The following is a 72,089-nucleotide window of genomic DNA, read 5'->3' on the forward strand; positions in this document are numbered from 1 at the left end:
TTTGATAAATGACTTGAATTTTTCTTTAAATACCCCTTTATAATATAATACTTCTCTTTATATATCTTTTATTTATAATATTTTTTCTTTTTCTTTTTGAAAAGTTACAACCCTAGTGAAACGTGGCTATTCACCTTTGGTACTTTTGACTCTGTTAATGTTCTCCACGTAAAAAGTAAAACTTACCATTCACATAAAGAAATTTTGTTCCCTTTGTTTTTCTTTTACTTTTTAAATACCATGGGCAATTACCATGGGTTGGTTTCTAAAACCTCCGTTAACGTTTTCCACATAAAAAGTAAAACTTACCATTCACATAAAGAGATTTTGTATTCCTTTTGTTTTTCTTTTACTTTTAAAATACCATGGGCAATTACCATGGGTTGGTTTATAAAACCTCCGTTAATGTTTTCCATGTAAAAAGTAAAACATACCATTCACGTAAAGAGATTTTGTTTTTTTTTTTTAATTTTAGCATACCATGGGTTTCTAAAACAACAGGCTTGTAAACCACTTAATGAAGAATCAAGATAATATTATTCCTTCCCTTGCGTAAGTTTTAAATATATTTGGAAATATTCTCTCTTAACTTTATCATGCACTTTTTATCAATAATGTATAACTTTTTTTATGTATTTATTTTTTAAAATCCATTTTTTGTAATCTTTATATGTACTTTTTTTTTTTTCCTTTATTTCTTTTTAATCTTTGTTTTTTGACTTTTTATTTTTTCTCCATATATATATTAATTTTATTATTATTATTATTATTGAATGGCCAAATGCTTGATAGCAAAATGGAGAAACTCCAAATTCTTGTAGCGAAACGCTTCAACAAAAACAATGTTGATGAATTTGACGGTCAAAGACCTGGATCAGAGAACATGAATTTGTGCAGCGGTTGAGCGACTAGAGGATTGAACAGTTCTGATACCAATGTAACGACCAAAAGTCATATATGCAGCGGAAATATTTAAAATACTTCGTAGACAAATACATCCATCGTAGGATAGTAAGTGTAAATTGTATATTATATAAAGAATTGATGTAGGATGAGTACAAATGACAATGAGGGTCTTGTATATGTAGCTAGGTAAGTACTCTTTCACAAACAAGCATGTCTCTAAAACATGCCTTTTCATTATTAACTAACTAACCATTAGTTAATTTACTTATTATTTATTATTATATTTATATTATTATGATTATTATTTATTATCTATTTTTATTTATTTTTACATAATTTATGTTTATAACAGATTGAAACTACATATTTTATTATTGTTGACACGAATGTTGGAGTTAGTTATTTGAGAAGTTATATTATATTATTCTCATAGAGTAATTTATTGCAACCGAGGAACTTTTGGATCTATTGGTAAGTTGTTGAGAGGATTATTTTATTGTTATTCTTTGTAGAGATTAGTGGATCTAGGAAAACAATTCATTGTTTATTGTGAAGAGAAATGGACTTTAAATGTTATGAACCAAACACCTTAAATGTTGAAACTTTTGTCAAAACCTTAGGTTATGTTGGTTTATCACACCTATACTCGAGATGGTCGTTTGAGTCGTCTAGCAGAGTAGTTGACGAGATGATCAACTTGTGGAACAATTCATTGAGTAGTCAACGACATGTTTGTTTGAATGGTATAGTTGACTAGGAGAGTCGTTGAACTGACAAAGATATTATGGATTTGTTGTAATCAGTTATAGTCATGGACTTGTTGATGGGGTGATAATGTACCACCAACAATAAGGGGAGCTCCATGATGTGAAGTCCCAATTAGACCTCACATTGTTTGGGATAGGAGTCCCATTCAATATGTGCGCTTGACTGCCACCATCCTTATCTCCTCTTGGATTTTGAGTGAAGAGATGTTAATGTGAGGGCAAGTGTGAAATACCTTAAAGAGTGAAGATGAATCAACCCACAAATGATAAACCTAGAGCACAAGATGCAAGAATGTAACAATACCACAATAAGACCAAGTATATCTCAAGAGGAGTCAGCTAAACACCATTCAGGACACAACAGAATAAGAAAAGCACCAAAAACTAATTGCAAAGAAGTTCACAACTAATAGCTAGTGTAATGCATGGAATGAAAGAGTAGAGATCCAAAAAACATATGAGCAATAAGCTATGAATTAGTTCATCGACATATAACTCGTGAAAGCAAACATGCACACACAATAGAAGTACTAGATAACCATTACAACAACCATAAGTGCATGATAATCTATGCTAAGAGTAGATAATTTTTTATTGATAATGCTGCAATTTCAAGTACATGTACCACATGACTATCAAAATCCAATAGTGGAAGATGGAATGCTCATATCATCTCCAAGATAAGTCCCTAACCTAACTACAACTCGGTCTAAAATTCCCAAGAGCAAGAGTGCTTAGAGCTCCCTAAGTGCTAACAACTATCTCAATGTTAAAAGACTAATGTGCTAAAAGCCCCCTGCAAGTTAGAGGCATGAGGATATATTTATACAAATGGGTCGGTGATTCCTCACCTTACCCATGACCTTTCAACTACCTCATGGCCTTTCATTCCTAATGACTTTTACAATTCATATTGACTCCTACATGACTTTGGTAATTTTCCATTTTCATAATCATGACAAATAATATTTGTAATATGACCAAAGAAATACATGAGCCAAAATTATGACATGTCTTCATTGATGATGAATGAGGCTACCTGTTGCGGTTGCTTCTCTACTGTCATGCGAGTGACAATTTCATTTGTGTTGCTGCCATGACTGGATAAGTCCGAGCCATGAAATTTCGAGTACTTTTGACTATGATGGAGTCCATGGTTGTGGAGTAAACACAACAATGGGGTATGCTTGTAAGCAGGAGAGAGGCTAAATGCTAATATTTGTAAAATTATGGCTTAAACACTCTTGGTCTTGCTAACATGGAAATTTTTTGGTCAACACTATTACTTGGATGAATGGCTTCCTTTGGAACAACTATTGAAAATGTCTATGGTGTAAATAACTTTGCATCTGGACCACAAAAATTCTCATTATGATGCACCGCCAAAATTGAAATAACAAAATCGCATCATCTAAATCAAAATCCCGAAATTGAAATTGTATCCGTGCCATGAACATCATCTAATTCAAATTTTTACTCTTCTTGGACTTCCTTGGAGCATCTTTTCATGTTTACAACCTACAACTCTAAAACATTTGTAGCAAATGTGCTTCTTCCTTTACCAACAGCCTTGCCCCTTCGTATGCAAGCTATTTCTTTCTTAGTTTTCTAAAGAGATGTATTATGGAGTCTCCTCTTTCTAGTTAGCTTTGAACAACAAATAAGTTGAATTTCGAGCAAAGTGCCTGCAAGAAATAGAGTACATCCCATATGTAAGTATGTCTTAGAAACCATGCTAACACTATTATTCATTGACTACACCTGTATTCAAAATGATGAGCATTTTTTATCATTCGAGTCAAACTTGTCGTCTAGTAAACCTATTGCTTCTCATAATTTTCTTCACTTTCTCATTATAACCAACATACACTTGCCATGTAGCCAACTCTTGAAATAGTCCTTGCAAATGTATATGTTTTGGGATTTATTTTTAACTGTTGTTGCCACATTGGTTTTGTCAACAACAACCAAGCATACTTATCACTTCCAACCATATTTAGGATATTGACATAGAGAAAGGAATTCGACTCAAGTGGTGAAATTAGATCATTCAACTCCAAAAAGTCTCCACCTAAATAAGTTGGAGATAATAATGCTTCAAAATTCAATTGCTCAGTAATGTGTCCTCTATCCATATAATCAACCTTGTTCATTTCTGTATGTAATTTTAGATTCACTGAACTTTGTTCATGTTTATTTCTGATCAAAATGTCCACTTCATTAGCAAGAGTTTTGACGCTCTTCACTCCAACAAAAGGATCAACAATTAAATTGGACCATTCATCAATGGAATTTACAGTGAAGTACAAGCACTATGTTCATTATTTTGCTCATTAAGACATTCCAACAAGAGCTTGGAAATATGATCTTCATCCCAGCGAATGGTGTTTTCCCCTGAAGCAGGTGTAAGGGGTTTCAGCGGAGAATATGGCTCTTTTACTCACACTCCCCTGAAGATGGGAGTATTACATTATCATATCATTTGTTTTCTATCACAAGTGCAAACTGATTATCTGTTGATCTTGATTCTTCTCTTGAAACTAAAGCTGCATACAATTCTAGAGTTTTTGCAACAGAGCCACTTTCAAGAATACTCTATAGAGAACAATATAATCCTGGGAAGCTTTATTTGAGATGTCACTTCTTCATCTTAGATTCCAACAAATGCTTCCAAGGAAGCCTTGTATCCATAAAAGCATCTTCTATTGATGAGACATTATGCTATGATAGCTTATGCCCTTGTCATTCTTAATGAGATCTAGTTGACATGCAACATTCTTTCTTGGTGTCCACATAATTTGTCCAGAATATGGCTTAAGGAGAACCATTGAATAAGGGACGAGCAAGATAAAACTCCCAATTTTTTGGCTTCAAATCTTGGTGGAAAACTTTTGCGGTGTGAAGCAATTCAATCATTACAAGGAAGGTGAATGGTCAATGAAATTGACTTGCGATGCGTTGAGGGGAGAATCGTGTCATGGTGCAAGGGAGGTGAGTAGTGCAACACAATATTTTTCAAGTGTGTGCACACTGCTACTGTTTGTTGCATCACCACTGCGACACATCCTCTTCTAACCTTTTTCGCTTTTCTTCATGATCAATGTTTTTAGCACGCTTACTTTTGTCTTGATACCTTGGTGATTCAACTATCTTTAGGTACTCCTCACCACAAGTATGTCGATGTCAGCCCATGGAAATGAACATCATGGCGAAGTTCATTGCGAGCAACCCTTCTCATATAGACTGAAGTTGAGGATTGTCAATTCATCGCCTTCTTCATCAAGTTTTTGAAAATTAGATGATTCCAATGTTGGAATTTACAATTTTTAAGTTCGCCAGTAAAGTTGTGATAAACAGTCAGGGCATAACCACTGACAGGTCTCTGATGATCGTGAGATGTGCTAGTGTTTACCTCTTTCATCACCTAAAAAAGGTACCATGATCGTCATGGTCTTTATTCCCATTAGTATGTTACAAGTATGCATGGATCATTTCATGTAGTAAGGTGTTCTTGAAATCAATACTCAAACAAAGCTTTAATAGTGGCTCTGAAAGGTGTATAGTGCAACCATCCAACTTCATATATTGGTAAATGCTCGACTATGCATGTACCTAAAGCACTGCCAAAGTATAATTCATTGTAATGGCAGAAGAGAGCATGGATGTTGAGGTTGGGATCCAAAATATCTCCCTCTTTTAATTTTCCCTAGTTTCATGAGTTTTTCCTCCATGGTTGACTCATTAATTTCATCATCCACAACTCCATTCTCATTTGCATGTGCTTGCTCATCTATGTTCATTGGATCAAAACTAACACCATTTTCCCTTTCCTCAAGGTCACAACTTTCCTTGCGCTCTCCAAAGATTAGATTGTCTCCAGCAAACAAGATATCTACTGTGAAAGGTTAATATGCAATGTCAAAGATAAAGATATAAATGACTTCGATGGAAAATATACAAAATTCCATCATTCATACCGCACAACCATAATACATATGCTAACCAGACCAATTATATATTCTATACTGGTAGTTTGGAAAATGTGCTTGTTCGTGAATGAAGTGAGGCCCTTGGAAGATTTGGCAGCTCAAATTCATCTGTACTTTGTGGATTGGCTTGTGGAACTGTGGCATGTCCAGAAGGTGCTAAAGGTAGGTTCAACTCAAAATATCAGGTTGTAATTGTTGAAAAGTGTAACTAGGTTTGGTCTTCATAATGACATGCAATTGTGATTTTTGTAAATGATGAAAAGAAGAAAAAAAAATTATTTTTGTAATGCTTGCTTCATGGGTTTCATGAGCAAGATATTTTATTTTAGATGGCTCCCATTGCAGGCCTTTAGGATTTGTCATAAAAATCATATAGAGTCAATGTCATGTATGAAGAATGCATATGAGTCTATTAAAGTTTCTAGAAGCCCTCCAATGACAAGCACTAATCCTCCTCTTCAAGTCGGCCTCAAGACAAAAAGAAGAATCATGTTGGATCACCTATTTGGAGACACAACCCTTCATTAGAACATGTCAGCTTATTTATGGGACAACCACTATAAATAGGCGTGTAAAGGATTCACATTTCCACAGTGAAGTTCATATACATATCTAATATTTTCAGATGGGAAGCGACAGTAATTAAGTTCGATCTTTTTGAAGTTGGGTGGCCTAAATTCATATATCTCTGTGGAGACTACAATGACACAGTTTGGATGGAAGGAACAACAAGAAGAGATGAAGGGACAACGAAGTTTTGTCTAGGGCTAATCACAGAAATAACAGTTCAGATTTTTGAGAGAAGGTCTTGTTATTTCAGCAAAGGAACAATATTTGGTCAAGGGTATATATACTACAGATTGATGCTATGAAGAGACCACAGTTCAGTGCAATAATAAGAATGTAGTTCGGTGCCATAAAGGAACTATAGTTCAATGATAGACCACAATGTTTCAGTGCTGCTACAGTGGTCACATTATGGTGTCATTACATTGACATGCTTCAGTGCCATCTCTAGTATATCTACAGTTCGTTGAGGAGATGATCTCAGTGTTAAGAAGGTCGAAGAGGAAGAAAAGTCAAGAAGAAGAAAAGAGAAGAAGACATAGAACTGTTGTCTTGGTCTTGGTATTCGTCGATTGGAATCTCTATAAGAAGAATTTGTGCGGGTTTTCCTCTCAAAGAGTGAGAGGTTTTGGCTCTGGTTGATAACCTACATTCTGTGTCTCTTGTCTATTTATGTTCATGCATTGGTTATTGTTTGATGAAGAACACTAATAATCTAAGAAGAAGAAGATTCTAATATAAAGAAGTAAGAAGCATTCACAAGCAGTTACTAATTAAAGAGAAATCACCTAATGCTAATGCCCTAGATTTCTGAACATGGTATCGAAGCTAAGGTGACTAAGTCAAGAAGAGGGCATCTAATCAAAGAGACACTCAAGGATTGAGTTTCAAGAAAGGCATCAAAGCAAGTCGAAGGATATCAAAGCGAAAGTTCAAATATCTACATTGAAGAATCAATTCCTAGATCAAAGAATAAAGTTTACTTCAAAAGGAAGTCTTGGGATCATCAATCAAATTAGTGCAACTAGAAGTCTACACCAACAAAAGTGTTGGATCCTCTAGTCATCGTCAAAAGACCATAAAGACTCTCATCAAGTTGAGGAGATCTACAAAGCAAGGTAGCCCAAAGTATAGACATCTAGGAAAAGCACTTCAAGGACAAAGATCACATCATCTTGGAGAAAATTGAAACATTTCTAGTTCTGCACTCATTAACCACCAAAGAAGTCGAAGTATCTTGAAGGTTGTTCATCCATAGAAGGATAGAATGCCAAAGTCATTATCACCATCTTCTAAAAGGTTCCAAGGCAGTCTCCCCTTGATTGAAGCAAGGATCTTCTTTTCCATAAGAGGGACCATCTGAGAAGCATCAAGTCATCTTCATCGATCATCATCAATGAAGAAATCAAGTTGAAGATTTCATCTTCACTTAAGAAGTAAGTATCTTTATTCTATAATGAAAATCTGGTAAAATGACTTCGTTTTGCAAGGAGATCTATAAGTTGGTTGGGTCATTGAACTCCCTTGCATGGAAAAGGAGGATAGACATAGTCCTCAAAGAAAGTGAAGTCATTGAACATATCAATGGAAATGTCTCCTCTGAATAAATGGAAAGGGATCGAAGGGCTCAAGGGATTCCTATGAAATCAGTCAAAGGTCCCCTCATATAGCAGTGTTAGAGACATCAAAGATATATATATATATATATATATATATATATATATATATATATATATATATATATATGATAAGTTGGTAGAACTATTCTCTGAAGATGCGATAAAGAAGGTCATATCACTTAGATCTGATCTACACAAATTGAAGGTATCAAAGGATAAAAGGTTATCGTCATAAGATCTAAATTGCAAGATCTGGGATAAGATAATCTTCATACACTAACTGATGAACAAGGTAACAAAATGTGAGGATAAGAAAGCTATTCCATTCAACAACTTGTGATTTCTATGCAAGATAGAAGAAGACATGTTGAGGGAAAAAAGTATTCAGACATTTGTCAAAAGGAAAGAAGAACATAGCTAAGATTCAATGCTCTGAGAATTTCAGGAAATATTGTCCTTAGCTCAAGTAAGGCAATAACAAGGAAGATAGAGAAGGAGTCCATTTCAACCAAGAAGTGGAGGAAGCTGAAAGAGGAAAATGTCGTGATGAGACAACTGGAACAAAATTCTATGGTAGTCAACTATGAAGGACATAGCTCTTGGTGACCTCATTTAAAGCTCAAGTAGAAAGGGAGGAAGTCATCTAGGACAAGTCTCATCATACATCAAGTCAAAAGGTGACATATGTTGGAAAGAGATATACAAGATCCTCGAGATTATATCATGGAATCTTCATCAGAAGGTTCACCAATCTAGAGAGGAAGCAAGTTTTTCATCAGGAACTCCAACTTGTGGAATTCATGGATGATGGTATGATGACGTAAGAGATGAAGCAGATCAAGGGTTGAATCTCTTTTCAATCAAGGAAGCTGTTGAAAGAAGCCTAAGAGGACCTAAAGGTAAATGAGGTATGTATGCTTGTATTCAATATTATAAAGTCATGTTGTATGGTTGCAAGTAACATGGATCACTGCTCGATCTTGAGAAGCATGATAAAAGGAAAGGAATCTCCTCCTATGAAAGGTTGCCAGAAGGCATGGGTCACACTAGATGAAATCAACATAACATGTCCTCATATGAAGTATGAGGTGGTTGACTACAATTGAGGAACTTTGATTGGAAGCTCTTGGGAATGAAATATGTGAAGAGAAAGAAAGGAAGAGATCATAGACTATGAAACCATGGAAGGCAACATCCGATACCAAGAATATTTGACTAGGAGATCTCCCAGAAAGATATGAAGACTCTGATGGAAGTCTGAAAAAGATGGAGACCCTTGACAATACATATCTTTAGGAGATGTGTCAACATGTACACTGGATGTTGATGGCTACAAGAAGATGTCATGATGAAAGACCATCACAAAGGTAATTATCATTTAAGTGCTCATTTCTTATTTGTGAACTAGTATCTGGATGGGCTTATGCAGGACTGCCAAAAAGAAGAACCGAGGATGTCTTCCCCAGAACCATGAAGAAGGATGTAAGATCCTTCCGAAGAAAATGATATGAAGAAGGTAGCATGACATGAAGCAAGGTCAGATGTAGACTGATGAATCACTTTCCGATGAAAGGTATGATGACATGACTGACTCATGCATGAAAGTGATGGATGGTCTGTGCCCTATGAAGAAGTTCCGAAAGATGAAGACTTTGTGGCGAAGGAATTCATGACATCGAAGGAAGGAGTTCTTCAAGCAGCTGAGGAGCTACTGTAGGTCCCTATTTAAGAGGGAGCTTGAAAATAAGTTTCTCACTTGGAAGAAACTTGTAAATTCCTAAGCTAAGAGGGAGCTTAGTTACATTCCTTCAGTAGGAATGAGTACATTCCTTTATTGGAATTGATACGTCCTCGCTAATTGAGAGGGAGAGATAGACACATCATTCTGGTATTCACTTGGGAAGACAAAATAGAGGATTGGTTAAATATCTGACATCCGATGCTCTTTGAGGATGAGATAGGGTATCCAAGATAAGAGTAGTCATAGGGGATCGATATTCTTTGAGGACTAGCTATCCAAGATAAGGATAGTCCAAAGAATGTCATACCCCGTGAACACTCGAGTGGAGTATGTACCTTAAGAGACAATGATTATGGTGTCTATGAATCATTGGTCTCACTAGCATTGTGCTATGATAATGTGGATAGAACTGTTAGTCAAGGCCTTGCCACGTGACAAAGCTGGTTGATATGATGCTATACATATGGGTTACCAATCCGACTCTTCTTATGAGAAATTCTTCAGATTGAGAATGACTAAGTACCATTATGAATACCTCCCTAGTTAAGAGGGAGTGTTGAAAAGTGTAAGTAGGTTTAGTCTTCATAATGACATGTAATTGTGATTTTTGTAAATGATGAAAAGAAGAAAATAAAATTATTTTTGTAATGCTTGCTTCATGAGTTTCATGAGAAAGAGATTTTATTTTAGATGGATCCCATTGAGAGCCTTTAGGATTTGCCATAAAAATCATATAGAGTTAATGTCATGTATGAAGAATGTATATGAGTCTATAACAATGTCTATCTAATGACAAGCACTAATCCTCCGCTTCAAGTTGGTCTCAAGATAGAAAGAAAAACTCATGTTGGCTCACCTATTTGGAGACATAACCCTTCATAAGGACAAGTTGACTTATTTATGGGGCAACCACTATAAATAGGCGTGTAGAGGATTCACATTTCCACAGTGAAGTTTAGATACATCTATGAGATTTTCAGATGGGCAGTGGCAGTAATCAAGTTCGATCTCTCTGAATTAAGGTGGCCTAAGTTCAGATATCTCTGTGGAGACTACAATGACACAGTTCAGATGGAAGGAAAAAACAAGAAGAGATGAAGGGACAACGAAGTTTTGTCTAGGGATAATCACAAAAATAACAATTTGAATTTATGAGAGAAGGTCTCAGTATTTCAGCAGAGGAACAATATTCGGTCAAGGTTATATATACTACAAATCGATGCTATGAAGATACCACAGTTCAGTGCAAGAATAAAAATGTGGTTCAGTGCCATTGAGGAACTGCACTTCAGTGATAGACCACAGGGTTTTGGTGCTGCTACAGTGCTCACATTATGGTGTCATTACATTTACATGCTTCAGTGCCATCTCTAGTATATCCACAATTCGTCGAGGAGATGATATCAGTGCTAAGAAGGTCGAAGAGGAAGAAGAGTCAAGAAGAAGAAAAGAGCAGAAGACAAAGAACTAGTGTCTTGGTCTTGGAGTGGCTAATAGGTCAAGGGTCTTGGTCTTGGTATTCGTCAATTGGAATCTCTATAAGAAGAATTTGTGTGGGTTTTTTTCCCAAAGAGTGATAGGTTTTGGCCCTGGCTGATAACCTACATTCTGTGTCTCTTGTCTATTTATGTTCATGCATTGGTTACTGTTTGATGAAGAAAACACTAATAATCTAAGAAGAAGATGATTCTAATCTAAAAAAGTAAGAAGCATTCACAAGCAGTTACTAATCAAAGAGAAATCACCTAATGCTAATGCCCTAGATTTCTCAATAGTAATTAAGTAGTTACCCCATCAGTTTGGGTTTTTGAGCCCATGTGAACTTCCAGGGCATCTAGCTCATCCATTAGTTCTTCCTCCTCAATTTCATCAGGCACACTATAACTTCTCACAAAAGAGTCTTGGATTTCCTTACTTATATCCTTTAAGTCCATCATCTCATCCTGCATATTATCAATGTTTTCAATCTTCATTGTCTTAAGTGGTCCTTCAAGTTCCTTGTTGGCATATTTTAAGGCTGCCATCATCTTCTGAGCATCTTCGATGCCCTCAGTGGTAGATAAACCTGATCAATATTGAATGCTTGATTGTAAACCATTTCCCTTTGTCCCTCATACACCCTATTTTGCTTGAGTATCCTTATAGCCCGAGCTTTGATAGCCTCTTGAGCAGGGCCTGGCCTAGTCTCCTTTATTTGTTCTTTATAACTAACAAGCTCAATGTTGAGTTTCCATTTCATCGACCATGTCACCTCTTTTGTTGATCTTTTGTAAACCAGGATATCCAGTTGAAAATGTGAGGACTATAGATGAACCCTTGGTAGTTAATCTTGCAGTATCATTGGTACTTCCAACCTTGGTTTCCAATGTTGCTGATTTATGCTTTTCCAATGCACATGCGAACGCAGTTATCAAATGAATGAAATCTTCTGCTATCTCTAAAAGTAAGTCTTTAACTATGAGATCTAACTTTTCATGTAAGCCCACCCGTGAAACTAAATCATGGATGCTTCGTTTCCCAAGAATATGAAAGCTTGACTCAATTACTTGATTGCTTATCACTGCTTGTGGGGCCAACATTGTGCAGGAATGCCAGACAAGGATCCTATTGTCATTGTGGATACATGGCCAGTTGATGGGCTTGTATGAGATATCTATTTTGACTGCAAAGATTTTTGAATCTGCTCTTGTTGCCCTAGTTGAGAAGTCTGTTGTTGAGATAATTGCTGAGGATGTAGTATTGTTGATTGTTGTTGTGATGGTGATGGTGGCAATTTCAATGTGCATTGTCCAATGTATTGTTGGGCATAAAGAGACCCTCTCATTCTATTTTGTGAGAATAAAACAAATGACCCCATTAATCCAATTGTTTGCATACTTTGCAAAGACTACCCTGAAGAGATAGGCTTTTGTCTCACCTATTTTGTTACGTGATTTCCCGTTTGATCAACTCCATCAAAAGTCCTTGTTGAAGAATTTGCATGAAGTGGACAATAACTTTGTAGGGTAGTCTCTTTACAAATGATTAGCAACATACCGCCAATTGGTTTCACTGCAACCTTGCAGTTGGACTCAAGATCATTTTGACTATAAATTGGAACCAGAGCTTGAACAAGCATACTTCCAAAAGTCACATGATTATCATCTATAAAGTATACATAATGCAGATTTGGCTATCGTGATTGAATTATTGCTGAAACAAGCAATACCAAAGATTCGTTGAGGGATTGCATTTGGTGATGATTAGGTCAATTTAAAGAATTTCTTTAAGTAATGCAATAGATATCTGTGAAAAATTTCAAAAGTAGGGGGGTGTTTGACAGATAATTCTCTTTTGCGAATAGAAGTGAACTCCCTAGATCTAGTGGCTTGATCTAGAAACAATAGAGACAACAAAACTTATGTTTTCCTTGGAGAAATTAGAACATGGAGGCAAGACTTAGCTGGAGTCCAACACAAGTTCTCCTCTTCTCCTTGCTTGTAAACTTTAGCTCCAATTCCAAATACTATAAATAGGACCTGCAAGACAACTAAAACAGGCAAGAGCACTACAACATACAAATAACATGTACTAACATCTCTAAACAACAATTCAAGAAGCATTGTAATGCATATGCATTAATGAGACATTAGTATAGGAAAACAAAGCACTTTTGTATTAATGAAAGTATGAGAAATTATAATCCTTTACAGATCTTGACCTTATAGATGTCTCCCAACTAACTTGTCCTTCCTTTTCCACAAAGCAAGCCTTCAATCACAACTTAAGTGCATGGATGGGTAATGGATCCTTAGGCACAAAGCAACAACATGAGGGCATAACTAAGAGTCTCCAAAAGCCAATGCAAACTCTATGGGAGGTAATGAATTTATAGGGTAAATAGGGTGATTTGGGATTTACCATTCTAGGACTTAGATCCACATATGAGGGAGGATAAGTTCTAGGGATATGAGATAAGATGTCAAGTATAGGAGTTTGAGATCTCGATCCAACAATAATTAGTTAAAACCAATCAGAAAACTTCTGGAAAGAGAAGATTCAAAATTATTTTTTATTTTTACAAAAATTCAAGAGCCATTACATTTGCAACAAAGGAAACGTGCGTTGGTCAGTGCAGTTTCTTTGTGTACAACTTGCAATAGTGAAGGTTGCATGAACGGAAAGTGTGATGGGGCCAAAAATTAGGTTTTTAAGTTGTTTATCCCAAAATTCTTGGACTTTTTGGAGAGAAGATGTTCTCGGCTTTGTAGGGGACGAATGTGAAGTGTCATTGGATGTTTATTGATCTGGTTTCAAGGCCATTTGATTGGATATGACAAAATTACCTGTAACAGATTGCCCCCTAAAGTACGAAGTCAGTAACAATGGCTGAAGAATGAATTGCTTTACCATGTGATAAGTCCAGATCAAGAATATATTGGTTAATATCATAATATGTTACAATACATTATCATCATGATATCATCGGTAAGGTAGGCATACCCATACTCAACATATAAGCCAATTTACATGGACAATAATCGAAGTCATGTCCACTGATAATGGTGTACTCATGCTTGGATGGATTTTTGAATGATCATAGCCATCATACTTTGTAATCTTGTATGAATCCTAAAATCACAACCCAGATGGATGAAACTAGATCTAGGGTCTTCTACCTCGTCACTCGATATTACGAGTCTAACCATGTGAATAGATGTGTTGGAGTCGAACATGGTAGACACCATATGATTACCAATTAATGATATAAGCCATTAACATACGCGAGAGGGAACCATCGATAATGATAATGGCCCTCAAGGTACTACAATACAATCCATGTGATGCAAATAAATGAGTTGAAGTTGAACAACACACAAAATCTTCCGGTCGAAGGCCAATGACGAGAACCTATCGCCGAAAGTAAGGAAACTTGTCGTTGAGGTATGCAAGTTCCAAGGCACTGAAGGGACTTTCTAAGTCAACTTCCTAAATAATATGCTAATGTCGACAGGAAGCGACCCGTCGCAGGAGGGCCTTGATTTATCCCCCATCAACGACATGGAACATGTATCAATATTTGAGACAAAATGTGATGATGCAGAGCTGGTTCAGGAACAATAGACATGAAGTAAGGCTTAAAGATGTTGTAACAGATGTTAACTAAGCGTAGACTTTCTCTTGAAGATATCGATGACACTGATATGGAGTTGGAAACATTGACTCAAAGACCCATAATGAAGGTATAATCAATAGATAGGTAAGCATATTCCCCAACCCAAAATAGTCGCAAAAATAAAGTGAAAGAATGTCATGTTCAAGAGTGACTCGCTGCCATTAATAGGTAGTATGCCTTGTTTTCCCAATTTCCCAACCATTTTTGGCCAGTACCTCTTTAATTTTGACAAGCTTGAGGAGGATAACATATATTTGAATCTATAAGTTCATCCTTTGGATGAATCCTTCTGAGTATTTTTAACGAACCCTGAGAAGGAGTGGTTCGGTCTCATCATGCTTGACGAGTCCAACGTTGTTTACCAGTTTTATGAGTCCAACAAAGGTGTAGCTCGATTTCTTTTTCATGTTTAAAGAGTTTGAAAAAAGAGGCTAAAAATAAAACTCCAAGATGTTTCTTTTCGTAAATTTGTCTCCTGGGTCCGAAAAGGCAAAAAACAATACTTAGGAGAACCTTTTAGCCATGTTTGACTAAAATATTCCTCTTCCGTAAATATTTTATCCAGTCTAGAAAAGGGTTAAACTTATACTGGGCAAACATATTTTCATTTACTTTAACGAGTGTGAAAGAGACGAGTGCTCGACAATCTTTTCATATTTTGTGAGTCCGAAAAGAGCTTAAAGAGAACTCCCCCTAGAGGAATGTGTGGTATAAAGGGGTAGAAACTAGTTTCGGTCATGGTGGAATTTGCTAAAAACACATAGAGATCAAGAGGCAGGCTAATAAGACCACTCATAGCAGTGGTTCCCCAGGCAAGGGTAAAACACCAAGTGAAAGCGTATGATCGGCCAAATAGATGGTGATGGAATGAGAAAACTAAGGTTCATCTGGCAGAAATAGGCTAATAAAAATGGCAATCACGAGAGTTAAATTATGGAATGAGTTTCATTTTTATACAAGCTTGAAACAAGGAAAACTATGTTTGAGAATACTTGAAAGTAGTTTCATTTTTACACAAGCTTGAAACATGGAAACTAAGCTTGGGAATGGTTTCATTTTTACACAAGCTTGAATCAGAGAAAAACTATGCCTGAGATAAGTATATTGCCCCTTGGATAAGGGTAGAGGCATGCCCCCTCAATCTTCGTTTTGTCCAACAACTCTTCTCATGGACTCAGATGACCGCCTGTTACTAATAGAAATGTGTTCACCAAGAAGAGAGGAAGAGGATTATGGGTAGATGAAATGAAGCTGAATTCTTTGAGATCAAAATTGAAATTATCGTCAAAGAGTTAAATCAACAGGAGGGGATTTGTTTCATTTTTTAACGAGCTTGACACAGTAGAAGAACTTTTCTCGAGGGTGCCTTGTTTCATTTTTTAACGAGCTTGACACAAGAAAATGAACTATGCTCATAACCAGATCATGGCCTCAAAATGCCATGGCTTCCAAGAGGTTCTCATCAGACAGAAGAACAATTCTCTAGAAGGTATCAAAATATCCAATGGAAAGATGAGGCTCCAATGCTCAGAATAAATGATTTACCATATCACCTACTAGATCTAAGTCAAAAGAAGTTGAGCAAATAGTGAAAGGATTATCTTCATCAGTAGGTACAGGCATGGGACAGGTTTCCACATAATTAACCTATGGTGGGGGAGATACCACTTGCATATTTGGAACATTTAGGGAAGTTAGATGATTGGCAATCAAATCAGGACCAACGAATGAAAGTTGGTCGATAGTCACAATTTTTCCATCATGCAGGAAACACATCACTTGAAAGAGTGTGGACACGACAACGTTCATAGCATAAACATAGTCTCACCCCAAGAGAAAATTGAAATCCAAGGGGCCCATGACTACCATAACATCAATACATACAATTTTTCCTTCCAAGGTAACAAGAAACTGAGGAAGTATCCCTAAAAGTTGAATGGTTCTTTTGTTAAAAGCTAACAGATTCAGAGTGTTGGACACAAGCTGGGGAGAACCCAAAGCTTGCCAAGAAGTCGAGGATAGAATGCTAACAGAAGCACCCTCATCTACAACAATGTGATATATATCCTTATCGCAATACTTCACCTTGATTTGGAAGGGAATGTAAGAAGGGAGACAAGGTTCTATCAATTGATTCCAATCAAAGGCAATGACCTCATTACTTGGAGGGGGTTCCATGACAACATGAGAAATTCTCCCTTGTTCGGTAGGATAAGGAAAAATGAGAGAACCTGAGTGGTGTGATCCTCACTCTCTATGCGAAAAGTGTGATCAAATGAAGGTGGAATCAGGTTAACCACTTCCTCAACCAATGGTTGGTTGGGAATGGACTCATGGATTCACATTCAGAGAGAGTGGGATTGACTGAAGATGGATTCGAGTCAATTACGTCATCAACTAGTGGAGGGTTCAGGAAATTTTTTTAGTAACCAACTCGAAGCTACTGTTGAGAAGTAGTAAGGGTTTCTAATAGTTTGGAGGCTTCATCCAAATGAGGGCAAATATGAATTGGATGATTCCCTTCACATAAATCACATGGAAACTTAACTTGACCCTTCTTTCTGTGGACCTTATTATCACTAGTCGACAGTTGGTCACCAACATGATCTCCAGATGTTGATGACAAGGGCTGATATGAGCTTGCAAACCACACTTTTAATACCCAAGGAATACTAGGATAATCTCTAAGGAGGTGGTCACCCTTACAAAGCATGCAAGGGAATTTAACTTTATGGGGCTTTGAAGGACTAGCTACATCAACAACAATGGTTGCTTGTTTACCCCCTTTCTTATTTGGCTTCTTCGTCTTCTTCCTTTTCTTCTTCTTCTTAGCCTCCTGGTTACTAGAACCAAGACTTTCACTAGGTGAGGAAGAAGAAAGGGAAGAAGAGACAACAGGGGAAGAAGGCAAAGGGTCAACATGAGGATCAACTTGAGTTTGATGTTGTTCGGGTGGGGGACTCGGTTGGGGAGAAATTTGGACATTCAAAACCAAAGAGGTTGAAAATAATTGTATTGGAAAACTTATGGTAAATCCAGAAAGGGACAACGTAGCCATATAAGGGGCACTAATATTTCCAAAAGAAGGAAAAGGACTAGGATTCCCATTAGAGGGTGTTTCTTGATTAGTGGACTCTAGAACTGTTTCCATGAGATTCAACCTAAGGTATACTAAGGAGTAGAAAGTGAATGAATTAATTGATTTTGAAAATTAAAAACACAAATAAATATAAAGAAGGGTAACTAGGCATAAAAGGTTTACCAAGTCACTTTGAACTACAATATACGATTAAGTACGTGCATGCAATCTCCTCGAATGTTGTGTTTGGTGTATCACAGATAACAAGGCAACTGACGTGGTTACCCATGGTAGGATTGCAACCTAAAGGGGACTTCCAAAATATACCCGGAGGTACATGGAAGCACAACCCGTAGTAATGTTGTTTAATGCGTAATCATATGATGGGGGCTTCCCGATATACTCAAATGTATGTGGAGCAGCATCCTATATACCCCAGGGTACGTGGAAGAACGTTCTGATATACTCCGATGCACATGGAAAACCAACCATCCCTGGGATGTAACGCTGACAAGTAAGAATGACTCCTACATTTAACGATCTCGGAACACATCTTCTAGCCTAGACAACTATGCATGTCGTTAATGTTCCAAATTCTCCTTAGGTTAATTGAATAAATTTTAAAGTTGATCTTGATTTAAGTTTTAGTTTCAAGGCTCATGAAATGAATTCCCCTAAACTCCTATAATGCAATTAGCATGATTAAAAGAAATATTTTCATTCGATGAAGATCTATTTAAAGAAAGGAAGAACTTCCAAATAGTGATGCAACAGATAAGAACTTCCAAACAAGATCTTCAACTTTTACTATTCCAATGAAAAGATTCAAAGCCCTAATGCATGAGAAAATGAAATTATTCTTTTTCTTTTTTCATTGCAAAGCAAAATGACAAGATTAATGAATAAAAAACATTCACACAGATCATAATTGTAACATGAAAGTTCTCTAACATATCAATAACCAAGCCAGGTGATCACCAACCCTAATTGACAAGAAGAAGCAAAAATGAAGAAAACTCTTATCAAAAGGGAAAACACACACAATTTAAACAAACTATTGGCTTCATAGAGATTTAGACCAGTTCAAAGACTTAGGAAAGTCACTGCATTAGAACAAAACTTAGAGCAAGACATGAAAATGAAAATGTTTGCATTCTACAAGAATCAATGTAGGTTGTACATGGGCTAAGTGCTATGGGTCGCACTTAATGAACTGGGAAATTGCAATGGGTCACACTTAATACACAACAGAGCTGCAATGGTTCCAATAAAAGTGTGAATCATCGCACTTTCAGAGAGAGACAAGTGCATTGGGTCGCTTTGTCTCAGAAGAAAAAGTGCGATGGGGCTAATTTAGTTCAAAAGACGAAATACAAACACTACCAAGCTCATAATTATACTTTCCTAAGACTTATTATTATCTGAAAAATTCAAATTGAGTTGCTTTCAAAGGTCCTAAAAGACTAGGCAAAGGAAACCACTAAAGGAACATCTCGATCCCTAGAGGAGTCGTGAAGTTGTTTGACGGATAATTGTCTTCTGCAGACTAAAGCGAACTCCCTACATCTAGTGGCTTGATCTAGAAACAACAGAGAAAAAAGAATTATTCTTTCCTTAGAGAAATTAGAACATGGAGGAAAGACCTACCTGGAGTCCAACACAAGTTCTCCTCTTCTCCTTGCTTGTAAACTTTAGCTCCAACTCCAAATGCTATAAATAGGACCTGCAAGAAAACTAAAACAAGCAAGAGCACTACAACATACAAATAACATGTACTAACATATCTAAATAATGAGTCAAGAAGGCATTGTAATACATATGCATTAATGAGACATAAGTATAGGAAAACAAAGCACTTTTGTATTAATGAAAGTAGGAGAAATTACAACCCTTTATAGATCTTGACCTTGTAGATGTCTCCCAACTAACTTGTCCTTCATTTTCCACAAAGCAAACATTCAATCAAAACTCAAGTGCATGGATGGATAATGGATCCTTATGCACAAAGCAACAACATGAGGGCATAACTAAGAGTCTTCAAAAGCTAACCCAAACTCTATGGGAGGCAATGAATTTATAGGGTAAATAGGGTGGTTTGGGATTTACCAATCTAGGACTTAGATCCACATATGAGGGAGGATAAGTTCTAGGGATAAGAGATAAGACCTCAAGTATAGGAGTTCGAGATCTTGATCTAACAATAAATAGTTAAAACCACTCGAGAAGCTTCTAGAAAGAGAAGATTCAATTTTATTTTATTTTTGTTATAGAAATTCAAGAGCCATCACATTTGTAACAAAGGAAACATGCACTAGCTAGTGTAGTTTCTCTATGTACAACTTTCAATAGTACAAGTTTCATGAAGGGAAAGTGCGATGGGGCCAAAAATTAGATTTTTATGTTGTTTAACCCAAAATTCTTGGACTTTTTGGAGAGAAGATTTTCTAGGCTTTGCAGGGGATGAATGCAAAGTGTTAATGGATGTTTATTGATATGGTTTCAAGGCCATTTGATTGGATGTGACAAAATGACCTGTAAAGGGGGGTGGGGTGGGGGGGGGGGGGGGGGGGGGGGGTGGGGGGCGCGGAATTAAAATACAAAAGGTGAAATTTTTAGGGAGTGTTGTAACCGCTACAACAATTAACGAACCACTGGTAGAATCCAACATCTCTTCCCTTGTCCCTTCAAAAGATAGATTATTAATAGTGATACGAGGTAGTGTTGAATGGACACTGTGGGTATCACTTTGAGCTATCTGACCATTTATAGATGCACCATTTGTCTATCTGACAATTAGGTCTTGTTACTCCTTACACACTAAACTTAATATTCACATGCATAAGTCTTCGAAAATGACAGATAACATTACATAGGGCTTGTAAATTTCTAGAACATAAAATGAGTTTATGGTGTTGCTCCACTGCCAGTGAGTGTCCATAACCCCAATGGAGTCACTCAAGAAATTACAAGCATTGCTTCGCTGCTAGTGAGTGTCTATAGCCCCAATAAAGTTGCTTAGATCACCTCTTTGCACATGAAGCTTTTCTCATGTCCTTACCCTACTACTTGTTTTTTCTTTACATGCAATTTGCATTTTTTGGTAGTTGTTTACACTAGGGTGGACGTGGGATCCCAATTTATTTTAATTGCAGAGAAGTTGTTCCTTGTTTTACATAAACTAAATATTTTCTAACTTAGGTTTGCCCTCATGCCATATCTCCATACCACATATCCAACTCGAAGGTGGAATTTAAACACACAAAATCAAACATTCATGACCAGAATGGAAACATAGTTCAAGTTATGGATATAGGTCCTATGAACTTATCAGATTTCCCCACAAGTATCAACTTGTATTTTCCTCGTTAATAGGTATACTGATGGAAAATATATTTAGGATATATTTCAATACCAGGGTTTGCAAGTGATTTCCTATTAGAGCGACCATCACAACCACGCACAACCATTGATTGGGGATTTCAACATTCAGTAAAGGTGGATAAGGGAAGTTCTTTAGGGTTTTATTTATATACAGGTTTGAAAATGAAAAGAAATGCAAGAAAATAACACTAACTAGAAATATATGGTCAATGCAATGGATACTAAATGCACTGAAAAGGAAAACAATGCTAAATGAAAAGATATATACACAATACAATGAAGCTAACTACATACCAAAAAAAACTAGAACTACATGCAGAGGAAAAAAAATCAATGAATAAAACCAACTATGAAAACAAGTTACCATGTGTAACTACTCTAGTAGAAGCAAAACAAACTAATCCTTAACCTAATCTAACTCAAAAGGAGATCGAGATCGTGTGAAATCAAATTTCCAATGGATCCATTTGAGTTGCTCCTGACCTACAAACACATAGATATGAGTGATCAATACTCATAAAAGGAAATCTGCAAAAGCAAAAATATTTACCTTTATAACTTGCATGGGAGAGGCCCTACCTACTGGCAAAAGAGTTTTCCAGAAAGGAGTCTTCTAACTAAGCCACAATTTTATCTTGATACACAAAATGATTAACTTGGAAACCCTTAAAACTTTTCAAAGATGAATATTCATTCATTGAAACAATGCTATGAAGATAATCTTGTGGAAAAACACTAACATGATCTAGTTTAGGGATCTTCTAAAGATAGTGAGGTCTTGACATAACAATCAACAACGGAAGTGCCTCATTCCCCTGACAAGTCTCCAAACCTTCAAATGTTGGATAATCAAATTTCTGTGGCTTAGTAAAATCAATAGATGTATATGAACAACCATCATGAAATGTATTAGCAAGGCCATTTTTAAGAAGATGGCAATTATTAAAGTTATTAGTTTGATTAGATGCTTGGATTTCCTCAGACTGTTCATTAAAAACACAAGATTCTTCACTGATCAAGAATGGAGATGGGTCAACTAGAGAGATTTCACAAATGGCTTGAGTGGTGGAATTATCTTCTTCCCATGCCAAGGATTGGAAACCAAAAGAAAGATGGGAAGTATTTATATTCTTTTCCCTCTTCCAAATGTAAGAACTTACCACCTTGTACATGATTACAATATAACCTAGGAAATAGGAATCTAGAGGATTCAAAGTGACTTCTGGGTAGAAGATTCATCAAATAAGTCACGGTACAAGAAGTAATGAGTTGAGGATGAAATATAATGGAAAGAATCCCTTGATAAAACCTCAATTCCCATAGGAAAATATTCTATAATCAAATATGATTTCAATCCAAGATATTGCACATTTAAATCCTCCTATGGAATCGACAGATGAACATGCATACTATGCTCCATGGAACCATTTGAATTTTCACTATTATCCAAGACAATGTTTTGGTCATATAAAGGAGGTAAAGCATAGATCATATCATGAGGAGATTCAAGGATGGTTTCTTATGGATTATTAATAGAATCAACTTGAATTTCCTGAGCATTATAAGGAAGAAATGGTTTACCAATTTCAGTTTCAACATGTCCCACTTTTGAGGAATTTATCACAGTTTGAGAAAAAAGACAAATTTGCTCTTTTTCATTTAAAATTTCCTCATCACTTAGTTTATTGATAATCGAGATTTCATTGTTTGTACAAGAGCTGATTTCATTAGGTGATGAAGATGAAGGTGAATGACGAATGTTATAGGTTAAAATTTCCCCTTTCGAGGCTTCAGATTTTCCTTGGATCACATCCGAAAAGGAGAGCAAAGTGGCACCAAAAAAGTAGGCATAAGTTGTTGTTGATTGGTATCATGTGGATTATTAGAATCATCTAGTAATTGATTGTCAATATTTAATTCATATTTACATTGTTCCTTGGAAAGGTAAACTAATCTTGGAAACTTGTTGTGCGAATGATCCTAATCCACATTTCTCTTAGGAAATCTATAACTAATATTGAAAAATCTTTTTGCAAAATCTTCCAATGATTCATATGATTTCATTTTAAGCTCACTAATCTTTTTAACTAATTTCTCAGGGTTGTACCTTTCAAAAGTAGATTGAAACTCATTAACGAGCTATTCTAATGAATGGATAGATGCGACTGGCAATGTTTCACACCAGGATTTGACATGAACTCAAAAGTAGGGGTGAAAAGTTTGCATATGACATCTTGACGACAACATTATTAGAACTACAATTTTGAACGAATTAAAGGATATGTTTAGATGCAAAGATTTCACCCTCACCATCAAACCTATTTTTTGGCAAGAGATTAACTTCTTTGATGGGGATTGTGATATCTACTTTTCCATAAAAAACAACCCCAAATAGAGATTTGGGAAGGATTCACCTTAAAATAAAAATTTAAGATGTGGGATCCATAGGGTCATCTTGTCATTTGGCTGTCCTAGCACCAAAACTGTTGATAAGGTGAAAATGTATTGCCAACAATAAGGGGATCTCCCCGGTGTGAAGTCCCAATTAGACCTCATACCATTTGGGATAGGAGTCCCATTCAATATGTGGGCTCGAATGCCACCATTTTTGTTTCCTCTTGGTTTTTGAGTGAAGAGATGTTAATATGAGGACAAGTGTGAAATACCCGAAGCGTGAAGATGAACCAATCTACAAATGATAAAATTGGAGTACAAGATGTATGAATGTAACAACACCACAATAAGACCCAGTATATCTCAAGAAGATTTAGTTAGCTAAAACCATCCAAGACATACAAGAATAAGGAGAGAACCAACAACTAATTGCAAAGTAGTTCACAACTAATAACTAGTGTAATTTGTGGAATGAAAGAGCAGATATCCAACACACGTATGAGCAACAAGCCATGAATTAGATCATAAACATATAACTCATATGAAAGAAAACATACACACACAATAGAAGTACTAGATGGCCATTACAACCACCATGAAAGTGCACGCGAATCTATGCCAAGAGTAGAGAGATTCTTATTAATAATGTTGCAATTTCAAGTACATGTATTACAAGTGCATCAAAATCCAATGGTGGAAGACATGATGCTCATATAATATCCAAAATAAGTCCCTAGCCTCACCACAATTCAGTCTAAAATTTCCAAAAGCAAGAGTGCCTAGAGCTCCCTAAGTGCTAACAACTATCTCAATGCTAAAAAACTCAAGTGCTAAAAGCCCTCGCAAGTCAGAGGCACAAGGATATTTATACAAATGGGTCAGTGACTCTTCACCTTCCCATGATCTTTCGACTACCGCATGACCTTTCATTCCTAATGATTTTTATAATTCATATTAACTCGTACATGACTTTGGTAATTTTCCATTTTCATAATTGTGTCAAATAATATTTTCAAAATGACTAAAGAAACACATGAACTAAAATTAAGGTGCGTCTTCATGGATTATGAATGAGGCTACTATCTGTGACTTCTTCATTCCTGTCATGCAAGTGACTTTCATTTGTGCTGCTTCCATAAATGGATAAGTTTGAGCCATGAAAGTTCAAGTGCTTTTGACTGTGTTGGAGTCCATGGTTGTGGAGTAAACACAACAATCGAGTATGCTTGTAAACAATAGAGACGTTGAATGATAATCTTTGTAAAATCATGGCTTGAACACTCCTGGTCACTAACATGGAAAAAATTTGGCCAACGTTATTACTTGGATGAATGGATTCCTTTGAAACACCTACTGCAAATGTCTCCAATTTAAATAACTTTGCATATTGACCCCAGAACTTCTCATTATGATGCACTTCCAAAATTGAAAGTAAAAAAATTGCATCCTCTGAATCAGATCCTGAAATTGAAACTGTATCTGTATCTAACCTTTTTTATCATTTTTCGATGAAATTCCATTAATATCATTTAATTTTTTTTTTTGACTACACCTGTATTCAAAATGTAGAGCACTTTTAGTCATCTGAGTCAAACTTGTCTTCCAATAAACCTATTGCTTCTCATAATTTTATTCAACTGCTCATTACATTCAATGTACGTTCTCCATGTAGCCAAATCTTGAAATAGTCCTTGCAAATATATATGTTATGGGATTTGTTTGTAACTGTTGTTTCCACATTGATTTTGTCAACAACAACCAAACATACTTATCACATCCAACCATATTTGGGCTACTAATGTGGTAGCCTTATATATCATAGATATTGACCTAGAGAAAGGATTTTTACTCAAGTGGTGAAATTAGATCATTCAAGTTTAAAACGTCTCCACTTAGATAAGTTGGGGATAATAATGCCTCGAAATTTGATTGCTAAATAATGTTTGCTCTATCCATATAATCAACCATTTTCCTTTTTGTATGTAATTTCTAATAAGCTGAACTGTGTTCGTGTGTATAATTTATGATCAAAATGTATGCTTCATTAACAAGAGTTCTGACACCCTTCACTTCAGCAAAAGGATGACCAATTAAATTGGACTATTCAACAACCCCAATTGGAATTTGCAGTGAAGCAATCTATTCATTATCTAGCTCATTAAGAAATTCCAACAAGAACTTAGAAAGATGATCTTCATCCCAAGGAATGGTGTTTTCCTTTGAAGTGGCAATAAGGGGCTTCAGCGGTGAATATGTCTCTTCTACCTCACCCTCCCCTAAAGATGGGAGTATTACATTATCATATCATTTTTTTTTCTATCACAAGTGCATACTAATTATCTATTGATCTTCAATCTTCTCTTGAAACTGAAGCTCCATGGTGCTCCCCAATTTTTACACTAGAGCCACTTTCGAGAATATCGATAGAGAACAAAAAAATCCTAAAGGTTTCATTTGAGATGTTTTTTCTTCATCTTGGATTCCAATAAATGCTTCCAAGGTAGCATTGTATCCATAAAAGGAATCTTCAATTGATGAGGCATTTTGCTATGATGTATTCTGACCTTGTTGTTCTTAATGAGATCTAGTTGAAGTACAACATTCTTTCCTAGTGTCCACATAATCTATCTAGAATATGGTTGAAGGAGAATCGTTGAATGAGGGACGAGCAAGGGAAAACTCACATATTTTTGGTGTTAATTTGGTAGCTTAAGGACAAATTCCCTCCTTTGGAGAGTCTTCCTCATCAAGAAATACCCCTCCTAGCCCTTGGAAGAATTTAATTTGGTTAAGGAAAAATGTATTTTTAAGGAGGAAACCCACATGTGCACAAAAGTACAGGTCAACTTTAAAGAGAAATTGGACACCCTTGGAAGCATATCAATACAAGACTAGTTGACCTCATTTGGACAATCATCATCAGTCATCTTCTTCTCTCTCTTATTTGGATTAGTTTGTACATGTCTGAGATTGGTTCGCGAAATTAGTTCATACAAGTTTGAAATTGCAGGGTTTGAGCTTGCACGTGTGAAAAAGAATTTTTGTTTTGGAGCCATAGGCTTGGTTCGTGGAAATATTGGTTGTAGTTGCTCGCTTGATAGGGTGCTCGCTGTGGCTGGAAATCGACAACCGCACTGTTGGTTACCAACTTTGTGCGATTGAGACCTAAGATATTTTTTACAGTTGACCATAGAATTTGACCATTAACCGCAGGCTTGGAGACTTTGACTCTGATCAAATTTATGTATTGGGCCCATATCTTGGATATTGTTGGTTTTCTTGGATATTCTTTTGATGGTGAATTGGAACATTGTACTCTCTCTTTGTTGAAAATTTTATGACAATCTAATAAGAAGAATAATTTGAAAGGGTTTTCCCCCTTGTGGTTTTTTTCCTTGGTCTTTGACCAAATCCTTATGTTTGTTATTTCTATTGATTGTATTCTACTATCTATTGCATTTATTATCCTATTTAGAATTGTTATTGATCTTTGGAAGATTAAATTGTGTTGAAAGATTGCTAATTAAATAGAAAAAATGGGCTAAAGTGATTGTAACAACATAGAACAGAGGAAAATTAATATGGTTTCAGAGCTAAGGTGAAGAAAATCCCAAGGAGATAAGAGACGAGAAATCATTCTTGAAAGAAGTTAGAGGATCCTATTTGATATGGTCAAGATGTCTACCTCTTCCTTCAAGGATAATGAGAAGGTGGGTGACTCATCTAACTTTGTTGCTTGGAAGATTAGGTTGGAAGCTATATTATATGAAAACAATGTTTTGGAATATGTGCAAGGAAAGGTTCGCGAGCCTCCATCAAATGCTTCTACTGATGTCAAATCCAAATATAAGAAATGTGAGCTCAAAGCCAAGAAAATTATCATTGATGGTTTGCAAGATGATTTACTTGTTTATGTTGGTAGCTTAAAGAATTATGTGTATATTTATGACAAGTTGGTCATGATGTATGAACTCAACAACTTGAATCCCATACTCTCTTTGAAAAACCAACTCAAATAAATGAAGATGAACAAGGGTGAATCCATGCAATCCTATATCATGAGAGTATCCCACGTAAGAGATCAATTGCAATCTGCTTATGAACAAACATCTGACAGAGAGATGACGGTGGTGACTCTTCAAGGTCTTCCTCCTATTTTGGGAAACCTTCATTACTACTTTAAGAAACAATAATGTTCTTCTATCATTTGGTGAGCTCTTTGGGAAATGCACTCAAGAAGAAGCAAGGATGATTGTCAAAGGAAGAATTCAAAAATATGAATAAAGAGAGCCCTCTGCATTTGTCACTCAAGACAAGAAGAGAAAAGGAAGAGGAAGACCATGCGGTTCAAGAAGGCATCCTCCTGAATAAAAGGAATCTAACGGAAGATCAAGGGATATTGAATGCTACAACTATCACAAGCATGGTCACTATGCCCAAGACTGCCCGAAGAAGAGAGATGCTTCAATGTCCAATTACAACAATAATCATGGCTTCAACAATAACAAGTTCAATAATAGAAGAAGAGGCGATGATCGAAAAATAGGAGATGATAGAAGAAGAAGAGATGTTCTAGTTGACTATGAAGAAGGACATTGTCCTCAAAAGAGGTCAAAGAACTCCAGGGTATGAAAATAATGCAATTTCTAGTCAGTCTGAATATATTCTTATTTCTTCTCTTTCTAGTTCCCCCCTTCCAAATTAGTATGATAGTTGGTTGGTATATAGTGGGGGTTCTGGATATTTCTCTGGGCACAAGGAAGTCCTCTCTAATCTAGTTGAGAGGGAGACAACTAGATTAGAGAGGAATTGATTATGAAGAATATGAATTGATTATGAAGAATGATGTATGGGATGTTGTGTCGAGACCTAAGGGGAAATCTATTGTAACTTCAAAATGGCTATATAAGATCAAGCACGAAGCTAATGGAAGCATTGAGAAGTACAAAGCAAGGTTCGTGGACCAAGATTTCTCCTAGAAAGAGGGAGGAGACTATGAGGATATATTTTTCATGTTTCCTGCTACACTACTATTAGATCAATTGTCGCCCTCACTACTAGCCAAGGATGGACTCTTCACCGGATGGATATAAAGATGACATTTATTCATCACACTTCATGAAGAAGTATATGTTGAGAAGCCTCAATGATTTGAAGTGACAGACATGAACACTCACATTTGTAGGCTGAAGAAATCCCTATATGGTTTGAAGCAAGCCCCTAAAGCTTGGTATGCCCATATTGAAAATCAACCGGTGAAGCTTGGATTCATGAGAAGTAGTGTCGATCTGAACCTATACTTCAAAGTGGTCCAAGGTATACCTTTGAGCTTGGTTTTATATGTTGATGATATATTCTTGATAGGTAGTGAGCCCATGATACTTGAGTGTAAGAGGGATTTGACCTCCAAGTTCGTGATGAAGGATCTTGGTATGATGCATTACTCCCTGGAAATAGAGGTGTGGCAGAGACCTAGAGATATTTTCCTTTCTCAAGCAAAATATGCCGTGAAGCTGCTAGAAAGATTTGGAATTGTAGAATGTAAGTCCCTGGGCACACTGATGGAGATAAACTTCAAGAAGTTATGTGGAGACACTGTTAGACCTGACTTGGAAGACCCTTCCTAGTACCAATAGTTGATTGGGGCATTGATGTTCCTTATGAACACTTATCCGAACATATGATTATCAACGAACACTTTGATTCAATTCATGATTGAGCCCCTTCATGCACATTGGGTTGTTGCTAAAAACATACTAAGATATTTGCATGGGATGATTAACCTTGGTTTGAGATATACTGCTAGAGATGTACGACTTCATGGTTACACCAATGATGATTGGGTTGGAAATATTATCAACAAGAAAAGCACATTAGGGTGCTGATTTAGTTTTGGGTCTGCTATGATACCTTGGATGAGTAGGAAACATAAGTTTGTGGCTTTAAGCACAATCTAGGCTGAGTACATTGTTGCTAACATGGCTAGCTGTGAGGCAATTTGGTTAAGGAAGCTCTTTGGAGAGATGTTTTAGTAGGTTCTGGATATGACATTCATATATTTTGACAACAAGAGTGGGATCCAATTGGCAAGGAATCTCATATTTCATGACAATTCCAAGCATATTGAGATCATGTATCACTACATTCAAGACATGGTGTAAAGAGGTGTTGTGAGATGCCATTACATTTCGACTGATGAGAATATAATAGATATACTTACCAAGGATTTTTTGAAAGGGAAGTTCTTGGTCTTCATAGAGAAGCTTGGACTAATGGATGTGACCCTCTTAAATAAGGGTCCCGACTAATTAAGGAGATTGAGCTATGCTCTTCCCCCCTTTTTGATCTCCCAGGGTGAGGAATTGAGCCTTAGAGCTCCTAGGGTTGAGGGAACTTTGGATAGTATTTATAGAGTATACCCTAATTGACATCTAGTTTCCCACCCATTTGGCCAATGGGTGTTGGCTGCTTGATTTAAGCGTGATCCTTACCATTTATGGTAAGTGGCATCCTACTCAAGCTAGATATGTAGGTGTTCTACCACCAACTCTTGATAGTCAAGTTGGGAAGATCAATAGAGAATAGGATAGGTACGATCCTTACCTCTCATGGTAAGTGGAATCCCTCCTATTGTCTATGGATTCCCAGGTAGTAGTAGAGGCTCCTTGCTTGTGATTCCAGGGTAGTAGTAGAGGCTCCCCACTGGCGATTTTGGGTAGTACCATTGGCTCCCCAATGATGATGATTCTAAGTGGTAGCATAGGCTCCGAGATAGATAGAGGATGATAGCTTGATCTCCCCTACTATCTAAAATTCTTCTTCTTTTATATTCAAGAGTGTTTAGTAGAGATGAGCATAGATGAGCAAAGTCGACTAGAGATGAGTAGTGATGACATTTGTTTTCATGATGACGAGATATTTGAGATTGGACATATGTTGCAGTCGATCATTTCTTCCTAGATAAGAGGGAGTGTTAATTTAGAAGCTCAAGGACAAATTCCCTCTAGACAATCTTCCTCATCAAGAAATACCCCTCTTGGCCCTTGGAAGAATTTAATTTGGGTAAGGAAAAATGTATTTTTAAGGAGGAAATCTGCATGTGCAAAAAAGTATTGGTTGAATTTAAAGAGAATTTGGACACCCTTGCAAGCATATAAATATCAAACAAGTTGACATCATTTGGACATCATCATCAATCATCTTATTCTCTCTCTCTTTTGGATGAGTTCGTACATGTCTGAGATTGGTTCGCGAATTTAGTTCGTACAAGTCCGAAATTGCAGTGTCCAAGCTCACACATGTGAAAAAGTTTTCTTTGTATTGTTTTAGAGCCGGATGTTTGGTTCATGGAAATATTGGCTGCAGCCAATTGCTTGATAGGATTCTCCCTACGACTGGAGAGATATGTTAAGTTATGGTATGTTCTATGCTTATAACAATTTACTTCTTTTTCTTATTATATTCCACAGATTAGCAATCACATGTACATAAAGTAAAGTGCATATAGAACATTAAATGATCGACAGAAAACAAGCCAAGACAAGAGACACAAGATGTGGCGACTAGCCAGGGACAAAACCCACAATGTGTGGGGAAACCCTTTGATCAAATCTTCTTTTATCTTCAATAATTCAGCAGAGAGAAATAATACAATAAATCTGATTCATATCAGCAATAGCAAACCCGAGATCAGCAGCATCAGTATTAGCGACTTCATCATCAAACTAGGGCAGACGATATCTCACAAACTGACCGTCGGATCGGCTTGATTCCACCACCAAAAGTTGTGGCTTCTAGAGGAGGTTCAGATGAACCTACAACACAGTTCAGATGAGGAGATATTCTAGTCCACACAGGTCAATCTTTACTTCTGCAGTTGCAGCTTCAGTTTCTGCAGTTTCCGGCTTCAAACTAGGGTAGTCGATATCTTGCAAACCATCCGTCGGATTGACTTCATTCCAGCACCAAAAGTTGCGGCTTTCAGAGGAGATCCATATGGACCTACAACACAATTCTAAGGAGGAGATCTGATGGTCAAAACTGGTCAAACTTTGGATCTGCAGTTGCAGCTTCAGGTTCAACAACTTCCGGCTTCACATGTGTGAGAGAGAGACCCTTTTCTGTGCAGTAGAGAAGAGACTCATTTCTGCGCAGTGGAGAGAGAGAGATGTGATGAGATGAGTGAGTCCAAATGAGGAAAAGTCCTCTTATATTTATACACAACGTTGGTGTTTGAATAGATGCAACTGTTGGGCTTCTGAGCCTACATGAGTTGTAGGTCGGCTTGATAATAATTCCATAATCAAAATAAATTCATATCTCCATGAATACTTATTGGAATCGGATGATCTTTATATCAATCCTACACTTCTCGACGAGAGGAATCTAATAAAAATATTATCAGCCATGAATAAGATGACCCACATGAGGTTTTGGCCCTAGTTTCCAATTTTAACACTCCCTCTCAACTAGGGAGAACTTCATCTGCAATCTGTCTGTCGGTCGCTACTATTCATCCATCAAATGCACTGCCCTGCACAACCTGACCCTTGCCCTGCTCTGCTCTATTCTGCCTGTTCTACTTTGTCTTGTTCTGCCCTGTACTGATCTGTATTGTTCTGCTCTGCTCTTGCATTGTTCTGTTCTACTCTGCTTTTATACGAATTATGAAGAAGAAGAAATGATCGAGGATGTATCATACTGACTCAAAGTCAGTCTCAGAGTATGTACCACTGGTCCCAGACCAGTCTCAACGAACCCGAAGTCAGTGTCATAGTGAGTACAACTCCACTGGTCCCCGACCAGTATCATCCTCCACTGACTCAAAGTCAGTCTTAGAGTGCGTACCACTGGTCCCAGACCAGTCTCAGCTGACTCGAAGTTAGCTTCATAGTAAGTACCACTCCTACCACTGGTCCCAAACCAGTATCATTGATCCCAAATCAATGGAGGTCATCCTAGCATAGGGAGTACGGTAGATACAATGATGCGTCCATCGGTACTACTATGGTACCTAACTTCATTTCCCTGCTCATTGATCAGATGAGAGGTACTTCCCATGAGTCCCAGACTGCATGGGTAGGATCCCTCGACAGGAGAACTAATCAATCCTGTCCTCACAGGAGAACACATCAATCTTGCTACAATTTCCATGGAGAACACATCAATCCAGGCCGCCATGGAGAACACATCAATCCAGGCCTCACAGGAGAAATAATCATCCTGCTACACAGGAGAGCGAATCATCCTGCTCCACAAGAGAGCGAATCATCTTGTCCCACAAGAGAGCGAATCATCTTGTTCCATTGCGCACGACCAGGGGACGGTGAGTCACCCTGTGGTCGTATGTTGCTCCAGTAAGAACCGCAAGCCCTCAGAGCTCCCAGAGCTCAATGTATGCAACATGCAGGACCCTTGTACAAGGGTTTCTTGATGACTCCAAGTCGTTTAGGAAAATCACAGATTAGATCTTTCCTCGGGGCTTTGATAAGGTGTATCGACCTGTACATCATCTTAATGCGATGGAGCCTCCTTGCTCATCGACTTACCATATCCCAGATGATGTCTATCTGCTAGAGCAATCGACGAATACGGGATTCCTCAATAATCGAATCCCACCTCTGGTTGTCACAAAGGATCACAGTGGTATCCAATGTAAATCCAAACAGCTCACTGAAGAGCTTTCGCAACCAAATTGCTTCACAGGAGGCCATGCTGGCAGCAATATACTCTGCTTCGGTGGTGCTCAAGGCCATCGACTTCTGCTTCCTGCTCATCCAGGATATTGAAGCAGATCCCAGGGAGAAACAACACCCGGAAGTGCTCTTACGGTCCTCCACATTGCCTGCCCAGTCAGCATCTGTGTATCCAAATAGTCTCACATCTCCGGCAGTGTATCTTAACCCATAAGTGATAGTGCCACGAAGATATCTCAGCAGATTCTTGGCACCAATCCAATGTTTGTGGTGGGGTTCAACCATATGTTGACTCAACGTGTTGATTGCAAAGCATATATCTGGACGAGAGTTCACTAAGAACATTAATGCTCCGATAAGTTGCCGATACTTTGTAGAATTTTGTAAAACAGGTCCAGTAGCGCTACCGCTTAACTTCTTGAAGTCAAGCTCCATCGGGGTAGTTACAGGCTTGCAGTCCACCATACCGAATCTTTCCAATATCTTCACCACATATTTTCCTTGAGATAGGAAAGTTTCTCCTGGCTTTTGCCACACTTCATGTCCTAGGAAATAGTGCATCAGTCCTAGGTCCTTCATTTCAAATTCAGAAGCCAACTCCCTCTTACATTTGAGAATGAGAGGGTATGCACCTGTTAGAAAGAGGTCATCCACATAGAACACCAGTATGAGAGGTTTATCATCTTCAACCTTAAAGTAAAGGTTAGGATCGGCTTCACTCCTAGTGAATCCCAGCTTCATCAAGTAACTGTCGATCCTCTCATACCATGCTCGGGGTGCTTGCTTTAGCCCATAGAGAGCCTTCTTCAACCTGCATACATGAGATTTCCGATCATAAATTTCAAATCCTTCGGGTTGCTCCACATAGAACTCTTCTTTTGATCGAACCATGCAAGAACGCAACCTTGACATTCATCTGATGTAAGTTCCATCCTTGTGAAGCCACAAGGGCTATGATCAAGCAGATGGTCATATATCTGGCAACAGGTGCAAATATCACATCATAGTCTATACCTTCCTTTTGGGAGAAATCACGAGCAACAAAACGAGCCTTATTCTATACTTCCATCTGCTGCAACTTTATCTTGTAAAGCCATTTTGAAGTAACAATTGTCTTGTCCTGGGGTCTGGGAACTACTTCCCAGACATCATTTTTCATGATAGACTCATATTCTTCGGTCATAGCATCCTTCCATACTTGATGCTTGACGGAATCTGAGAATGATGAAGGCTCATTTTGTATGATCGTGCTCATGATGGTCAGGTATCCCTGATACTTGTTAGGTTTCTTACTTTCATGAAAGGTTCCTTGGGGTGCAGCATGTCCTTTAGCATCATCAAGTAGCCCCCTAAGCCATGAAGGCCTCTTCCTAGAAGAGGAAGGCTCATGTGGAGGAGGATCAATTGGATCCATGGGTTCTTCTACATCAGGCATTGATTCATCATCCTTTTCTTTTGGTTCCCTGGTGTCGGCTTCTTGAGAGCTCCTCAAAGTCGGAAGATTGTTCACCTTGCTGAGAGCCATATCTTCGTCAAAGGTGACATCATGACTAATTACGACTTCCCTTTGACCGGCTACATAGATTCTATAGCCTTTAGTATTTTCACCATAGCCCATGAAAATTCCATTCTTTCCAGATGCACCCAATTTATTTCTTTTCTCTTTCGGCACATGAAAATATACAGGGCTTCCAAAAATTCTAAAATGAGAAACATCAGGTTTCTTACCGGTGAACTTTTCTTCAGGAGTCTTGGAACCCAATGCTTGATGAGGGCATCGATTTTGTACATATACGGTAGTGCTTGCAGCTTTAGCCCATGGAAACTTCGGAAGTCTTTGATCATGTAGCATGGCCTGGACAGCTTCCATAATCGTGCAGTCCTTCTTTTCTGCCACACCATTCTGTTCAGGAGTATATGGTGTAGTAGTCTCCCTCTTAATGCCAGCCTCAGATATGCCTGAGTGAACCAACTGTAATATATTGGAGGTCTTGTTTTGACTTGAGGGGAATGGTCCCCTTTTGAGCTTTCCTTCGGCACATCCCGAACACACACCTTCTTTCTCTACTTGGAATTCGGGCATCCCTGTTACCATCTGTCTTACATCGGGTAGAGCTTTGTAATGAAGGTGGGCAAACCTCCAATGCCAAATTTTGGACTGAAGAGATGTGTCATAAGATATGACACCTAGTGGACTTCCATCGACCTGATATAATGAATCAACACGAAACCCAAGGGTAAAGGCATATTTAACATTATTTTTCCATATGCGTACCTTACCATCGCTGAAGGTTACCTTGTAGCCTTTATCCTCCATTGCCGAGATGGGTACCAAGTTCTTTTTGAGATTAGGTACATATAATACATCTTGTAAGTGAATCATATTACCTTGATTCAATTTGAGAGAAACATTGCCTACACCTTTCACGGGGTATTTCATGTCATCTCCAAGGACAATTTCCAGGTTAGTTTCTTTCTCTACCAGATTATGGAGTACTTCTTTGTAACCAGTGAAGTGTCATGAGGCACCACTATCAATGAGCCAAATTCCCATTGAGTCTGAAGGAGCGGAGGTAGATAGAGCAACTGGTAGATAATATTCAGCCTGCTTATTGTCAACAGTGTTAGATTCATATCTGGAATTTCTAGCCTTCTTGAATGGTTTCCCTCTTCCTTGATTTCCAACATTCCTTTTACCTTTGCTGTTGAATTTTCCATTCCTTCGATTACCATGAGAGGGATTTTGATCATCGTCACGATGAGAGTCCTTTCTATCAGGGCATTCCCTTGCATAGTGACCTGCTTTATTGCAAATGTAACATCGTCCTTTTCTTCCACCTTTCTTTTCGATTTAGACCCAGAATTATTTCTTTTCTTAGCTTGAGAAGAAAAAGCAGCAGGAGGACCTTTAGGCAAGGGAATTTCTTGCTCTTCTACCCTTGTTTCTTCTAGCCATTAATTCCTCGAAACCAAGAATTACATTATAGTTAAGAAGAGTAGTCCTAAACACGTACCATTCGGATGGTAATCCTCCAAGAGTCGTGAGTGCCATTTCCCTGTCAGTAATAGTCTCCCCAATAGATAGGAGATCGTTCTTGATCTCGGTGATTCTTAAGAAGTATGCTTGCATACTCTCATCTTTACCCTTCTTGATTTCCCTCAACTTATTTCTAAGAAACAAAACTTGATTTTCATCATTAACTTTAAGTAAACTCACCAGTCTATTGTAGATTTCCTTGGAGGTGTCTAGATCAGAGATGTAGGCCACCAAGCGCTTGTCGATAGAGTCCCGAATGATCTTCTTCGCTTTAATTTCTCCGTTCTTCCATTTGTTCCTGGCAGTAGGAGGTGCATTTGATGGAGGCTCAACAATATTGCCTCTCACATGATCCAACGCTCATTGATCCTCAAGGGTTAGATCAATAGACATCTTCCATCCGTGGTAGTCAGCTTTCTCACGGAGCTTGTCTTTGGCAGGAAAGAGTGTTGAGGACCCCATCGTTCTTTTAGGATAGCTTTGCCAATCTTCTCTTCGGTGATTGCTCTTGCTCTTGCTCTTGCTCGGCTTTGTCTTCACCTCAGCTTTGATTCCATGTTAAGTTATGGTATGTTCTATGCCTATAACAGTTTACTTCTTTTTCTTATTATATTCCACAGATTAGCAATCACATGTACATAAAGTAAAGTGCAAATAGAACATTAAACGATCGACAGAAAACAAGCCAAGACAAGAGACACAAGATGTGGCGGCTAGCCAGGGACAAACCCCACAATGTGTGGGGAAACCCTTTGATCAAATATTCTTTTATCTTCAATAATTCAGCAGAGAGAAATAGTACAATAAATCTGATTCATATCAACAGTAGCAAACCCTAGATCAGCAGCATCAACATTAGCGGCTTCATCATCAAACTAGGGCAAACGATATCTCACAAACCGACCGTCGGATCAGCTTGATTCCACCACCAAAAGTTGCGGCTTCCAGAGGAGGTTCAGATGAACCTACAACGTAGTTCAAATGAGGAGATCATCTAGTCCATGCAGGTCAATCTTTACTTCTGCAGTTGCAACTTCAGTTTCGGCAGTTTCCGGCTTCAAACTAGGGTAGTCGATATCTTGCAAACCATCCGTCGAATTGACTTCATTCCACCACCAAAAGTTGCGGCTTTCAGAGGAGATCCAGATGGACCTACAGTGCAGTTCTAAGGAGGAGATCTAATGGTCAACGCTGGTCAAACTTTGGATCTGCAGTTGCAGCTTCAGGTTCAACAGCTTCCGGCTTCACATGTGTGAGAGAGAGACCCTTTTCTGCACAGTAGAGAAGAGACTCATTTTTGCGCAGTAGAGAGAGAGAGATGTGATGAGATGAGTGAGTCCAAATGAGGAAAAGTCCTCTAATATTTATACACAACGTTGGTGTTTGAATATATGCGACTGTTGGGTTTCTGAGCCTACATGAGTTGTAGGTCGGCTTGATAATAATTCCATAATCAAAATAAATTCATATCTCCATGAATACTTATTGGAATTAGATGATATTTATATCAATCCTACACCTCTCGACGAGAGGAATGTAATAAAAATATTATCAAACATGAATAAAATGACCCACATGAATTTTTGGCCCTAGTTGCCAATTTTAACAAGATACAACCGCACTAATGGTTACTCGCTCTGTGCGGTTGTGACCTAACATATTTTTTATTGTTGACCACAGACTTTGACTGTTGACCGTGGGCTTGGAGACTTTGAATCTGATCAGATTTGTCTATTGGAATCATCTCTTGGATATTGTTGAGTTGGTTTTGTTGGATAATATTTTTATTCGTGAATTGGAACATTGTACTCTCTCTTCACTGAACATTTTATGACAATCTAATAAGAAGGAAAATTTAAAATGGTTTTCCCCCTTGTGGGGTTTTTACCTGGTCTTTGACCAAATCCTTGTGTCCCTTATTGCTCTTTGGTTATCTTCTACTATCTATTGCATTTAATGTTGTATCTACAATTGCTATTGATCTTTGGAAGATTAAATTGTGTTGAAAGATTGCAATTAAAGAAAAAAATTGGGCTAAAGTGATTGTAAAAACATAAAACATTGGAAAATTAACATTTGGCTTCATATCCTAGTGGAAAACTTCTGCAGTGTGAAGAAGTTAAATTGTCACAAGTAAAGCGAATGGTCAATGAAATTGACTTGTGATACGATGAGGGGAGAATCATGCCACAACACAAGTAAGGTGAGTAGTGCGGTCCAATATTTTGCAAGTCTATGTGCACTGCTACTTCCCATTGTGTCGCCTTTGTGGTGCATCATCTTCCAACCTTTTCCTCTTTTCTTCATGATTAATGTTTTTAGCGTTCTTTCCTTTGTCTTGATACAATAGTGGTTTATCTATATTTATGTACACCTCACCGCAAGTCTGCCAATTTCGTCCCATGGAAACGAACATCATGAAAAAGTTAATTGTGAGCAACCCTTCTCATATAATTTGAAGCTAAGGATTATTGATTCATCACCTTCTTCATCAAGTTTCTGCAAATTGTATACTTCCATTGATGGAATTTACAATTGTTAACCTTTCCAGTAATGTTGTGATAAATCTTTAAGGCATAATCACTAGCAAACCTTGGATGATTGGGATTTGTGCTAGTGATTACCTCTTTCATCACCTAAAAAAGGGGCCATGATCATCATGGTATTTATTACCATTGTTAAGTCACAAGTACGCACATATAATTTCATGTAGTAAGGTGTTCTTGAAATCAATACTTGAACAAAACTTTAATAGTGGTTATGAAAGGTGTATAATGCAACCACTCAATATCATATATTGGAAAATTCCCAACTATGCATGCGCCTAAAGCATTGCCAAAATATAATTCATTGTAATTGTAGAAGAGAGCATGAATGTTGGGGTTGGGATGCAAAATATCTCTCTTTTAATTTTCCCTAGTTTCATGAGTTTTTCCTCCATGGTTGACTCATTAATTTCATCATTCACAAATCCTGCATTCTCATATGCTTTTGCTTGCTCATCTAAGTTCATTGGATCAACACCAACACCATTTTCCCTTTCCTCAAGGTCAAAACTTTCCCTGTGCTCTCCAAAGATCAAATTTTGTTCGGTGAAATATCTACTATGAAAACTCAATATGACAATGTTAGAGATAAAGTTATAAATGACTTCGTCAGAAAATATTCAAAATTCCATCATTAATACCACACAACCACAATACATATGCTGAATAGACTAGGTATATATTCTACACTAGTAGTTTGGAAAATATGCTTGTTCATGAACAAAATATGGCCCTAAGAAGATTTGGCAGCTCAAATTCATCTGTAGTCTATGGACTCGCTTATGGAATTTTGGCGTGACCAGAAGGTGTTGAAGGCAAATTCAAATTAGAATCAATATTAGAATCTTTAGCAGGTTGTAAATAAGAAGGTGCCCCATCAATTTGGGTTTCTGAGCCCATGTCAATGTCGAGGGCATCTATCTCATTCATTATTTCTACCTCCTCAATGTCATTAGGCACACTATAGCTTTTCTCAAGTGAGTCTTGGTTTTCTGTACTATATCCTTTAATTCCATCATCTCATCCTACATATTATCAATCTCTTCAATGTTCATTGTCTTAAGTGATCCTTTTAGTACATTGTTGGAAGATTTTAAGGCTACCATCATATTTTTAGCATCTTTGATGCTATTAGTGGCAAAGAAACTTGATCAATATTGAATTTTTGATTGTAAATAATTTCCCTCTGTCCCTCATACACCCTCTTTTGCTCGAGTATCCTCATAGTCTGAGATTTGATAACCTCTTGAGTAGGGCCTAGCCTAGCCTCCTTTATTTTTTTCTTTATATCTAGCAAGTTCAATATCGAGTTTATTAACCATTTAATCAACTATGTAAGATCTTTTATTAATCTTTTTTACACCAGGATATCGAGTTGAAAATGGGAGGACTATAGACAAATTCCTAGTATCTAATCCTATAGTAACATTGGTACTTCCAACCTTGGTTTCCAATGTTGTTGATTTCCGATGCTTTTCCAATGCACATGCAAAGGTAGTTACCAAATGAATGAAATATGCTACTATCTCTAAAAGAAAGTATTTAACTGCAAGATATAAATTTTTGTGTGAGCCCACCTATGAAACTAATTCCTAGATGCTTCGTTCCCAAGAATATGAGAGCTTAACTCAATTACTTGATTGTTAATATAATGTCCCTAACTATGTAGGAGAAATAAGATGGGTTCTGCTAGCCTAATAAGTTACCGTGGTAAAAATTTTAATAGGGGAACATGATTCGCCTTGGAAAAACATTCTAACTACCTAACTGGTGAAAGGGGGAAATATCCTAGGTTAATGAAAAGTCGCTTTAATTTTATAAAACGAAAATGTTCCTAAAGTGACTTAATAAATTTAAAAAGGTAAAATGGCAGAAAAAGTGGCCACTTAATTATAAAAGGAGAAAAGTGAGGAGTCTCTCATCATTTTATCACTTTCATTTTGAGAAAAAGAGCTCTTGGAGAGAAGCAAAAGTTTTTGGAAACCCTAGCCATGATTGCTAGCTTCGGTGTTGAAACTAAAAACCCTAGTTGGTCTTGAGAGTGGAATCGCATTGATTTCACCATTGAGATTCAAAGCCAAAGATTATTTGCAGAAGATATTGAGGTAAAGAGGTATTAGCAATTGATTTTATTTTTTGATATTGTGTTTTCTATATATCATCTCACAAGTGGAAGCGCCTAGCCAAAGTTGAAGTTAATATTGATATTGAAGAGGACCATATTCTATCACAAACTAGTGAGTCAAAGTTTTGGGAGATTCGCTGAGGTTGGCACTGGGAAAAGTGGTCGAATTACTCCTCCACTAGATGGTCGAGTTCTATCTATACAAGGATGAGTTATTCACTATTCCAAAGAGGACAAGTCACTCATTTTTTTTGTTGGCCGATATCCCTTTCTCCTGTTGGTGCATATTCAAGTTTGTAGAGAACCTAGATATATCCCTAATCATGAGTCAAGATGCTGAAAATAGGACATGTTATGTCTGTGTGTCTTGGGAAAAAATGATTTGATTTTCTTCTTGGAGTGAGCCAACAAAAGGACAAAGTCACATAGCTTTGTTGGTTGTGCATTACCCTTATGAACATCAATAAATACACCAGCGAGTGGTTCTAACTATGTATTAACACCATAAAATCGTACACATGTTGGCACAATCCAGAAGACACTAAAAGGTGTCCAACATAATGCACAAGTGAACATTTTCCAGCTAAATACATCATGAAGTTTAAAGAATCAAATTTCTCCTAAGGTCCAAAGTTTATAAAGTAAAAACAATTGATGTCGCGTGGCTATTTCTTCGATAAATGTGTGCGTGCGAAATATCCTTTGAAAGTCATGCGGTTGTAGAAAAGGATGACTCGGGGATTCAGGACTCTACACAGTTGGGGCATATTCTCTAACATGAGCTTAGTCCAATACGACCGAATTCAATTCGCCTTGAAGCTATGTAGCCCTCAATGGAATCATATTTGTCCTACTCATGTGTCATTATCATGCATGAACCAAGAGGGGGAAGATGGATTCCAAAAATTCTATATAAACAGGCCATGGGAGAGCCAAAATATGAGACATTGTTATTCTGGCCAAATTTCTATCAGAGAAAACCACCATTTCATTGTTGAAGCTAAAGAAGAGAAGAGCACTAGCATGTTGGCCATATTTTTTCTAAGCAATCCATCACCCTAGTGAGAAAAGAAGAATCCACCATTGGAGAGCCTTCATACTTCTTTGAGAGAGAGGAGAAAATTGCAAAGAGATTAAGGAAAAGAAACCCCCTTGTTGAGGAATTTTGAGCACCATAGCTCAAATAATTCTCTTCAAGTGTCTAAGATTCAACTATTGTATTCAACCTCTACTACCACCAGTCAATGAAGGGAACTTTTTCTGTTATCTTATTGATTTATTTGCTCCATTGAGCATTGTTTGTGTATTTACCTCTTTGTTTAGTTTATGTTTATGTATGCATTGTTTCCACTATTTAGAATGTTGTGTTTATTTAATTATTTCCACTAACAACACCAATTCTTCCTGTGATCCTTTGCAAGGAACAATCAATTACTAAGGATGTGTCTTTTGGTGCACCATTTCCACAAAAACACTACCATAGGAATGGCGACCATACATTTGTCTTTTCATTAATCTAAAGATTGTTTTTGCAGGACCTTCTCTCTGTACAACCATCCCACAAGGCGTTCAACACCTCTCTGGAATTTTTACAGACCTCTAGGACATGTTCTGAACCCACAGAAGTGAAAATTTTCATGTTCTTTCTTGCCCATGCAGATTTTTCATTGATAGACATGCGCGCGCGTCTGTGTGCGGCTAAACTCGCATGGGCACCAGAAAGCAAAAAGGAGCCTTGTATTTTTCTCTTTTCTCAGGTGATTGGCAACCTTTAGTGAATTTCCTTCACCTCTGCATTATGCATTCTTTGTTTCATACCCCTGGTTGCTTTACTAACCTCAATTGGTGGAGAAATTAGAGTATTTTTCATTTTTCATTTGCAATACACACATAGCTTAATTAGGGAGAAAAGTAAGTGGCCAAATTCCACATATGTTTTTCAAACTATTTTGCTAAAATTTTTTGCAAATCACATAGCTTAATTAGTAAAGAAGCAAGTGGCCCATCATCCACAAATCTTACTACTAACCAAAGCATTTAATTCATCATTTTTTTGGACTAGGAGAAAATGTTATTAGATAAAGTAAGTAATATCTGCTTCCCTTGCATCTCTTAGACGAACTTGGGCTTGCATATGAAAAATTTCTTAAAAGCATTTTAATTTCCATCTCCCTTGTTAAACTCCACATAGTTTAATAGGAAAAGAGTAAGTGGCCCATAATCCACAAATTATTTCTTTTTCCATGCAAGGAAAAATCAACACTTAGTGTAATTAGAAGGATATATTAAAGGATCACCACATATCTGCATCTTATCACACTTTGAATGCTCACTTGTATCACACACTAAGCTTCCATACACTTTTTACTCAAGGGCATCCAATTTCCGAAGCTTTGGGTACTTAGTCTATTTTGGCTCACAAATCACTCCATAAGTGAATTAAGACTCCTTAAAAACAACCACAAATTGAACCAACTAAGTTTCCCCACAGGGGCCACCAAAAAATTTATAGTTCAGGTTAGGACCATTGGGGGTGTTAGTCTTGAGGTGTAGTGCTGACTTTTTGAAGGTTAAAGGAAAGGTTCGATTTGCTTCTTTGTTATTAAAGAGGTCCCACATGGGCCATTATTCCCCTCCTTCTCTTACCCCTCTCACACTCTACCTGTCCCATTTCCTGAATTCACCTTCATACCGACAAAACCCTTTTTATCCTTAGCCCCAAGTGCGAAAGCCAAATATACCCATAAAACCTTACCCATATGTCTTACACGCTCATAACACATTCCCCGAAGACATCCCGTACATTCCACCTTCCTCTGTCGTTTATCTCTTCTCGCCGATCCAATGGCCAACTTTCCTCCCAATCAATGCAATTTTCCCGACACCCCTCCGTCATTAGATCATCCCCACTAGATCTAACGGTCAGCGCCCATATCGTGTAGACAACAAACGCGCAAAGTACCCGTGCGATGAGGGCGGTTTTTCTTTTTCCCTGCCACTACGTGTCATCTCGTGAATGGCATTGAGCGAGTTTTGACACTTACCGCTTACCGCCCGATGCCCGCGCGATAAAAAACATTACCACTCGAATCAAACCACCCCGTATGTTATCGCTCGCACATCACCACTGCCCGATAACCGTCCGATCTGCTTGCCTGAAGATCTAGTGGCGCGGACATGTTCCACACCTGCCATGATCACTAACCTCCAAAAAGTGATCCCCACCACACATCTTTCTTGATCCGATGGCCACCAGTCACGATCACTTCAACCATTCATCTGCCCATGCACTCCATACTCCACTCCCTGTCTATTGCACAAAGGGGAAGATGGCTGACTTTGTCAGTTTGGTGACAGTCTGACCATGAAACTAAATTAACAGAAACCATGGCCAAGGGAGACAAGGACAACGCACGACTCAGCAACTGAATTAAACAGGCATGGAACTCCACAGCCACAATTAAGCCAACCACTTAGTAGGACAACGCAATATCAGAATGGATCAAATGTTTTCGTGATGAAATGAAATTGCGTCCTGAAACGCGATCAGACAGTTAATGCCAGTTGGTGGTCAATTAAGACCCTCCATCCCTAAACGGCTAAGGGCCATTGTAATGACAGATTATAAATAGCCAGAAGAAAGATGTAATCAAGGTTGGAAATTGTGTTTTGGTTCAACTTCTGGAGACTGTAGATATTCTGTAACTTGCAGCGTCTCATCTTCATTTTCAGCAATGCAAGCTTCTTTTGTTGTTAATTGCTCAATGCCCATTTCTCCTCTGTTCTAAACTTGTACCTGGAATGTTTTATTCATGATATCTTCTATGCCTAATGCTAGATAACTGTCATCTTATCTCTGTATTAGTAAATTGAATGTATCAGTGAGTAGGTCACTCAGGTTTCTTTTGTATCTAATGCAAGATAACTGTCATCTTATCTCTACATTGATAGATTAGATTTGTAAGTTTCTTTACTAGTTGCAGCTGGCCATCATACATTCTATATGCATCTGCTGGTGTGGTTAGTATTCTTCATTCATTCACTTAATCTGCAAATTGTTGAGCATTGGTGGTCTAAAGCCTTGTAGTCTGAGGGTGTTCATGCATGTCTGGAGTGAAAATAGAGTAGAAGTGGTTATCTGGCTTGAACCAAACCATCACCCATCCCAATAAGTTCCTAGAACCTTATTGAAAATTATATGTTACTAGGCATCTCTGAGCTACAACCTAGGAGAGTTTCCTGGAGACCTAACTTAATTGGCACCATTGCCGGGGAGAGGAGATTGAAGCTCAGCTTCCCTGGGAGAATGACACATATCCAGCTTTGATGATAAACAAATTCTGGACGCATTTTCGGTTGTAATAATCTATCTGGCGATTCTACTAGAGGCCGAACCTTTTGGCAACTCCACATCATAGTTCTGGCTCAGTTTGTGAGGCATACTCGGAGAAATCCTCAGAAGTCACCAGCTGACCCAGTACCTGACCCTAAAAATATCATCAAAGGAAGAAAGATATCACAGAAAGGAGCATCAGGATCAGGTAAACCTAAACAATCCTCCATATCTCTAAAAGAAAGGCTTGTAATAGAACAAATACCTGTTGAGAATATAGGCTCTAGCATTAGCAGTGAAGAAAAATTTTCAGATATTCATAAAGCTCCTTATTCTTTAGGTCCTCCTTTGGATTTCAGCCCAAAGAAAACCTCCCCTCCAGTCAATCATATTCCTTTAGTCCTGTTAGTCACTCCTCAGCTCTCTATCATTCAGACTGCCAACACTCTTCCATTCACCACAACCATGGCAGTCCCACAAGCACTCACCAAAACGGAAAGAATTATAGCTGCAAGGTATGGACCTCTAGTACTGCCCAGTCCTTTGAATGCAATGCCTGCTGGAGAATATCAGAAATACATGCCTAAGTTCACTGGAACTAAAGGGGTTACAGCTGAAGAACATCTTGAGTCATTCTATAGCTATGTTGATAACCTAGATATTAGTGAAGATGATGTATGGATGAGAGTATTTGTTCAAAGCCTAGATGGAGAGGCAAGAAAATGGTTCAGAGAATTGACCCCTAAATCTATAACAGATATTGAGGCCTTAAATGTTGTTTTCCTAAAGCACTGGGGAGATAAGAAATATTTGCTCTATTATCACAGCGAGTTTGGCAACCTAAAAAGGGAGAATGGGGAGTCATTGTATGATTTCAATAAAAGGTTCAACCGCATGTACAACAAGATACTGGCCGAAGTGAAACCTACTCCCACCTCTGCCAAGCTCACTTATGCCAATGCCTTTGATTCTCACTTCTGCCTGCTATTGAGAGAAAGATGTGCTTCTCTGGCTGAGATGCAAGATGCAACTTTGGAGGTAGAGTCTAACATCATGGCTGCAGAGAAACTCAAGGGACATGTTGATAGAAGGAGACAGAGGGGTGAATCTTCTTCATCTTCAGACCCCAAGAGAGACAAAATGACCAAGATGATAGAGTCATTGGCCTCTAAAATCTCCAAGCTGAAGGTTGAACAACATTCAGGGAAAGGAAGGGTTCCGAATACATTTGCTCCTAGAAATCCAAATCCATATAGGAGAGCAAATGAGCAATTGCAGATCATGCAAAGCGGCAAAGAGGCCAGTGAAGAATAGAAGGTGAAGACTCCTTTCCAGAATGTAGTCATGGAGGAGGAGCAATTTGATGAAGAGGATGAGATCCACTGCATGGAAGACAAAAGCAGTGCTTCCTTTTTTACATTAGCTGCCTATGAGGAGGCATTGCTCAAGGACTAGACCAGCCAAGAGTGGGATAGAGAAGTTGTTCTGCAAACTAAAGATCAGCAGAGATATAACCTGAGTTCAAAGATGAGTAATGTGAAAGAAAGCCCTGTCCAAAGAGCTACTGTCCCCACAGAGCAGCAGATTAGCAAGTAGAAGCGACCAGTGGCTGATCCGATCAACCTCAAAGCACCATCTCAAGAGGTAAGAGGTTCTGACAAGTCCCCTTCCCCTTTCAATTTTGAGTCAGAAGTCCCGAAGTTGAAAATATCTGTACCTCTGGTAGAACTGGTAAAGAGTGAGGCCTTTAAGAAACCCATCCTTGATGCCCTTGAGCTCAAAGCCACACAAGCATCAAATGACTGTGTCAATTTACAAGATGACAAACCTGCAGTTGTGCTTAGCCCAATGACTGAACCCTCTGATGATAGCTCCCTATCATTCTATGTCTCCTTGACTATTCATGACAAAAACCTTCACTACTGTCTACTGGACACAAGTGCCAACCATAATCTAATGCCAAAGGCTGTCATGGATGAGTTAGGCCTTGACATCACTAGACCCTATCATGACTTGTTCTCTTTTGACTCAAGAAAGGTGAAATGTTTAGGGTTAATCAAAGATCTAGACATCACCTTGTCCCAACTGGCCATGAAGAGCATGATGATGGATATTGTGGTAGCAGATGTCCCTCCTAAGTTTGGCATGTTACTTTCCAGAGGATGGATTAAGAGATTAGGTGGGACATTGCAGAATGATCTGTCTTATGCCACTGTATCGGTTTTTGGGGGAGAAAGCAGAAGGTTATACAGAGAAGCCCAGATGGCATATATCATCAGTGATGAAAAGAATCCCACTAATCATCCCATTTATGTTGTGGACATTGATTTTGGAGCATGTATTCTCCAAATTGAAGAATCCCAGTTGGCCTCAGTGCAGCTCAAGAAACCAGTATGCTAGGTCACAGAGAAGGAAGGTCCATGAATTTGGGACATGTTCTTTGATGGAGCTTGCTCTAGGGAAACTGCAGGAGCAGGTGTAGTGCTGGTATCCCCAACACAGGAATGCATACATATGTCTTTCAAGCTGATTTTTCAGGTCACCAACAATATAGCAGAGTATGAGGCTTTGATATTGGGCTTAAATGCTGCTAAAGAAATGGGAATCAAAGACATAAAGGTGTTTGAAGATTTCGATCTCATCATTCAACAAGTGAACAAAACCTTCCAAGCAAAGCACCCAAGGCTGAAAGCATACAGAGATGAGGTATGGAGGCTCAAAGATTCTTTTAGTAGCTTTTGTATCTCATATATTCCCAAAGTTAAGAATCAGCTTGCTGATTCCCTTGCCGTGTCTGCTAGCATGTTCATCCCTCCCATGCCTCCTAGATTGACTTATGAAATCCAAGTGAAATATAGACCATCCTTGCTTGACAATGTCAAGTATTGGAAAGTTTTTGAGGATGATGATGAAGCCAATAGGTTTCTACAAGTCATTGATGAATTCTATGACATGAAAACTGATCAAGAGAATGAAGCCATGGGGGAATGTCACCAGTCTCATCTAAGAAACAGAATTGGCCAAGACAGCATTGTACAGCTACCTAGTAACCAATACCTAAAGGGATGGTGCCTCTAGAGAAGTTGTTTGACCATAATGATGTACCCTATAGTACTGCCCAAAAGGAAAATACGTTTGCAGTCCATAGGCATAAAATAGGGAGCTCAGATCATCCAAAGTATATAAATCTATCCACCCATTTGTCTGTTGCCCACAATTTTGAGTACTGCACCCTAATGAAGCAATTCGCTGATGTTTTTTCCTGGGAGTATAGTGACCTTAAGAGTTATGATAAGAACATCATTGAGCATAAGATTCCACTGGAGAAAGACACCATCCCTTTTAAGCAGAAGATGAGACCCATAAGCCCTCTGCTACTCCCTTTGATCGAAAAGGAAATCAAGAAATTGTTGGCCGCCAAGCTCATAGTTCCACTGAGGTATTTGAAGTGGGTAGAAAACGTGGTAGTAGTGAGGAAGAAAAGTGGAGAAATCAGGCTGTTTGTCGACTTCAGAAACTTGAACAGATTCTCTAAGAAAGACAACTATCCCCTGCCCAAAATGGAACATCTGCTGCAAAAGGTTTCAGGGGCTAGAGTCATGTCTTTCTTGGATGGATTTTCAGGGTACAATCAAGTGGATGTACATCCAGAAGACCAAGAATAGACTGCCTTCACCACTCGTTGGGGCACTTTTATGTACTCGAAGATGCCCTTTGGACTGATGAATGCTAGGGCCACCTTTCAGAGGGATATGGATATAGCTTTTGTGTTAGAAAAGGACAAGTTTGTCCTGATTTACCTTGATGATATAACAGTTTACTCCAGCAGTCATCAAGATCACTTGCAACATCTGAAGAGGGTGTTTTTGAAGTGCAGAAAGTTTGGGATTTCAGTAAATCCTAAGAAGTCACAGTTTGCTCTAAAATAAGGAAAGCTTTTAGGGCACATTGTTTCAGTTGCAGGTGTTAAGATTGACCCAGAAAGAGTCAAAGCAATACAAACATTATCTGTTCCAAGGTCAAAGAAGGAAATTCAATCCTTTTTGGGTAAGATAAACTTCTTAAGGAGGTTTATTCCAAATTTTGTAGAACTAGTGAAACATATCACCTCCATGCTGAAGAAGGGATCAGAGATCAAATGGACAGATGCAGTAAGAAAATCTTTTGAAGCCATCAAAAGAGCTATTATGGAAGTTCCCACTCTAATCAGCCCAAACTATAACAAGGAGTTCCATATTTTCTCTTTTGCTTCCTGTGACACCCTTGCAACAATCTTGTTGCAGAAAAATGATGAAGGTACAGAGCACCCAGTGGCTTTTTTCAGCAAAACTTTAGGAGATGCTGAATTAAGATGTGACATTATTGAAAAACAGGCTTATGCTCTTATTAAGTCTTTGAAGGCATTTCGAATCTACATTCTGCACTCCAAGGTGATTGCCTATGTACCTTCTACCTCAGTAAAGGATGTTCTAGCACAGCCAGATGTTGATGGAAGAAGGGCTAAATGGATTGCAAAGCTCATTAAGTTCAACATAGAATTGAAGCCCACCAAGCTTGTTATAGGCGAGGGCCTGGCTAAGCTTATGGTTGAGGAAAATTGCAGTTGCTGGACATAAATTGCATGGGTACAAATTCAGAGGTTGAACAAATAGGGGAAGAAATAGTGGAACGAGGGCAGAGTCAGTCTTTGGATGAAAACTTGGCTTCTTGTGAATGGTATTCTGGAATAGTTCACTTCTTGTTGAAGCTAGAAGTTCCCCCAGGCCTTATTTCAAGCCAAGCCAGGACCCTTAAGCTCAGAGCAACCAAGTTTTGAACTAATAGGAACCTGCTTTATTGGAAGGACCCAACTGGAATCCTCTTAAGATGTCTAGACAAAGAGCAGTCTGTGGAAGTCATGCACCAATTCCATTCTAGTATCTGTGGAGGACATCATTATTGGAAAACCACAACCTATAAGATCCTGAGAGCTGGGTATTATTGGCCCACTCTATTCTTTGATGTGTTTTCATTTGTGAAATCTTGTGACAAGTGCTAGAGATTTGCAGGAAGGAAACAATTGAAATCTTTGCCCCTGAAGGCAATACATACCAGTGGCCCTTTCCAGCAGTGGGGTTTGGATTTCATAGGGGAGATCAATCGACATTACAGTGGCTAGCATAGATGTATTTTAGTAGCCACTAATTATTTCACCAAATGGATTGATGCCATCCCCACTAAGAAAGTTGATCACCAGGTTGTCATGAAATTCTTGATAGAAAACATTTTCAACAGGTTTGGTTGCCCAACCAAATTGGTTACAGACAATGCAGCAACTTTCAGGGCAAAAGAGTTGGTGGACATGTGTGAATAAATGGGCATCAAATTAGTGCATTCCAGCTCATATTATCCTCAAGGTAATGGCCTAGAAGAATCATCCAATAAAAGCCTAGTAAGGATAATAAAAAATATACTGGAAGACAACAAAAGGAACTGGGATTCCAAGCTAAACTTTGCATTATGGGTTGACAGAGTTACCACCAAGAAATCCATAGGGAATTCTCCATTCAAGCTGGTATATGGCATTGAGGCTATTTTCCCAATCCAATTGGTCCTCCCTGTAGCCAAATTCTTGCAAGAAGAGCAGAACGAGGAAAGTGACATGGAAAGGAGGATGAGTGACTTCGCTGAAGTTCATCAGATCAGAGATCAACTTATTGAGAGGTCTGGAATACATCAAAAGAGAATCAAGGAAGCTTTCGACAGAAAGGCAAAGAGGGACAATTTTCAGGTTGGTGACTAGGTTCTCAAATGGGATGCACTGAAGGAAAAGAAAGGCAATCATGGTAAATTTGATGCTCTATGGACAGGACCATTTGTCATCTATCAGGTCTAGGGAAACAATACTTTCATGCTGCAAAGTTTGGAGGGAGAAACTGTTTTTGATGGCCCAGTCAATGGGCGGTTTTTGAAAGATTATTTTGTTTAAGGCTTTTCAGGCCCTAATATTGTAAATATGTTATTTTTCAAAGTTTTGGTGTAGGCTTAGATAGACTCCATGCCCAATGGAATACTAGGTAGTATTTCTGATCTTGTTTCTTATGTAAAAGGCAGTGGTCTACGGTTCTTGAAACTTCACAGGGAGGCATTCATCCCGAGAAGGAGCCAGTGTTAGTCCTGAGGTGCAGTGCTGACTTTTTGAAAGTTAAAGGAAAGGTTTGGTCTGCTTCTTTGTTATTAAAGAGGTCACACATGGGCCATTATTCCCCTCCTTCTCTTACCCCTCTCACACTCTACCCGTCCCTTTTCCTGAATTCACCTTCATTCCCTGATAAAACCCTTTTTATCTTTAGGCCCAAGCGCGAAATCCAAATATACCCATAAAACCTTACCCATATGTCTTACGCGCTCATAACACATTCCCCGAAGACATCCTGTACATTCCACCTTCCTCCACCGTTGATCTCTTCTCGTCGATCCAACGACCCGCTTTCCTCCCGATCAATGCAATTTTCCCAACACTCCTCTGCCGTTAGATCATCCCCACTAGATCTAATGGTCAATGCCCATATCGTGCAGACAACAAGCGCGCAAAGTACCCGCGCGATGAGGGCGGTTTTTGTTTTTCCCTGCCGCTACGTGTCATCTCGTGAATGGCATCGGGCGAGTTCTGAGACTTACCGCTTACCGCCCGATGCCCGCGCGATAAAAACCATTACCACTCGAATCAAACCACCCCACATGTTATCGCCCACACATCTCCGCTGCCCGATAACCGTCCGATCTGCTTGCCTGAAGATCTAATGGCCCGGACATGTTCTGCTCCCGCCATGACCGCTAGCCTCCAAAAAGTGATCCCCACCACACATCTTTCTTGATCCGACAGCCACCATTCACGATCACTTCAACCGTTCATCTGCCCATGCACTCCATACTCCACTCCCTGTCTATTGCACGAAGGGGAAGATGGCTGACTCTATCAGTCTGGTGACAGTCTTACCATGAAACTAAATTAACAGAAAGCATGGCCAAGGGAGAAAAGGACACTGCACGACTCAGTAACCAAATTAAACAGGCATGGAGCTCCATGGCCACAGTTAAGCCAACTACTTAGCAGGACAATGCAGTATCAGAATGGATTAAATGCTTTCGTGATGAAATGAAATTGCATCCTAAAACGCGATTAGACAGTTAATGCCAGTTGCTGGTCAATTAAGATCCTCCATCCCTAAATGGCTAAGGGCCATTGTAATGACAGATTATAAATAGCCAGAAGAGAGATGTAATCAAGGTTGGCAATTGTGTTTTGGTTCAACTTCTGGAGACTGTAGATATTTTGTAACTTGTAGCATCTCATCTTCATTTTCAGTGATGCAAGCTTATTTTGCTGTTAATTTCTCAATGCCCATTTCTCCTCTATTCTAAACTTGTACTTGGAATGTTTTATTCATGGTATCTTCTATGCCTAATGCTAGATAACTGCCATCTTATCTCTGTATTAGTAAAATGAATGTATCTGTGAGTAGGTCACTTAGGTTTCTTTTGTATCTAATGCAAGATAACTGTCATCTTATCTCTGCATTGATAGATTAGATTTGTAAGTTTCTTTACTAGTTGCAGCTAGCCATCATACATTATGTATGCATCTGCTGGTGTGGTTAGTATTCTTCATTAATTCAATTAATCTGCAAATTGTTGAGCATTGGTGGTCTAAAGCCTTGTAGTTTGAGGGTGTTCATGCATGTTTAGAGTGAAAACGGAGTAGAAGTGGTTATCTCGCTTGAACCAAACCATCACCCATCCCAATAAGTTCCTAGAACCTTATTGAAAAATATATGTTACTAGGCATCTCCGAGCTACAACCTAGGAGAGTTTCCTAGAGACCTTACTTAATTGGCACCATTGCTAGGGATAGGAGATTGAACCTCAGCTTCCCTGGGAGAATGACACAGATCCAGCTTTGATGATAGACAAAGTCTGGACACATTTTCGGTTGTAATCATCTATCTGGCGATTCTACTGGAGGCCGAACCTTTTGGGGACTCCACATCATAGTTCTGGCTCAGTTTGTGAGGCATACTCGGAGAAATCCTTAGAAGTCACCAGTTGACCCAATGCTTGACCTTGAAAAGGTCATCAAAGGAAGAAAGATATCACAGAAAGGAGCATCAGGATCAGGTAAACCTAAACAATCCTCCATATCTCTGAAAGAAAGGCTTGTAATAGAACAAATACATGTTGAGAATATAGGCTCTAGCACTAGCAGTGAAGAAATTTTTTTCAGAGATTCATAAAGCTCCTTATTCTTTAGGTCCTCCTTTGGATTTCAGCCCAAAGGAAACCTCCCCTCCAATCCATCATATTCCTTTAGTCCTGTCAGTCACTCCTCAGCTCTCTATCATTCAGACTGCCAACACTCTTCCATCCACCACAACCATGGCAGGCCCACAAGCACTCACCAAAATGGAAAGAATTATAGCTGCTAGGTATGGACCTCTAGTATTGCCCACTCCTTTGAATGCAATGCCTGCTGGAGAATATTAGAAATACATGCCTAAGTTCACTGGAACTGAAGGGGTTACAGCTGAAGAACATCTTGAGTCATTCTATAGCTATGTTGATAACCTAGATATTAGTGAAGATGATGTATGGATGAGAGTATTTGTCCAAAACCTAGATGGAGAGGCAAGAAAATGGTTCAGAGAATTGACCCCTAGATCTATAACAGATATTGAGGCCTTAGATGATGTTTTCCTAAAGCATTGGAGGGATAAGAAAGATTTGCTCTATCATCACACCGAGTTTGGTAACCTAAAAAGGGAGAATAGGGAGTCATTGTCTGATTTCAATAAAAGGTTCAACCGCATGTACAACAAGAAACCAGCCGAAGTGAAACCTACTCCCACCTTTGCCAAGCTCACCTATGCCAATGCCTTTGATTCTGACTTCTGCCTGCTATTGAGAGAAAGAAGATGTGCTTCTCTGGTTGAGATGCAGGATGCAGCTTTGGAGGTAGAGTCTAACATCATGGCTGTAGAGAAAATCAAGGGACATGTTGACAGAAGGAGTCAGAGGGGTGAATCTTCTTCATCCTTAGACCCCAAGATAGACAAAATGACCAAGATGATAGAGTCATTGACCTCTGAAATCTCCAAGTTGAAGGTTGAGCATCATTCAGGGAAATGAAGGGTTTCGAATACATTTGCTCCTAGAAATCCAAATCCATATAGGAGAGCAAATGAGCAATTGCAGATCATGCAAAGGGGCAAAGAAGCCAGTGAAGAACAAAAGGTGAAGACTCCTTTCTAGAATGTAGTCATGGAGGAGGAGCAGTTTGATGAAGAGGATGAGATCCACTGCATGGAAGACAAAGTCAGTGCTTCCTTTTTGACATTAGGTGCCTATGAGGAGGCATTGCTCAAGGACCAGACCATCCAAGAGTGGGGCAGAGAAGCTGTTCTGCAAACTAAAGATCAGCAGAGATATAACTTGAGGTCAAAGATGAGTAATGTCAAAAAAAGCCCTATCCAAAGAGCTGTTGTCCCCATAGAGCAGCAGATTAGCAAGCAGAAGCGACTAGCAGTTGATCCCATCAGCGTCAAAGCACCAGCTCAAGAGGTAAGAGGTTCTGACAAGTCCCCTTCCCCTTTCAGTTTTGAGTCAGAAGTCCAGAAGTTGAAAATATTTGTACCTCTGGTAGAACTGGTAAAGAGTGAGGCCTTTAACAAACCCATCATTGATGCCCTTAAGCTCAAAGCCCCACAAGCATCAAATGATTGTGTCAATTTACAAGATGACAAACCTGCAGTTATGCTTAGCCCAATGATTGAACCCTCTGATGATAGCTCCCCATCATTTTATGTCTCCTTGACTATTCATGACAAAACCCTTCACAACTATCTGCTGGACATAGGTGCTTGCCATAATCTAATGCCAAAGGCTATCATGGTTGAGTTAGGCCTTGACATCGCTAGACCCTATCATGACTTGTTCTTTTTTGACTTAAGAATGGTGAAATGTTTAGGGTTAATCAAAGATCTAGCCATCACCTTGTCCTAGCTGCCCATGAAGAGCATGATGATGGATATTGTGCTAGCAGATGTCCCTCCTAAGTTTGGCATGTTACTTTCCAGAGGATGGATTAAGAGATTAGGTGGGACATTGCAGAAGGATCTGTCTTATGCCACTATCCCAGTTTTTGGGGGAGAAAGCAAAAGGTTATACAGAGATGCCCAACTGGAATATATCATCAGTGATGAAAAGAATCCCACTAATCATCCCATTTATGCTGTGGACATTGATTTTGGAGCATGTATTCTCCAAATTGAAGAATCCCAATTGGCCTCAGTGCAGCTCAAGAAACCAATATGCCAGGTCATAGTGAAGGAAGGTCCATGAATTTGGGACATGTTCTTTGATGGAGCTTGCTCTAGGGAAACTGCAGGAGGAGGTATAGTTCCAATATCCCCAACACAGGAATGCATACATCTGTCTTTCAAGCTGACTTTTCAGGTCACCAACAATATAGTAGAGTATGAGGCTTTGATATTGGGCTTAAATGCTGCTAAAGAAATGGGAATCAAAGATATAAAGGTGTTTGGAGATGCCAATCTCATCATTCAACAAGTGAACAAAACCTTCCAAGCAAAGCACCCAAGGCTGAAAGCATACAGAGATGAGGTATGGAGGCTCAAAGATTCTTTTAGTAGCTTTTGTATCTCATATATTCCCAGAGTTAAGAATCAACTTGCTGATTCCCTTGCTGTGTCTGCTAGCATGTTCATCCCTCCCATGCCTCCTAGATTGACTTATGAAATCCAAGTGAAATATAGACCATCCTTGCCTGACAATGTCAAGTATTGGAAAGTTTTTGAGGATGATGATGAAGTCAATAGGTTTCTACAAGTCATTGATGAATTCTCTGACATGCAAATTGATCAAGAGAATGAAGCCATTGGGGAATGTCACTAGTCTCATCTAAGAAACAGATTTGGCCAAGACAACATTGTACCTAGTAACCATATATCTAAAGGGTTGGTGCCTCTAGAGAAGCTGTTTGACCATAATGATGTACCCTATAGTACTGCCCAAAAGGAAAATAAGTTTGCAGTCCATAGGCATAACATAGGGAGCTCAGACCATCCAAAGTATATAAATCTGTCCACCCATTTGTCTGCTACCCACAGTTCTGACTATTGCATCCTAATGAAGAAATTTGTTGATGTTTTTGCCTGGGAGTATAGTGACCTTAAGACTTATGACAAGAACATCATTCAGCATAAGATTCCACTGGAGAAAGACACCATCCCTTTTAAGCAGAAGCTGAGACCCATAAGCCCTCTGCTACTCCCTTTGATCGAAAAGGAAATCAAGAAATTGTTGACCACCAAGATCATAGTTCCACTGAGGTATTCGAAGTGGGTAGCCAACTTAGTATTAGTGAGGAAGAAAAGTGGAGAAATCATGTTGTGTGTCGACTTCAGAAACCTGAACAGATGCTCTAAGAAAGACAACTATCCCCTGCCCAAAATGGAACATTTGCTGCAAAAGGTTTCAGGGGCTAGAATCATGTCTTTCTTGGATGGATTTTCAAGGTACAATCAAGTGGCTGTACATCCAAAAGACCAAGAAAATACTGCCTTCACCACTCCTTGGGGCACTTTTATGTACTCGAAGATGCCCTTTGGACTGATGAATGCTAGGGCCACCTTTCAGAGGGCTATGGATATAGCTTTTGTGGGAGAAAAGGACAAGTTTGACTTGATTTACCTTGATGATATAATAGTTTACTCCAGCAGTCATCAAGATCACTTGCAGCATCTGAAGAGGGTGTTTTTGAAGTGCATAAAGTTTGGGATTTTAGTAAATCCTAAGAAGTCATAGTTTGCTCTAGAAGAAGGCAAGCTTTTAGGGCACATTGTTTCTGCTGCAGGTGTTAAGATTGACCCAGAAAGAGGCAAAGAAATATAGACATTATTTGTTCCAAGGTCAAAGAAGGACATTCAATCCTTTTTGGGTAAGATAAACTTTGTAAGGAGGTTTATTCCAAATTTTGTAGAACTAGTGAAACATATCACCTCCATGCTGAAGAAGGGATTAGAGATCCAATGGACAAATGCATCAAGAAAATCTTTTGAAGCCATCAAAAGAGCTATTATGGAAGCTCCCAATCTAATCATCCCAGACTATAACAAGGAGTTCCATATTTTCTCTTTTGCTTCATGTGACACCCTTGCAACAATCTTGTTGCACAAAAATGATGAAGGTACAGAGCACCCAGTGGCCTTTTTCAGCAAAAATTTAAGAGATGCTGAACTAAGATATGACATTATTGAAAAACAGGCTTATGCTCTTATTAATTCTTTGAAGGCATTCTGAATCTACATTCTGCACTCCAAGGTGATTGCCTATGTACCTTCTGCCTTAATAAAGGATGTCCTAGCACAACCAGATGTTGATGGAAGAAGGGCTAAATGGATTGCAAAGCTCATTGAGTTCAACATAGAATTGAAGCCCACCAAGCTTGTCAAAGGCCGGGGCCTGGCTAAGCTTATGGCTGAGGAAAATTGCAGTCTACTAGACATAAATTGCATGGGTACAAATTCATAGGTTGAACAAATAGGGGAAGAAACAGTGGAATGAGGGCAGAGTTAGACTTTGGATGAAAACCTGGCTTCTTGTGAATGGTATTATGGAAAAGCTCACTTCCTGTTGAAGCTAGAAGTTCCCCCAGGCCTTAGTTCAAGCCAAGTCAGGACCCTTAAGCTCAGAGCAGCCAAGTTTTGCATTAATAAGAACCTACTTTATTGGAAGGACCCAATTGGAATCCTCTTAAGATGTCTAGACAAAGAGCAGTCTGTGGAAGTCATGCACCAGTTCCATTCTAGTATCTGTGGAGGACATCATTGTTGGAAAACCACATCCCACAAGATCTTGAGAGCTGGGTATTATTGGCCCACTCTATTCTATGATGTGTTTTCATTTGTGAAATCTTGTGATAAGTGCCAGAGATTTGCAGGAAGGCAACAACTGAAATTTTTTCCCCTGAAGCCAATACATACCAGTGGCCCTTTCCAGCAGTGGGGTTTGGATTTCATAGGGGAGATCAATCCACATTCCAGTGGCCAACATAGATGGATTTTAGTAGCCACTGATTATTTCACCAAATGGATTGAGGCCATCCCCATTACGAAAGCTGATCACCAGGTTGTCATGAAATTCTTGACAGAAAACATTTTCACCAGGTTTTGTTGCCCAACCAAATTGGTTACAGACAATGCAACAGCTTTCAGGGCAAAAGAGTTGGTGAACATGTGTGAATCAATGGGCATCAAATTAGTGCATTCCACCTCATATTATCCTCAAGGTAATGGCCTAGAAGAATCATCCAATAAAAGCCTAGTAAGGATAATAAAAAAGCTCCTGCAAGACAACAAAAGGAACTGGGATTCCAAGCTAAATTTTGCATTATGGGCTGACAGAGTTACCACCAAGAAATCCATCGGTAATTCTCCATTCAAGCTGGTATATGGCACTGAGGTTGTTTTCCCAATCCAATTGGTCCTCCCTGTAGCCAAATTCTTGCAAGAAGAGCATAAAGAGGAAAGTGACATGGCAAGGAGGATGAGTGACTTGGCTAAAGTTCATCAGATTAGAGATCAACTGATTGAGAGGTCTGCAATACATCAAAAGAGAATCAAGGAAGCTTTCGACAGAAAGGCAAAGAGGGACAATTTTCAGGTTAGTGACAGGGTTATCAAATGGGATGCACTAAAGGAAAAGAAAGGCAATTATGGTAAATTTGTGTTCTATGGACAAGACCATTTGTCATCTCTCAGGTCCAGGGAAACAATACTTTCATGCTGCAAAGTTTGGAGGGAGAAACTGTTTTTGATGGCCCAGTCAATGGGCGGTTTTTGAAAGTTTATTTTGTTTAAGGCTTTTCAAGCCCTAGTATTGTAAATATGTTATTTTTCAAAGTTTTAGTGTAGGCTTAGATAGACTCCATGCCCAATGGAATACTAGGTAGTATTTCTGATCTTGTTTCTTGTGTAAAAGGCAGTGGTCTATGGTTCTTGAAACCTCACAGGGAGGCTTTCATCCCCATAAGGAGCTAGTGTTAGTCCTGAGGTGCAGCGCTAACTTTTTCAAGGTTAAAGGAAAGGTTCGGTCTACTTCTTTATTATTAAAGAGGTTCCACATGGACCATTATTCCCCTCCTCTTACCCCTCTCACACTCTACTCGTCCCATTTCCTGAATTCATCTTCATACCCCAATAAATCCCTTGTTATCCTTAGCCCCAAGCGCGAAAGCCAAATATACCCATAAAACCTTACCCATATGTCTTACGTGCTCATAACACATTCCTCGAAGACATCTCGTACATTTCACCTTCCTCCACCGTTGATCTCTTCCCACCGATCCAACGGCTTGCTTTCCCCCCGATCAATGCAATTTACCTGACACCCCTCCGCCGTTAGATCATCCCCACCAGATCTAACGGTCAGTTCCCATATTATGCGGACAACAAGCGCGCAAGGTACCTGTGCAATGAGGGTGGTTTTTCTTTTTCCCCGCCGCTATGTGTCATCTCGTGAATGGCATCAGGTGAGTTTTGACACTTACTGCTTACCGCCCGATGCTCGCGCGATAAAAACCATTACCACTCGAATCAAACCACCATGCACGTTATCACCCACACATCTCCACCACTCAATAACCGTCCGATCTGCTTTCCTGAAGATCTAACGACCCGGACATGTTCCACTCCTGCCATGACCGCTAGCCTCCAAAAAGTGATCCCCACCACACATCTTTCTTGATCCGATGGCCACCATTCACGATCACTTCAACCGTTCATCTGCCCATGCACTCCATACTCCACTCCTTGTCTGTTTCACGAAGGGGAAGATGGCCGACTCTATAAGTTTGGTGACAGTCTGACGATGAAACTAAATTAACAGAAAGCATGGCCAAGGGAGAAAAGAACACTGCACGACTCAGCAACCAAATTAAACAGGCATGGAGCTCCACGGCCACAATTAAGCCAACCACTTAGCAGGACAACGCAGTATCAGAATGGATTAAATGTTTTCGTGATGAAATGAAATTACGTCTTGAAATGCGATCAGACAGTTAATGCCAGTTGGTGGTTATTTAAGACCCTCCATCCCTAAATGGCTAAGGGCCATTGTAATGACAAATTATAAATAGCCAGAAGAAATATGTAATCAAGGTTGGCAATTGTGTTCTGGTTCAACTTCTAGAGACTGTAGATATTCTGTAACTTGTAGCGTCTCATCTTCGTTTTCAGCAATGCAAGATTCTTTTGCTGTTAATTGCTCAATGCCCATTTCTCTTCTATTCTAAACTTGTACCTGGAATGTTTTATTCATGATATCTTCTATGCCTAATGCTAGATAACTGTCATCTTATCTCTGTATTAGTATATTGAATGTATTTGTGAGTAGGTCACTCAGGTTTCTTCTGTATCTAATGCAAGATAACTGTCATCTTATCTCTGCATTGATAGATTAGATTTGTAAGTTTCTTTACTAGTTGCAGCTGGCCATCATACATTCTATATGCATCTGCTGGTGTGGTTAGTATTCTTCATTCATTCACTTAATCTACAAATTGTTGAGTATTGGTGGTCTAAAGCCTTATAGTCTGAGGGTGTTTATGCATGTCTGGAGTGAAAACATAGTAGAAGTGGTTATCTGGCTTGAACCAAACCATCACCCATCCGAATAAGTTCCTAGAACCTTATTGAAAATTATATGTTACCAAGCATCTTCGAGCTACAACCTAGGAGAGTTTCCTGGAGACCTAACAGGGGGTAGGCATCCCATAAGATGCCATGGTCATGTTACACCTTTGAAACATAATTGTTGAATTTTTAGGGAGATTAAAATCCTTCAATCATCCCACGGAAAAGAATACCCGAGCATGGCAGAGACCTGATTCATAGGGGGTTCAGCTTAGGTCCAGTATGTGAAGTACTCTTTGGGGCTACCTAACCCATATAGTGTTCAATACTGGTAACTAAATACCAAGAAGCTAAAGACTCGAATTCTCACATGGGACGAAGGTACTTTAGTGGCCAAAATCTAGGGCATCCTTTACCTATAGGTGATGGTGCAGGCATCACTTGAGCATCATTACCATTAAGTTGGTTGATTCTTTGACTGTTGGAAGGAGTCGCAAGTTCTGTTGGGATGCTGCCCCAGGACCCATCAGGAGATATATTTGTAAGGCCCAATTAATTTGAGAGTGGAAAGGATGATTAGGTCTACATATGATATTTTATCATACGCAACAAATGAAAACCTCTTTCTTGTTTGCTTGATCTCATAGCTTAATTATAAAAGGAAAATAAACCTTTTAGATTTTCGCTTTGTTTTATGTATGTGATCATAGTGCATTGATACTTATCTTCTTTCCTCACCATACACAAAGTAGAACAGACTCTAAATGACACCATAGGGGACCCCACGGCTCCCTGTCGATCTAGACATTTTTTAAACCTCCCCCCATTACCGGGAGTTGTGCTAGGACTCCCGCCATTTAGGCACAGAGGACGTCACACAACCACCATTATTGGATCTTCCTTTATTGCTGCATATTTTCTCGGAACCCCTACCAGGAAAAGTACACCCTTCACCACTCCAGAAGGGTCCGCAAGTGCTACCCCCTTTGGGAGCCCACACACCACTCCTCCAAACATTCCACGAGATACCCATCAAGGTAGTTCTCTTGAGACTTCGCCACAAAAGACCCCTTTGCATATAGCTGTCCAAAATCATTTACGATGGTAGGTAACACACAAATCCTATTTTAAGCATCGCTAAACCTACCAGATTTAAGCAAGCTAACCAATGACCTAATCGCCCATGGCCAGAATTGGTTGGATATTCCCACCAAGATCCCTTCAGATATTCAAATGTTTGAAGGAAAATAGGGCGAAGACCCAAGAAACCATGTCATGACTTTCACCTATGGTGTTCGTCTAATAGTATCACCGGCGATACTATTAGATTACGACTATTGCAACACACCATAACCGGGCCTGCAACGAAATGGTATGATGACCAACCTTTTGCGTCACATGGAAACTTTAGCTCATTAGCTACAAATTTCCTCACCTTCTTCCATCTCCCAATCTGCCATGATTCGGGTCTAGAACTCCTCACCCACTTCAAATAAACACTCGCTACCCACATCTCAGATCATATACATGAATGGTGAAAACGTCGTAGCCTGTGTAAAACCCAGTTTGAAGATAAAGTCCTCTTGGACTTATTCTTGAGATCCCTCACATATAAAATCTCCAAATACATGTGAATTCATCCCTTCAGATCGAGGAAGAAGCCATTAGTAAAGATCAACAATTGGAGCTTATTTACACCAAGTCCAGGTACATCTATTATGTGCTTCCAAACACCCAGTGCCTGCAAACTTATAAAGAGATTCTAGGCACATCTAATGCTACTGATGGATTGATTGGGTCCATTACCCAAAACCCACTCAACACCAACTACCAGTACCTTGGATATTCGTTCAATGGCCAAGCATTTCATGCTACACAAAACACACCACCATTGCAACGTATAGGATACTACCCCAGTGTTGACAGTGCTGGATCCGTCAACTTTCAAAGGATCTCCCTGATATGAAGTTCCAACTAGACCTCACACCGTTTGGTGTAGGAGTCCCATCTGGTATGATGGCCCAGTTGCCATTATCTTAAAGATATGCTTTAGCTCTTGCTTGTTAGCACATGGGAGTGGTATACTTAGTCTTCAAACAACGAGGTTTGTGTGCCTGGTGAGTGCTTAGTGTCACTTCTGTCAAATTTATTTCACTATAGAGGGAGAGGGTGAAAGTGAGTCTCAAATTGAAAGGGAATAGTCCTAACTCAGTTAGAGGCACATAACATAGCAGGATCTGCACAGTTTCTGACAGAGTAGTCCACACAGATGCAACAATCACAAACACAAGGTGAATAAATAGCACATACAACACCCAATGGAATAGTCCACACGAGTGCGAAAGTCATTATAACAAGTTTACAAGAATGGGTTTGTCGAGTGTCCGACGGAATAGTCCACATGAGCGAGTCATTGTTAACAACTGATACAACATATTTCCAACAACATATGCACTAAAACAATCAAAATAGTTCAACTGTCTTAATACAGGTTAAAGCAACATGCATTACAAGTGTCCAAATAATAGCCTTACAAACGAATACAATACATGTGAAAATGTACTGGCCTGTTAACAGGCTTCTGAATTAAGCGAAAGTTCCAAGGCACATTTGTACACCATTACATCACTAACCCTGATAGCGGGCCGTTGAAGCCACTACTTGCTCCTCAAAGAAAAGACTATAAACTCTCAAGGCTATGTGGGAGGAGCCAAGGTGAAAAGTCCTTTGCATGTACAAATGAGGGGTATATATAGCCAAGGGTGAAAATGACCCTTGTGACTGTTCGAATTTCCTCATGACTGTTTGACTTACATGACTCTTTGACTTCATCCTGGGTCTCTTGGACTTGCACGTTACATTACATTGATTACACAGTTATGACCCAAAGTAGTGATGTGGCCAAGGCAACTCATGACACAACTCGACATGACACTACAGGTATGCACATGTTGGTTGTATTGTTCATGTTGAGTTGTTGTGCCATTGAGTGATGAGTGTGCCGTGGTGTACCATTTATTCACCTCCGCATGGCAAAGTGCGCGGAGTCTTCAATGGTCTTGATGTTCGCTTGATAGTTCATGTGTGCGCATGTGTCTCCCTCTCTTGCTACTTGGTACGCTTTGTGTGTTCGTCCGTTCGCGAACAAGTCCCTTGGCATGTGCTCCTTATTCATCGTGTTCGTCGTTGCGCCATGTCTCATCCATGTACCTGTATCTGCAATCGCTCATGATGAGACAACATCAAATCCAGAAATATCCTAGTCTATCATGATGCATAATCTTTTGTTTTTGGGTGCAGGTGATTGGGAGAGAGTACAAGGATCCGAAATGACACAGAGCACATGTCAAGCCAAGATGCGGTGCTTCAGGGCACTGTCAAGAAAAATTCCGTAGTGGGAGGTTGGGTTGAGCAGTTCAGAACAACAATGAAATTCTATGGGATATGGCTCAACTGGGAGAAAAAACTGCGCAATTTTTCCTGGGAAGGTAGTGCAAGCAACAGAGGAAACTGGTAGTGAAAATTGTGTAGATTTTCATGGGAGGCTAGGAGGGGGTTGTAGGAGCTTGCTGGCTAAAAATGTGTAGAACTGGGAGGTAGTCATACAGGACATGTCTATGCAGTTTCTGGGTTGAGCGGGATGCCGAGAAGCTTGTGGACTGTCCAAGATAATTGTGCAATTTTCAGGAGGAGAAGTAGGTCGACTGGAATGGGGACTGACTAATAGAACTGCGCAATTTTCAAAGATAGTGCAGTGATAAGCAATAGGTTCCTGTCCCTCATGTCTGCACAATTTATTCAGTCAGCAGAGGTGGGCATGCTGACAGCTTCTGCATAATTTTTTGGAGGAGTGAAGCCCGGGGTCACTACCCAAGAAAACTCTCTGGTTGACCAACAGGAGGCTTGATGGATAGGCTTGCAGGAAGTGCAGATTGATATAGATTCTTGGAAAAATTTTGCGTTGTTCTGGGTGACAGTCAGTCAGGTTGATTCCAAGATTGTGCAGAGAAGATTTCCTGGGAGGCAGCCTCAAGCTTTGTGGAATTCTGGGCAGCAGTACTTGGTCACTGAGGGTTGAGACTATGAAATGCATCTCAGTGGAGGTTTGACTAATGGAGGGTGGTCTGGTAGACACACTTTCGGAAAGAGTGGCTAAGTGTGTGAGCGAGTGAACTCGTGAATATATGACCTTGCGAACACACACTCAACATGAATCGACGATAAGACATCTCAAACAAACAAGACAATATGTCTCAGTATGACTGACTACGGGACTGTCTAATGGTGAAAACGACAAGTGCGACACTTCGGATAGACCTTCGGACGACCTTGTGGACACTTGAAAGAAAATGCTTACAACATCATGAGTGAGTGTGATAGATTTTTACATAGCGAACACAACTCATACACAAACCTTCAACATCACTAGAACAAGGTCGCAAGCATGACATAACAATCAACATACTGAAGAAGACAGTTGGTCAAACAAGTGAACAAGAAGCAAGGCATGTAGAAGAAACACATGAAATGACTTTTTGTGTTTGTGCACAAGCATGCTACTGAAGAATATTTACCATTACGTAGTCACTTGGTCCTTCTCCTCGACTCCTTGGGGTTGATCTTAGCATGTCACCTTTTCTTGTAGTCACTAAGCAGTAGATCAGCGCAGCTTCAGAAGACAGTGATTGCTACCGAGATGAGGCCCTGGGATGGCCATCTGCACAGTTTCTGCATGCAAGACCGACAGGACAAATTGGACAACACTACATAATTTTGAGGCATAGGACACTTCTACGGGATGGGGGCCCTGGGAGGACACCTTTGCAGTTTCTAAGTGCAAGGAAGCGAGACTGATCTGCGTATTTCTAGAGAGAAGCATTGGCTTCCTGGTTGCTCTGTGCATTTTTGGAGAGTAGTGATGGCTGGGGTCTCTGTGCACTGCGGGGTTTCAACAAGCAAGGGAAGAAGCTTGATGGTTGTAGAAGAAAAGTGAAAAGTTCTGGGAAGTTGGATGAGGCTAGGTTTCTTGGGAAATGGCTTTGTGTGAGATAAGTGACACAAATGTAAACAATGATAGGACTCCACTGTGATCACACATGGACACTTAGTGATACAATCGTAGACCATCCAAAATTCATAAACATGCTCTGCTTTATGAAACAACCTTCATGACAAGAGTGCATGTAGTGAGTGTGAAACATGTCTATGTGATGATAACAACTCATACGCACAAGATTTTCCTTGAAGAAAAACAACATCCCCTTTGCATGATAAACAATCCCCATGCCCAAGATGACACATGCTGCATAGAGATGAGAACATGAACAACTCTTAAGATCAAGGAGGGGAATCTTGAGATCATCAGCTTACCAACAAGTGATCGACGACGATCAATTGCAGAATCGATTGGACGATCGATTTGCATGCGAGCCAACATTTTGGAGGGTGTTGTAGATGCTACAACATTGGCAACACACTGGTAGAATTCCATATCTCTGTATGGACCTTGTTTCATGAAAAGTGAGTCTAACCCTTCCGCAAGTATTGTTCAATTCCTTGATCGTGATGGCTTCCACACTAGCATGTGTGAAAGATGTAGTCCTTGCCATTCTCTTGATCGGTCAACACACATTCCAAGCCAATTCAACCTAGTTGTTTCGATTGTGGATGAGGGGCATATTGATGCACAAGTAATATGATTGTCAGAGTTTAAGTTTCATCTCTGGTGTTGCTCCACTGCCAGCAGGCCTGGACAGTACCCTAGTGGTGTCATGTAGGAACACAAGAATCGCTCCGCTGCCAGCGAGCCTGGTCAATACCCCGATTGAGTTACTTGCATCACCTCTCTGCGCAGGAAGCCTTTCTCTTCTTTTGCCTTATTCATTTTTTCAAAGACTGTGCATAGGTACTTATTTATTTCAAAGGCGAAAGAGGGATCACGACTTATTGAAAGAAGAATAGGTTGTTCCTTCAAAGAAGTATGTTATATATGCCTCTGACATACTTGTTAAGGTTTTCCCCATCACCTTACTTTACTTTACTGAGATGAAAAGGGTTAACCCAAAAGAACCAATTAGAGCAGGTGGTACTAGTTAAAAGTGCAAGCATTTTGTTTTCACCAAGGCTCACTCTGAATAGAATGCGTTATCCATCAAGGCATCATTGACTGAAGACAACAGGTTCTTCATAAAGAGAGAGGACAACAGATAACCAGATGTTCATAGCTGTCCAAGTCCTCTTAGATTTTCCTAGCTTGTCTCGAGAACCAAACATGATTTCATGAGAGGCTAACCTATGGGTGCAACAAGCGAAGAAAGCAAAAAGCAGAAGTAAATTGAAAGAAAAACAAGTAAGAAAAGCAAGAAAGCAAGGAAACCAAACCAAGTAAGCAAGCAAACAGACATGCAAACCGGAAAGCAAAGAAAAGCAAGAAAGAAAACACTACTTTTACTCCTACGCTAAACAATGCATGGGCCTACTCACGTGAAGTGATATTTCCAATGCAGCTACCGATGCATTGGCTGGCCCATGCTGGCGAAGGCATGAAAAATATGCGTGTAAACTAGTGAACAATAAATATTGATCAACGAAGACCGACACACTCCGAGTTCTAGAACATCCCCAAAAAAGAAAAGAGTGAATGCATAAGACAAACATTCTGCAGACTTAACATGGTGCTGTGACACACTGTGTGCAGATGATAAGCATGCACACTCTCTTGACTATGACAGACAAGAAAACATGAGAAAGAGAGACAACTTACGCCTTGCAAGTGTGTTTGCTATGTATGATTCCTCCAATGCATGGGCGATGCGATCATGTGATTCAGGTGGAGGAAGTGAAATTTGTGTATTATATTGATCTTCAATACGAAGCAGAGAGTGATGAGGAGACTTGGGTGTTTCAAATTTTTTTTTATCAGAAGTGGAACTAACCTCAGGACAACGAGGGCTGGCATAACCATCAACTCAGGCTGAAGTTCCTCGACAACCTATGGGGTTTCCACTTCGTCAATAGATAGATCATTGGAGACCAGTGGCTTATAAATATTGACAACGAGTGAATCAACATCGTGATCAAATGAAGAAGTACATAGATTACGATAATCATGATCAGAAAATTCGGGATGTTCACCAGTATCCTCATGATCTAATGAATCATGTAGAGGGGTTGATGAGAAACAAGGAATTTCACCCTCTGTGTTTTCAAAAATGATAGGTGACAAATGGGACGAATTTTCAAAGGAAGATGTGTCCTTTCCGCAATGTAATGACATGTTGACATCCATTGTGTTCTATGAATGATCAAAAGTAGAAATATTCGGAGATGAGTTTTCATAGGGAAAATCAAAAGTGGTAGAATCACAAGAGATGTCAGGATAGAGTGGATGAGGCACGAATGGAAGGGAGTCATCCTTCACCGTGGTTTCTTCTTCAGATTCTAGCACGTACTGATCATGAATGATAACATAGGTTGGTTGCACAACAACAAATCTGTCAACAACTTGATCCTCGTTCACAATAAGAGTGGAGTTCAGAATGGAAGAACACAAGACAATACAATTTGGAGGATCAACAGACCGCGGGGACGGAGGTTGAGGTAACAATTCCACATGAAAATCAGTAGGCTTGCAAGCCAAATCTGCATAGATATCAAGAGCATGTGGGGTAGGACGATGTGGCAGTTCAACAGATGTGCACACACCTTCTCCCACATCGCATTACGGAGCTGGAGCTTTTTGTTGAGAAGAGGATGGACAGTCACTTATGACAACGATCTTGTCCATATTAGATTTAGTAGCTCTAACACTGAGGTCTACTGGAACGTATTTGAATGATTCCAAGAATTGCAGGTTTTCAGATATGTAAATAAGATAATTAAATCTTCCATCGAGGAATTCCCAATCAATTTCATCTTCAGGAAATCGATATGCGAGATTACAAAAGCATGTGTGAAATTGTTCAACGGATTCATCAAGTGCTTTCTGTAATTTCAAAACTTCTTTATTGAGTGCTTTACAGCCAAAATGATTGAAAGCACAGTTTATCTCTGCAATCAGATGATGGAAAGAGTGAATAGATTTTTCGGGCAGCGTGGCACACCAATGCAGTGGGTACCCTTGAAGCGTGTATGCGAACAACACGCAGGCTATGTAATCTTCATAGATTTCATGTCTTTCACAGGAGCCTACAATTCCAATTGCATGTCTAACCAAGGCTATTTGGCCTCCACCATCATATGTGTATTGTGACAAGAAATTCCAGAGCTCTTCCGAGATTTCAAAGTCGTTTCCATAAGACATACACTCCGGAAGATAAATTTGGTGGTTAGTCATGATAAGTATGCGAATATTCAAAGCAGATTGTGAGGACTCAACCTATCATTTGGCCCTCCCTCTAGCGCCATAAATGTTGATGGGGCTAGACCCGCCAACATTCAGGGGATCTCCCTGATATGAAGTCCCAACTAGACCTCACATCGTTTTGTGTAGGAGTCCATCCGGTACGATGGCCCGGTTTCCATTATCTTAAAGATATGTCTTAGCTCTTGCTTGTCAGCACATGAGAGTGGTATACTTAGTCTTCAAACAATGAGGTTCGTGTTCCTAGTGAGTTCTTAGTGTCACTTGTGTCAAAGTTCTTTCACTGTAGAGGGAGAGGGTGAAAGTGAGTCTCAAGTCGAAAGGGAATAGTCCCAACTCAGTTAGAGACACACAACACATCAGGATTTGCGCAGCTTCCGGCAGAGTGGTCCACACGAACACGATAGTCACAAACAAAAGGTGAATAAATAACACATACAACACCCATTGGAATAGTTCACACGAGTGCGATGGTCGTTATAACAAGTTTACAACAATGGGTATGTCGAGTGTTCGACGGAGTAGTCCACATGGGTGAGACAACGTTAACAAATGATACAACACATTTCCAACAACATATGCACTGAAACAACCGAAATATTTCAACTATCTTAATACAGGTTAAAGCAACATGCATTACAAGCATCCAAAGAATAGTCTTATAAACGAATACAATACATGTGTGAAAATGTGCTGGCCTGTTAACAAGCTTCTGAATTATGAGAAAGTTCCAAGACACATCCATACACCATTACATCACTAACCCCGATAGTGGGGCATTGAAGCAACTGCTCACTCCTCAAAGAAAAGAGTACAGACTCTCAAGGCTATGTGGGATGAGCCAAGGTGAAAATTCCTTTTCATGTACAAATGAGGGGTATATATAGCCAAGGGTGAAACTGACCCTTGTGACTGTTCGACATTCCTCGTGACTGTTCGACTTACATGAATCTACGACTTACATGACTCTTTGACTTCATCAGTGGTTCTCTTGGACTTCCACGTTACATTACATTGATTACACAATTATGACCTAAAGTAGTGATGTGGCCGAGGCAACTCATGACACAACTCGACTTGACGCTGCATGTATGCACATGCTGGTTGTGTTGTTCACGTTGAGATGCTATGATGCAGAGTGATGAGTGTGCCCGTGGTGTACCATAGCTTCACCTTTGCATGTCAGGGTGCACAGAGTCTTCAATGGTCTCGGTGTTCGCTTGATAGTTCATGAGTGCGCATGTGTCTCCCTTGCTTGCTACTTGGTACACTTTGTGTGTTCATTCGTTCGCGAACAAGTATCCTAGAATGCATTCCTTATTCATCCCATTTGTCGTCGTGACACGTCTCATCCATGTACCTGTATCTACAATCACTCATGATGAGACGACATCAAATCTATAAGTGTCCTAGTCTACCATGATGCATCATATTTCGTTTTCGGGTGCAAGTGACAAGTAGAGAGGACAAGGCTCCGAAACAGGGTAGAGCACAGGTTAGGTCGGGATGCGGGGCTCCGGGGCACTGTCAAGAAAAATTGCGTAGAGGTCATTGGGAGGCTGGGTTGAGTAGTCCAGAACAACAATGACATCTACGGGATCTGGCTTCGCTAGGAGACAAAACTATGCAATTTTTCCCAGTAAGGCAGTGCGGGTAGCAGAGGACGCTGGCAGTGAAAACTACACAGATTTTTAGGGGAGGCTGGGAGCGAGCTGCGGGAGCTTGATGGCCAAACCTGTGAATAAATGGGAGGTAGTCATGTAGAACATGTCTGCATAGTTTCTAGGTTGAGCGGGATGCCGTGCAGCTGGTGGATAGTCTAAGAAAACTGCATAATTTTTAGGAGGAGTAGTAGGCCGACTGGCAGGGGGACTAACTGACAGAATTGCACAATTTTCAGAGACAGTTCAGTGACAGGAAACGGGTGCCTATCCCTCATGTCTATGCAATGTCTTCAGAGAGGTGGGCATGCGGATTGAGATAACTTCTTGGACAAATTTTGTGTCGTTCTAGTTGACAGTTAGCCAGGTTGATTCCAAGATTGTGCAGTGTAGACTCCCTGGGAGGCAGCCTCAAGCTCTGTGCAATTCTGAGTAGCAGTACTTGGTCACTAAGGGTTGAGACTACGCAATGCAGCTCAGTGGAGGTCTGATCAATGGAGGGTGGTTTAGTCGATAGACTTTTGGAAAAAGTGGCTAAGTGTGTGAGCGAGTGAACTCGTGAATATATGACCTTGCGAACACACACCCAACATGAATCGACGACAAGACACCTCAAACCAAAAAGACAACATGTCTCAGTGTGACTGACTACGAGACTATCTAATAGTTAAAACGACAAGTGAGACACTTCAGATAAACATTCGGACGACCGTGTCGACACTTGCGCAACAGTTCTTACAACATCGTGTGTGAGTGTGATAGATATTTACATAGTGAACAAAACTCATACACAAATATTCAACATCACCAGAACAAGGTCGCAAGCATGACATAGAAATCAGCATGTGGAAGATGATAGTTGGTCAAACAAGCGAGCAGGAAGAAATACATGTAGAAGAAACACATGAAATGACTTTTTGTGTTTGTGCACAAGCATGTTACTGAAGACACGATGATATGACAATGAAAAGTAGTCTTGCAAATTCAACTAAGAGATGTACTTAGAAAGGCTTTCTTTGCTCACCGTACTTACCGCCGAGATG

The 72,089-nt window shown here is 39.3% G+C and overlaps 4 pseudogenes; all 4 read right to left on the reverse strand.

The window, feature by feature from the left end:
- Positions 1–3,526: 3,526 nt before the first annotated feature.
- LOC149151360 (uncharacterized) lies at positions 3,527–5,122 on the reverse strand (annotated as a pseudogene).
- A 571-nt stretch (positions 5,123–5,693) lies between these two features.
- On the reverse strand, positions 5,694–12,168 carry LOC149151361 (vacuolar protein sorting-associated protein 60.1 pseudogene; annotated as a pseudogene).
- Positions 12,169–25,428: 13,260 nt separating this feature from the next.
- On the reverse strand, positions 25,429–35,195 carry LOC149151362 (uncharacterized; annotated as a pseudogene).
- A 4,461-nt stretch (positions 35,196–39,656) lies between these two features.
- On the reverse strand, positions 39,657–43,784 carry LOC149151363 (vacuolar protein sorting-associated protein 60.1 pseudogene; annotated as a pseudogene).
- Between the last annotated feature and the right edge of the window lie 28,305 nt (positions 43,785–72,089).

This window comes from Pinus tabuliformis, chromosome 9 (genome assembly GCF_031772625.1).
Source record: "Pinus tabuliformis cultivar Carrire ecotype Pingquan chromosome 9, CPIR1, whole genome shotgun sequence".
NCBI lineage: Eukaryota > Viridiplantae > Streptophyta > Pinopsida > Pinales > Pinaceae > Pinus > Pinus tabuliformis.